The sequence below is a fragment of the Xiphophorus maculatus genome, chromosome 24 (assembly GCF_002775205.1).
Source record: "Xiphophorus maculatus strain JP 163 A chromosome 24, X_maculatus-5.0-male, whole genome shotgun sequence".
Lineage (NCBI taxonomy): Eukaryota > Metazoa > Chordata > Actinopteri > Cyprinodontiformes > Poeciliidae > Xiphophorus > Xiphophorus maculatus.
The window spans coordinates 7,111,972-7,182,945 of record NC_036466.1 but is presented as its reverse complement, the minus strand read 5'-3'; the positions used below and the strand labels follow the sequence as shown (position 1 = coordinate 7,182,945).

Sequence of the window (70,974 nt, the reverse complement as noted above, 5' to 3'; positions counted from 1 at the left end):
ATGGGCCGGTGTGACAGGCTATCTCTGAGACCAGCCAGGTAAAATTGCAGGGAGGCTCTGAAAGATTGTATCTCAACGGGAGACAATGAACTCCACAAAAGTTCCACAGTCGAGTCCAGGATTGTTCTGCTTTGTCTGCCCAGGTCATACTAATTTCTAGTAAAAGTTATAGAATGTTTTTTTCTCTTTCTCTCTCTTTAAGACACACACCTTCAGATTTTGTCTCTGATTTTAAACTTCTTTTAAAATAATTCTGCCAGAAAAGGTGGTTGAATTCAACCAACCGATTTCTTCGTATCAGGCAACTTTTCAGTCAGTGCCATTGGCTGATGTCCCACCTTTCACCCACATAGCACCTATTATCACGGTGAAACACCCTTTCACCCTTTTCATTCCTCTTAGTGGATTAAGTATTGTCAAACTGGAGAATGACAGATGCTGGCAGCAGGTTACCGTGTTGCTTACATTTTCATTCCTCTGCCTGGAGTATTTTCCAAAGAATTTGCACGTGAGGTATTCAAGCATACGCTTAGATGATCCTTTGTTTGCAGAAGGTATCAGGCAGGAGGATTAATTTGATGTAAGTCTGTTCAGGTCGGTACCTGCAGAAAGAGGAGAGGTTGAGGCCAACGTTTAATTTGAAATGTGGAAACCAGAAATCTCTGTGTAAGAGAGAGACAATTGTTGAGTGGCGTTATCAGCAGGCTAAACAGAGCAATCACACATTGCTTGAATATATATTTATTGTCCGTCTCTGACTAATATGCTTTGACGTAGCTTTCAGCAACACGCGATTGAGCCAGTAAATGTCAGCAAATCTTCTGGAAAAACAGGCGCGGGAGTCGAAAACCACATGGCGTTTGCTCCAAACGACGGCTGGATGAAGTCCAGAGCAGGAACCCGGTTAATGGGAACCGGATGTTTCCTGACAGCCGACGGAGAGAAAGAAAAGACAGAAGCCGAGGAACGATACAGGCTGAAGTCGTCCCTTCGTCTCTGACGTGGCGAGACAAACAGAGATGGGGAGACGGACAAGCTGCCAGCTGAACGTCATCTGGAAAGTATTTTGTCCCCTCCTTGACAGATGCGGAGGAGCTCCTGACTCTGATTTGCAGTAATTAAGAAGGAGCGAAATAAGAGGAGATGGGCTTTTTATATTATTTTTTTATGAAGTTCAGTCCTATTTAGGCTGGCGGCACAGCTGAAATTGAAAATTATCAACAACTACAGCAAAAATGTGAGCATTCATTAAGTAAAATCTATAGAAAGAAGTCTGTGGGAGCACAGTGGTTTACCTCTGGGTCCAAAGTAAGTCTTAATAACTAGTTTTTCTTAGATGAAAACTAGAAATGTGAAGGATCAACATATTCTTTGCAAGAGATTCCCCAGTTATGCACTTTTTTTGTTGTTGTTTTTGAGTTTTTCCTTCTTTTGCATTTGTCAAAATTGTTTTATGAGCCCAGCAGTAGTTATGGAGATTTTCAGCAAAGTGTGAAATGCAAAGACCTCATTCAAGTCAGAGAGCGTTCATGTCCTGCAGCTAATTTGACACATTTTGAGGTGTAGCGTTCAGTTTGAGATCATGTGATTTGGATGTTTGTCCCACAGCCAGGGCCGTGTGATTTCATAACAAAAGTGTTTCTTACACCATCGATTTATCATTGTAAAAGGACAATAGAAACATGGAAGTTATTATGCAGATTTTATGAGTTATTTGAGTGGCCTTTTGAGAGCCATAGACGATGTCCACTGGACACAATTTGTGGCTGTTCTCTGGATTCTTTTGGGTAATTTACATGTTTATTTCAAGTGTTTTCAGCCTCAAATTGGCAACATAAAACAAATTGAAAGTTTTTCTAAGCATAAAAGTCATTTTAAAAGCTGCTTTTTACCTCTGCTGACATAGTTCTTTTGAAAACAGGAAGTTGGATGACTGATAGTGCATCAACTGAACCCAAAGTCTCTGACTGACGAACACAGACCTTTTCACGGTAATGTGATGAACGCAGAAAACAGAATCAGAGATCATCTGTATGTGGAAATGAACGGTCTCTTCATTAGCCCCAGGGTTATGAAACAACTGGGTGAAGGCTGGTCAGATAGCCTGAGCATGGAGACAACAGCCAGACCACAGAGGGAGCATAAAGTTTGTCAAGTAACGCATTGCTTTTCTTTAGTGCAGTTTTTACTTTTGTCCTTTACCTTCTGTTTCAGCTGAGGCATTTCTCCCATAATCCTGCTCCACACAGGATAATTTGCTAATTTAAGTGGATTCTGGAACACCAGATGTAATATTGTTACAACTTTCTGCAGCTTTTGGATGTGTTCTCGATGCCCTCGAGTTTCCTTTTTCCTTTAAAATACTTTTTTTTAAGCATCTCTTATTTTTAAACTTGTAAAAAAAAAAAATGTGTAAGAAATGCTATTTCTTACACAAACATTCAAGCATAAAACTGCTGAATTGACAGTTAATCAGTGGACAGTCACTAAGAAGCAGCATATTTTTGTAAAACATGACCATTGATGTTACAGTTGCTAACTTGTGATTGTAAAAATCACATCTTTTCAGAAACGGTGATTGTTTCTGGCTGTGATGGTTCTCGACTCTGTCCTTCTGCATCACTCTCTCTGTATCCCAGAATCGCCATGAAAGTTATTTTCCTCTGCAGTAACTAGTGAAGCCATCTGCACGGCCGTCATCACTTTCATCATCTCGTACCAGAACAAACATTCTTGGCCTGCAGGAGCCGTCCTGCAGGCCAAACAAACCAAAGGCTCTGCAAAGTCTGTTTTTCAGTGACAGCAGAAAACAAAACCAGAACCACGAGTGGTTTTTCTCCTTCTTCTTCTGGGAACCTTAAAACACCTTCATTTTTGACTGTCATCTTTACTGTGGGGAAACCTCAGACATGCCTTTGGTAATTGGTTGAACTGTCAGCTTGAGATGGTCTCTGGGTTTATTTTATTATGAATACTGTAATCTACATCATGCATGCGTGTAAATTTAATACAGCTTGTATTAAATTCTGACAACTGATTTCTCAGTTTCTGCAAAAATATCGACAGTGCCTTTCAAAAATATTTTGCACCTTGAACCTTTCTACATTTTGATGTTTTGTAACCAAAAACTATTTTATTAGGCTTTAACACTGACTCATATTAGTACATAAATGTAAAAGTTAAAGAATTAAAAAAAATACATATAAAAATCCACTTAAAGTATGTGTCACTTTATGGAAGAGTGGCAAGAAGAAAGCAATTGTTGAAAGATAGAAATGAGAAATCTTGTTTATTTTTCAAATCTTCTGAATATTTTGGCCTGCATCGAAAGTGCATGTGGTCAAAAATTAACATCCCAAACTCATGGTGAAACTTGGTGGTGGCCACATCATGCTGAGGGGAATGCTTTTCTTATGCAAAGGCATTGAAGGAGGTCCGAGTTGATGGGAAGATGGATGGAGCTAAGTCTGTTAGAGGCCAGCACTACAAATGTATTCTTCTGGTTGAAGGGCCTAGTTGAAGTTCCTGCCAAGATCCAGTTCAGAATCTAATGCAAGATTGAGATGTTTCCCATTTAACTGGGTTGAACTTGAGCTATTTTGCACCAAAAAGGTAACAAATTTCAGTTTAAGTGTAGAAAGGTGGAAAAGAAGAGACCTACCCCAAAATAACTGGAGCTCTAATTGCAGAGAAAGGTGATTTTACTGATTTAATGAGTTGAATACAAACATAGATATACTTTTTATTTGGGGAGAAAAAATTAATGATTTATTTTACTGCCACTTCACAACTATCTGTTTCTTTGTGCTTCGCATCACATCTAATCCCAAATAGATATTTTAATGTTTTTGGTTGTAGTGTGACAAAACCTAAAGTACAAGGAGTTTGAATACTATACTACATAAGACACTAGACACAATGTATTCAGCTCAGGATCTGTGTTCATTTCAAGTAAAGAAGGTCATCTTAGGATTTCTGTATCTGGAACTAGAGGCAGTACTTTCACATAAAATATTACTGCACTAAGCTGTATCTTAACACAGATTAAACACAATGTGGGTGTGTTGATATTGGCATGGTGTGCGAGTGTTTGAAAGAGGAAGCTGCTTCTGTCGCCAAGGGTGATGAGTGATGCATACAGTTGGCGCGTTTCCATGTGTGCGAGACGCCAGAAGGATATTGTCGGTTGCTGCTATGAGGACCTTTCAGAGCTGAGGACCCTCCCTTCCAGGCTTTCCGCTTCCTTCCTCCACCACCCGCCGGACCTCCACCCAGGCTTCAATAGGTCTGCCACCCTGGGAGGAGCAGCTCTTCCAGGGCAGGGCTCGCTGGCTGTTCCCCTGTGGTTTTCTGTCATGGTTCTTCCTGTGAGAGCCGGCATGGTATCAGAAACGTCTGAGTGAGTTGAGTATGTGAACACGTGTTGACCTTCATGGGGCATTGTGTTTAATCAGGACACTAAAAGGAAGGAGTCATGTTTGTCATTAAATATTCACATTTGTTCCTATGTACTGTTCAGATTTACACACCAGCAGATATAGTGTTATTCCAGCAGCATAATCTAACATTGAAAACTTGGGAACAGACATCCAATCTCTAAGCAGTCTTTCCCTTTCATATTTATACCCCATATAAACAATAAATCGCATATTAAAGATTATTAGACACTTTTTGAGTTAAAAATTCACTGTTAATCCTGGTGTTCTCAAATTAAAGATTATTCCTTTAAAGTCAAAGGCTGTGAATGTATGCTTGCCCATTCAAAGTGTACTGTATAGAAAAAGAAAACAAAAATCACACATGGCTAATGGTTGCAATTGCTCTGTCAACAACTTCATCCACAAGAGACAAAGCTAATCGCAGAAGCTAAAGGCCAGGCGTGCTTTCTATGGAAAGAAAAATGGAGGCAACACAAAATTAATGGTATGAAAACTGGAAATATACATTAATGGAAAGCAGCAGGAGAAAGTGGCAGTGAGGAAAAGAGGTTGGTAAACAACAGAGAAGTCCTAGGAAATTAGAGCGACTCTAATTCTAAACTATTTTACATTTTTCTTCGGGTCAACAGGAGACCAAAGAATCAGACCGAAGCATTGAAAGAGACACATTAAAGTTGCTGTGTGCAAACTTGCAACACAAATACGTTTCCACCAAGCTAAGGCAAACCGTCTACACAGCTCATTTCCTATCTTCGTCAGTTAATTAAGTGTGTCTGTTTTTCATTAAGCCAGCCGCTCCGTCCTTTTTTTCCATCAGCTTACAGTCCAGTAATCTGCTGAGATCTACACCCAAAGACAGGCCGAGGTCAAAGTTTAAACACACAGTCCTCGTTTTACACGAAAAACTTCCATAGCCACAAAAACAACAGTAGGTGGTACAGACTTAAAACAAATCCTGCTAACCAGCTTTGTCACTTGACAAGAGGACTGATGAACACGTGAAGGCTTCCCCATTAAAATCAGGGGTGAGAACTTTGAAGTGCTCACCCCCCGTCTAGTAATTAAGAACACTGTGGATCTGCACACGTCAAAAAAACTATTAGAGCTGTAATATTAAACACATAATTAGGTTCACAATGTTCCCCTAAATCTACAAAAACGCTAAAACTCCTTCACTTCTCATAAAAAATGTCAAGCTTTTCCTCTAAGTTAGTAATATCGATGAGTTAGTCTGATAATATAGAGATGACATTCTGCTTTATTTGTTTTAGCAACCATTAAATAGACAATCTTTTGCCTCTGAGCTCTTCCAGCTGTTTTTAATCTGTTTAAAGGGAGTTCAATAGAAAATGGTTGTCTAGCTTTGATTTAATGGAACTCTGTGTTTCTGCAGTTTTGCAGTTTCTTGGAAGTTTGTTCCAGATTTTTGGTCTATGATGTATTTTATGTAGGTGATGAGAATATAATGAACTTAGGCAAAAAAAAAATCTCAAAGTATGCGCTAGATCTATACCGCACTGTATGCAAAACCCTCTAAATCAGGGGTGTTGCATGCATTCCTCCATTCCTGCTCCAACATAACTCAATGTAAATCTTGGAGCATCACTTGAATAAATCACTCCCACTTTCTCCAAGAAAAATAGTGCTTGGTTTATGTTCCAGTGCAAAATGTATAACTTTTCAAAGAAAGAATATGTACAAGGATGTAGCTGGTTCTGAAACTGTGTGATCTTTTCTTTAAAGACTCTAAAATCCAAAGAAACCTTCACTTTTGAACTTGTCTTTTGAACTAGTTCTGGCCAAAGAATTGAGTTTATTAAACCTACTAACCAAGATATTAGCAAGGTTTCCTGTTTGAAGCAAGATGCCAAGTTTAATTTGTAGCAGCAAGCCTCTGGGGATGCTTGTTCACCGCTTCACTTGAGCCTTTCTGCTTGACTTCAGTGTAAAAGAAGCCAGATCAAAAGCCAAAGAACATAGCCATAGAATATGTTATTATATGCCTTTGAATCAGGGATTCACACACCGAGCAGGAAGCACATTACAGTGCAGTGGGTCAGGAGCGTGTGTGTGGGCCTGAACTCCTGGCGGCTAAAAAATCAAGTCAACGGGTTGATGTGGTCTGGCTTGTCATGAACGTGCTGGAGGTTTGCACCGTCAGCTGTGCTTTCTCAGGGAACCTCTCGTCTTCCTCCCCGGCTCCAGCTCTCCTCCTTCATGATCCATAACCTCTTTCTTCTCTGCTTCCTAGTCGAGCTGCTTTCATCTTGGTCAACTAATGTTCCAGAGCCTCTCTTCTGTCGTCAATCAAGAAATATCAAGCAGAACAAATCATTTGGAAACAACCTTCAGTGGTGCCTAACTCAACTTTTGTACAAACTTCCAGCAAACATTTTCCTTTGAAAAATGACCCTCTTTTTCTCACCATCAGTTTAGATCCCTCCAGTTTGTTTTTCTTTTGGTGTAATGGATTCTTCTTCAGCCCATGCCAGAACAGAATTCATTTTACTCTGGATAATTAAATTTTTATCACTTTTCTTCTTTGTTCTGTGGTCGATTCACATATTTCCACCAAATCATATTCATCTCTCTGTGGAACTGGATAATAGTCGGACGTTAGCATCGTGTTCGTTTGAAAGGACCTTCATGTATCAGGAAACTGTACCTGATGCCTGAACCAGACATGCAGAAGTCCACAGTTTTTTTTCCCAATATTTTGTCTGATTTCAGAAAGGAACAAGTGTGTTTGAGTTGTTGCCTCAAATACTGCTTTAGATGTGCCTTCGTGAACAAATTTGTGAATTAACATATTAGAAGCTTCCAATATTTTCCTAAGTTGCATAAAATGATCTCTGAAAGTAATGAATATGGATACGCTCTTTATTTGTGCATGTAACTTGAGAAAAAATGGAATCAAAGGTTTGATCTGATTCAGAACGAGAAGGCGAATAAGAAGGTTGTTTTTTTTTTATACAGTGTGGGTAAATATCTGGCTTAGAAAATTGTTTGTAGATCACCGATCGTTCATTGTCGTCATTGCTCAAAGGACGGCTAAGACGGCATTTTCTCATGATGTCTGGGCTCCGCTGCATGCTGACAGGGGTTGGTACAGGAAGTGTCTGCCCAGACCTGCGAGAAATTCACACCAGTTACTGTTTCCTGTCGCACATCCTCCCAGAGGAAAACATGGCGACTCAGGTCACAACTAGACTCGCTGACCATGAAATAAAAGCTTATCAAATGTTTGCAAACCTTCTGTTTGTCAAGAACGTATTCAAACTCAAACTTCAGAAGACATGTCGCTCTGGATCTGTCTTATCTCTAGCTATTTACTTACTTATAATTAAAAACACATGAATCCTTTGTCATTTTTAAAACGGTATTTGTTCTCAATGTTTCTCATGGCCTCATATTCTTCATCATGTGACATTATTCCCAACCAGCAGCGTCCCTTAATGCTTTTTCAGCTTTGCAGCCAATTGAGGAGCATTTTTGTGGCGGCGTGCGTTAGCTGCCTCCTGCCATCGTCTGGCTTCATGTCTCCGCGTCTCACGTTCTGGGTTCAGGCAATGCGAGAGGCAGGGCAGAGTTTGCCATGAGGTTTTAGGTCAGGCGTTCGTTCGCACAACTCGCCGGATTTTCTGACATCTCTTCATTTCTGCTTCTACTCCTCTTAAATTTCCCTGTCGGAGTGGCTACTTGCTGCCACAAGTCGCCACATAGTTTTTCAGCCAATTAAACGTTGCTGTTCAAAAGCAGCAACATACACACACTTCATAAAAGGCTTTTGCCACTAAATGAAGCCCATGATTACAAAATGTTAAGCTCTAATTGAAGGATTGATTAGTTATCTCCCTGTATCATCCATTCAAGTGGAAAATTATAACTTTACGACCAGGTAATCATAAATAATGCTATTCCACTGCTAAAACCTCAGCTGTTTTTAAGGCCATCTGTAGTCCACCGACACATTTCTTTGTTTCGATGGCGTCCTCTCCAGCAAAAACAGCAGCTGCTGAATTCCATCCAGAAAAACAAAGATAATAAAAATATAAACTGCTGATTCTGGACACCTCTCAGTCCTGTTTAATAGATTTCGGGTCATAGCCTCAAAGGGAGGAGAAGAATCCGAGTAAGATTCTGCCAAATATAAACTGAACTCTGGATTCCCGACGTGTTCAGGTTTTTTTCCCCGACCTTGAGGAAGTTCCTTCACTCGTGCAGAAGAAACACTTCAGAGGACAGCTGGTCTTTGTTGTGTCTTTGAGGTAGTTCATCACAGGATGAAGGGGTTGAAAATCCAGAGGGGACATCGGGGACAATTGTTGCAACGACCTCTTGGACTCCACAGAGATATGCCTCTCAGTCGAGACAAAAGGCAAACCATGAGGCAAGTGTCATGTTTTATTTATAACATTGGGAAACCATTCTCACTTCTAAATAGCTAAGATGTTCAAATGTACATTAGAAATCACACAATCAACAATAAGACTCAAGAATCAGACCAGAAGTCCAAGTAAACTTTTAGGACACAAGTCTAAATCAAGTATGAATGTCCCCAAAGTGAAAAGAACTAAAAAATAAATAAATAGTTTGAACAAAGATTGTTGTTTTTTTCATGGAAGTTTGTGCTTGGCATCCAGCAGAAGCCGTTACAAACTGAACCTTTGTGGAAACAGTGAATTTCAACCCCTGAATCACTGTAATTGCACACGTATAAAGATATTTGTAATATTTCTAGTCCTTCCTCTTTACTTTCTCCTCAGCTTGAACCAATTATTAATACATTACCTCCACACTGAATGATTACATCTTGCGGTTTCTAGGATTTGATCTTTTAACGATTGGTGTATTTGCCCAGGTGTTTTTATTGCTCTCTTGGGGTTTCATGGTGTGATTCTTAGCATGACTTGATCCACTGAGAATATGCCTCTTTCCTTTGTGATGCATGTCACTGGTTTTGCAACAAATAGTTTTCTAATGCAGTCGACATGCAGAGGGTGACTGTTCTGTTACGTAGCTCTTTACAATCCTATTTCTGGCTCAGGTTAAGGTATAAGGGCAGGACCCACACAAAGGTCCTGTAATTACAGTCCCAGCTGAGGGGTTTGAGGTTTGGTGCCTTGTTTACGCTGAAAGCAGAGAACCCTCCCTTCTGTAAAATGTTTTCACCGGGTCCTTGTAACAACAGCAACAACAAAATTCTCAGAATTTTGCAATGCAAAGCAAGTAAAATATGCAAGAGATTAAACACACACAAAATCTGAAGAGTCAACTCTACTCATGCCAAATATCCATAAATACTTGCTGCACCCTTTGACTCCGACACCCATCCCTCTCTCCTCGGCTCCTCTTACAATCCTCGTATATTTCCAGAGGAATGTTGATGCTGTGGAGACGTGTTCTGGCAGCAAGGTTTGCTGTTTTTTTTGTTTTTCCTTGCTTTTGTTTACAGCTAAGGAATCCAAAAGTGTCATTAAAGGAGGGCATCTTGGCAGTTCACAGTGAGCCTAATTTGTCAGATTCATATCCTCCAACCACTCTAATAAATAAGTTCTTGTTGAAAGGTGGCGGCTGTGATAAAGAAGTCTGTGTGTTTCAATCGTCAATAGCTTGTAGATATTCCACCGGTCAGCGAATCGCTACTAAGCCAGTTTAAGCTTTACATTAATTAGTCAAATATCGTTTCATAGAGGATGATCCATGTGTTATCATTTTAATCTCAACCAGGCTGCAGCAGTTGCACAGAAAGCGGTCACTAGCTTCCCCAGTACAACTAGCTGCTGCAGGAAGTTAGTAAAAGTAGCTGCTTAAAATTAAGTTACTTCAAAAGTTGTGGTATTGTTGGGATCTGTTTATTACTTTTTGTTATGTAGGAACCATTTAGGCTGATCATTATTGTAAGAGTGTGCACAGGAAGTGGGAGCTTTCAGTTGTAAAATATATACAACTTAGACAAATGACAGGATTTTCTGTAATCTACTGAGAAGTTATTAGAAATGTTCTCAACAGCAACAGAGTTCTAATAGAGGAAAGGGATTGGAACAATTGCAGGGAAAACCTCTTTTTGTTGTCACTGACATAGAAGTGAGTGCGTTTTGATGTCAGCAGGATTTAAGACCAAAAACCACAAAGCTTAGTTTATTTTTAATAAGGTGGGAGTTATGTAATGTGTCAACAGTGTCACTGTTATAAGAGAGGATACGAAACAAAAAATAGCACATCTGAATCTTAAAAATCTTCATTTGTTGTTCATGTTTACATACAAGCTAGCTTTAGTAGTGCAGCTCAGCTAGCTGCTGCTAGAAGTTAGAAAAGTAGCAGTTTAAAAATCGCCTCAAAAGCCATGGGATTGCTTAGTGTGTGTGTACACCTTTTTCCCCAAGTGACAAACACCTGGGCCAATAATTATGATAGTGTGTGTTCATTTGTCTTCAGTTTTATTATTGAGAGTTTAGTAGGTTTATGGTTTCACAGTCCTAGCTAAAGTCAAATCAATTAACTGAAAATCTTAAATACCTGTCTGCTGTAGAGAGATGTGTAACTTGTTTTTTGTTGTTGTTGTTTTTGTTAATTTAATGTGGCTCTGTTTGGAGATGTCTTCCATCCTGCTTTTGGCGTAGAAAGTGTTTGAGCAAAGAATCATGGAATGCATGTTCCGCTGTCTGTTGTCGGATTGGGTGTGGGTGCAATTACGCCCTAAATGACTGCGTCATACTTTAATATCAGAAAAATTAAAGTTGACAGCCAAATGCTGGGGATTTAATTGTCCTTTTTTTTATCCGCAGTCGGTTTAAAAACTGAAAATACAACAGATTTATAGCCACCAGTGACACTGGAGAGGAACGTTGATGAGTTCATGTCCATCCATCATGCCGCCTGTCATCGTCGGCACCAGTTACATTTTCATCGCTGTACGCAATGGTTTTTAAAAAAGAACTTTGCTAATAATATATCCTAGTGTCAAAACAAATATGGATTACACCAACTCAGATTTGGAAAGCTAGATTTCTTAAAGCCTTTGCACTGAATATGATTAAAACAGGATGGCTCCCATTACGCTCTATATTAGCAGACCACATGTTTGCAGTTCCTTGACAGAAGAAGCTGCTTCATCTGCAAGCGGTTAAAGCAAAGTCAAGCCAGAGCAGATTAAAAAAAATATTTGTAAATTCAGGCCACAAAATCTATTTTGGAAATCAATCAGGGTCTTTTGAACAGGCTCCACCGCGGTTGTTGACAGTAAAAGATTTTATAGCTTTCTAATGCATCACGACTACAGTCTAGTTTTGCTCTATTTGCCTTTTTATTGGCCAACCCAAATTCTCCTCCTGACTTCCATCTCGTGTTTGGTTCTGTGGCCAAAACGTTGTTCCAAAAATATTGTCTGTTCCTCCTTGTTAAAGCTCTGTGGCCCTAAACAACACAGGAGATGGCTGGAGGCTGGAACGGAGGAAACGAGCTCCTAATAAACGAAACTCCTAATAAAAGAAAATATAGTAATTACGTAAAAAGCTGTTCATCCATAACCCTGTTAAAAATGCCATCATTCCATTGGCTTTATATATTGGAGTCTAGCGCAAGCATGAGTATCACTATACAAGCAGATTAGAGCAATTATCTGTTCCATTCTGCAGCAGGTTATTCCTACAGAAGTACTTTTTGCAATATAGTGTTGTCGTGTGAAAAACGTTGCTCAGACATTGCATAAACCCCAACGCTGACCAGGAATGTCGCAACTAACTGGATGTCGAGACACAATACCCAGACTACACAAGATAACTCGGAGAAAAGGTCACATGATGTGGTCAGACAGGAATGAGACTGAGATATCAGGAGGAGACCGCTGGAGGAAAGAAAGATACTAAAGTACGATTTGTATTTTAGTAGATTTGTTTCACAGTGGAAGTGGACTTAAGATGGACAATCCGGCATTTCACGGGAGTCTCGCTGGTCCGCTTGTAGTGTGGTTTTAGGTCACAAGTGTTTTGTGTGGACAAGTAGAAACCCCCCTGCTAGTTATGGGAGATCGGCAGCATCAGAAAAAAGATGAGAAAATATAACCGGGAAAGAATTATCATAGGATCACAACGATATGGGTGAAACTAAATCTGTCATAACTAAAGTGAGACAGAAAACAGAAAAAAATATTTCTCTCGTGAATAAAAGCAAACCCTATCAAATTATATTTCTTTAATGATTGTTTGCTGCAGTACAGCTTGTCCTCCCAGTGGGAACGATGATGGCGGTTTTCAAGTACTTTCTGTTCTTTCATTCCTTTTGTTTTTACACCTGATACTCCAAACAAGTAAAAAAGCAAGTGATGACAAGATCACTGGCAATCAGTCAGATTATAAAGCTGCAAGAGAGGTTATCAAATCAAAATGCCACAGTAGCATCAAATGAGAGCCTAGTAAATAACAGACATCCAACCATGCAGGCTAATGTGGAATATTGCACACAGATCTCACTAAATCCAAAGATTAGACGCCCCTTTAAACAATAGGTTGTAAACTTGACCCTCATGCTATAACCACACAAACTACAGCAATGTATAACTTCCAACTTAAATTGCTCAAAGTATCTTAAACAACTTGAGAATATCTTGAAGAATTATATTCCATTTGTCACAAAGAGAAAATTCTCAGCAGCTATTGACTTTGTACGTTATAAAGACATTAGCTGCTACGCTATATGCTTTATACACACATCTGTGTATAAAGCATGTAAAAAGTAATAGCCATAGAGGCCAAAGCCATAGAATTACAAAGGTGTGTTTCATTGAGCTATCAAGGTGTGTCACTTTCAACAGTTCATCAAATGCCTCTAAGAACGTCTATATGACAGATGGTATTGTTTCACATCAATAGTGAATGCTGCATATAGAATTTAAGTCAAATAATGACTCGATGTATTTGCTGCAGCTACCTCCTACTTAGATTAAACAAAAAGTGGAGATCCTTTGCTTAGTCTCTACTTGAGTGTTGTATCAGGAAAGACAGCATTCCTGATATTATTGTGTAAGTATAAGTAAAGTAAGTAAAGTAGAGTGACACACCTGAGAACTGAAGGTTCTTTATGCATGGGTCCATGCATAAAAAATTCATGCATACACCTGTCCCTCAGTAGAGACCATGCTCATGGTGACTGTTTTTTTAATGCTAAATGTAAAATGTGAATTAATGAAATGTCCCGAAGAGAAGTTTCTGGCTTGGGACTGAGTCGGAGATTCACACTCCAACAAAACACAGTTTAGAACAATGCATATTCACATGCTGAAATGGCCCAGTCAAAGTTGTGTCATCACACCGATGCTCTGTTTTGCCTCAGCAGCTCTCTGGTCCAAAGCTCCTCCCCCACGACTACACCTGTCATGTCCCTGGGCCCGTTTCAGTCATTTCTCAGGACGTGAGGACGAGGTAAGCAAGCAATTCTTTATTATCCAAAAACAGCTTAGATGTGAACTTTAACCGCGTAGTAAAAGGAGTAAAACAGAGCCCACCTGGACATTTGGAGCTGATTTACTCCTCCCACCTGATTTGTGTGGATGTTTTATTGCTGAGTACCTGTATGCTTCCAGGCAGGGGAAGAGTACAAAGAGGACAGTCTCAGGTTACCGCAGGTAGAGGAAAGACACGTGTGCGCAAATGTTTGTGTGTGAATGTGGCTTTTAATTACATACAAAATACAAAATAATGGATTAAATTACAAGACAATGACACTGTTTTGACTCTGGGTTATGCGTGAGACCGGTGTGGCCATATTCATGTAATTTTTTATATATAATATTTTTTTTAAAAACATGACAAAAAAGTAAAAAAACAGGCAAAGTTTTAATTAAGAACACAGATTAATTGTTCCTGATCAGACACTGCAACCTAAAACAAATTGTTTTGTAACCACGACTTGCATCACAACCCTGCTCATACAAAATGCTGAGTCATGCTAGGCACAAACTTACTATGCTTGACCTAAACTTGTATTTCTGCATTTCACACTTCCTTTTGTTTGACCATCAAAAGATAACATGTCTTAATCTGTGTTATCTGCTCTGGTGTTTACACATTATCTGCTATTTCTCTGGTTCTGCAGGTTCTCTTTTCTCCATGGCTACATGGCCACAGGAAGAACAGACCAGATTAGCAGCAGGAATAAATAATCAATAATACAAATCTTCAGATTACTTACTTTTTAAAATTTTTTCACATTACAGCCAGAAATGAAATGCATTTTAATGTGAAATAGATGAAGAATAAATTAAATATGTTTGCAGCACAGGGTGATTAAAAAACTAGCATTGAAAACTCGATCCTTACATGGACACGGTGGTGGCAGCATTATGTAGGATTGTTTTTCTGTTTGTTCTTTCAGCTGGGACATTTGGCAGACTGGGTAAGAAGATGGATAAAGCAATTCATTCTTAAGGCTTGAGAGTCTGAAATAGATCCAAACAAAATATTTTCGTGTTTTAAAACTGCATAGTCAAAGTCCAAACCTGAATCTAATTGAGTTTGTGGAATTTGCCTAATTATTAAGGCATGGCACACTTTTCATACCCCTTCACAATTATGAACAGTTTTGTGTTTCCATAAAACAACTGATAAAATACAGTAATCTGAGTTTGCATACAGTATGAAGTCACTCTTTTGTAAACATAAGGTTTTTTGAGCTCTACAGTATAACGTGCAATTGCCAAAATACTATAATTAAAGGTAAAGCAGCCTTTAATTGATCTGCAAGCAGTCCCACTTACATGGCAACCACCATGTTTCGCCAGCAACACGGCTACATTCACCTAAAGACCTATTTCTCCCTGTTTGTGCTGATGTAGACGTGTTGTGATGTCACGTCAGCTGCAGCGTGCGTTTTATTTTCAGGCTGTGTTTAGCCGGAGGGACTTTCTAACGTCTGCCAAAGGTGACCACGGATGTTTCCATCGCTCTCATGCGATTTAACCACATACGCTGAGGCAGCTTCTTAGATTTAGTTTCTTGCGTTCAGGAAGTGCCGCTTTCTGTCATCGCAGTGAGGGGGGACTGACTCTCTCGTTAAGCAGTCTCCCAGTTTTCCATGAGCCACTGGCAGAAACATTAGAGAGTTTCGCCGGAGTCGATGATGTGGGCCTGGTGCCGTTTTGTGTTTATGAAACTGCTCTGTTTCATAATGTGCTAATGTATAGTAGTTGTAGCAGGCTGGGTGGGATAGTTGCATGTGTCACTTCCTCATTACCTACTGGAAGGGCTAAGGTCATATTTGCCGCAGTGAGCTGTCAGCATTATTCAAGCCAAGCCATTCATGTGGCTTATCTGCATGATGAGAAGTGTTGTCAACACATTGGTTATCAACTTGGTCAGTCAACACAGACTCAAGCTGATTTATGTGGAAGGGGCTGGTAGAGTACAACCAATCACAAGGGAAGTACAAGCTAGAGTGATTTCTTCTGCTTTTGCTTCTCAAATATTTCAGATCATCAAATTTGAAATATCCGATGAAGAAGACCAAAAACAAAAACAAAAAACTCAGGCTTTTTAAAATAATCTTTCAATTTGTGAACCGGAAAGGAAGTGATGAGCCTTTTCTAGGAGGTCTGGCCTACCAAAATTACTCCAGGAGCAAACCCACAAGCTAAATGTCTTAAGCTAAAATCAATGTCGATTGGGACTGAATGAAAACAATTCTAGGAAGTCAACATGAGTAACTACCAAATCCTTAAATTCCCAGTAGATCTTATCACTGGGACTTCATTTGTTGTGGCAGCAATGTAGTCATAAGTGAGGTAAGCCACTTTTGTGCCAATAATAGAACTTATGTTAAACCGTAAAAGAATCACCTCAAGCTTTTTTGGGGATTACATCATGGTAAAAACACATTTTCTGTGATATTTCTCTGTCCTTTGTGGAGGTTTTGAATCCAACATAGATTGTTTTTGGCCTTTGGCATAATGAAATGCATCACAAACTCATCAAAGCACCGCTAGTATCTGTATGTTCTCCAGGAGTATTGTTTTTACTTTCTTTCTTGACAGTTTTTACCCTTTACTGAATAAAAAATACACTTTGTATTTATTCGGGTTGTCTTTCACTGATCTGAAAATTATACAATCTTATCCTTTTTAATCACATTTAAGTGAAGAAGTCCAGCCCATTGAGATTAATTTAAATTAATACTGAAAAACATCTTATCCTCAAGTTAGATTTTTTTTTCATACCTTTAATTCACTGATAGCAAAAACAGTTTATCAGTGAAAGCAGAAGGGCTTATTAGATGAGGTTTTCAGATAATCCCTCCCTGCATTCCTCCTTGGGCCGATTGCAGCCCAGAGTGAAGGTCTGGGAGCCTCAGGCAGATTAGATGGATTAATTACTGTACAGTTGATGTCCTGGATAAAGGCATGACTTCTACGCTCTCATCCAAACTCTGGTTGATGCTATAAAGCGTCTTGATGTATCTTCTACTCCATCAAATCAAAGATGTGTAGCTTTTACGGTATATACGGTAACAGTTTTGTTTCCTGCTATTGCAAAGAAGGGAAACTGTTAATGCTGCTTCAGGGTCGAGTATTCACGAGTCAACCATCCAGGCTCTTACCAGTCCCATGATGTGATGATTTAGCCCCTCGACTTCAGGCTCAGTGATCAACAGGAATCCAGCTTTGTTTAGATCACTCAGGTCTGCCTGAGAGTCTGGTTTATAACAGGCTGAGGCTGGATGGGCAACGGGAGAGAGACGGGGTCGGACCCACTACGCTGTAAAATGATCAGGATGAGCAGGGTCTCAATTAATCCGGCTCATTAAGGCACCATCTCGAGGGTTTAGTGAGAATCCACAAACAGAGGTAAGTTCAACAGGAGGACAAGAGATAGTCTGTCAAATTTCAGCTAGGAACTGGTATTTCATCATCTCCAAGTGGCTTTATCTCATTTTAATCAAATTATTTGCTTCCACTTATACATCTGTCTTTGCATTTTTTCCAAGAATACTTTAGACTCAAGTCTCTAGGAATTTCTAAAGTTCCTACAGATTTTCCATATCTGATCCATAGTGTGATTAGTTTCAGCAATGAGGATAAAGATGTTAGCTGAAATATGTACATACTATTCTTAGCTCACCTTGTTTAGTTGATTAGCTTCTGTATCTTTTCTGTGAACAAATTGCAACAATAAGGGAAAATATTATGTTGTATAATTCAAACTGAGCTAAGCTAATTTTCTACTTACGTTAAGCCAGATTTTAATCTCCTGTCAGAATGATCTTTGTACTTAATTTAAATTCCCTAATTTTTAATGTTTGTGCATTTGCTTTTTATGATCCCAAAGTAGAAATTAAGTTGATTATTTAATTTGTCTTTCTTGGCTGGAATTCTTTTTAATTATTGATTTATAACACTGCTTTACAGCCACTGACAGGTTGCTAAGGTTTGTTTCTCTGAAATGTTAAATAAATGATAAAATAGTGTTTGCCGTAACCACTAAGATAAGTTTGAGATGGCGGCCATTAGCTTTACCCTCAGTGACCAAATAAACTGGATTTATTCCAAATTAAGAACATAGACATTATCTACAGCAGGTAAGACACTCCATGTTTAACCTTTTTTTTTTAAACGCCACTTCAAAAGTTCATATTCCTTTGATACATCATAACAACTTCTACAAGTGGAATACTGTGGAGTATTTCTATAAATGTCTTGTGAGTGAGCTGCTAAAATGTTTACCTATTGAGGATTTGAGAAGCAGACACAGGAAAGTCCAAGGAATTAGAGCTCTTAAGCTAATTTTAAATAAGCGTTTGATGAAATAATCTTGTTAACGTTAGTGTGGTTGATTGGATTTTTTTCTTTGTGCTCAGTTCAGATTATTAAAAGATGCCATGTAAGGATTTTATTTCGAAAGCAAATGATTAAATCTTAAAGTCAGGAATAACTATCCAACAATAAATCTTCTGCATGTATACAAACAGATTTAGCACAATGTCAGCAAAGGAAGTAGGTGAGTATTTCAACTACTTCTCTCAGTAAGAGTTTAATCTTTTGTTTCAAGTTGTATAATTCCAAAACAAACAGATATTCATGCTGAACAATAGGTAGGAGCAAAGACTCCCAACAGCTTTTGTCAGCTGTGTTCTCATGGTGAATCAGCAACTTTTACTTAATATGCATAAATAATATTAACATGAGTAAAATATTCAAAGAAAAATGCTAAAAGATTTTATTTGAAATAAAACAAATTTGCAACAAAAGGCAAATCTGCTCACACTTCATCCTCCCGACTTACATCTCTGTATACTATAAAAAGAACATATTTGTCAGAAACTAAGAGATTTTTGTTGCAGAGAGTGTGTTTGCATGGGCCTTGTTAGCTTGCAGCTGGGGGCCGGATCGGATCACAGTGAGCCAGTTAGAAGGTGTTGGGTATCTTGTCTGTAGCTGCTAAACCAGAAGACACCTGCTTTTCAAACCATCTCTGACCTCATACACACATATTTATATTGCTCAATCACAACTAAAACATTATACCGTTTTTTGGGGTTTTTTTTTTACCTCTATCATTTAATTTATGCATGTGGATCCTCTTCTGATTTGAATAGTACTTTACTACTGGGATAAAGGGTGTACAGTTCAGTATCCTCATATTAGGGCTGCATATCTTGATTTTGCCGTTACAGAACCATCTTCTTTTAGTCCTTGTTAATATTTAGGAGTCAACTAATCATGCAAAAAGTGCCTCATAAATGTTATGAGATATTTAGCATTTATGAGGCAGATAAATGCCAGATAAATGTTAGCTAGATCATTCACAAACTAGGTCAAGTTGTAAATTTCACTTTCAGGATCCAGTCTGCTGAGATAAATGAATCTTTTTCTTTTAATGTAGTATGAGATTAACTGTGTTATTATTGGGACGTTGATGAAATATTTCCATCTTGTATTGATTCTGTTGCAGCAGCACACATGCTGTAGACATGAATTCGTGGCAATGGACTCTCAAACAAGCAGCAGTGCTTAACACACATACTGTAAAGTCTGGTGGAGGCTCTGTGGTACTGTGGGACCGTTTACTCTTCCAAAGGCATCAGATTTCAGTGATTATTCTTGGGTTTTTCAGCAAGATGAAAATCCAAAACCAAAGCAAAATGAACCAATCAGCACAGATTAACAGCCGCAACTTTTGCAAAACGGGAAAAAATCATTGCAGTCGCATCTTGACAATGAGAAATTAGGCTGTGGTCATGCTTCTGCTCAATGTCTCTTGCATGATCGTGACTGATTTTGCATCTCTCTCTAAACTCGGAAGTAACAACTCTTAATGTTTTTGCAAAGCAGCCAATTGCAAAGAGCAACAGAGTTTTTCAACACCTCTGTCTGTATATCAGTGACCCAGTGCCCTTGGTACAACGCACCTATAAAACTATCCATAAAGCACTTAGAAAGTGTGCATGGCTGCACTTTGTCTGAGTTACATGCAATGGCGGGGCCTTTAAGGAGGCTTGTCACGGCAGAACAACAGAGGCTGTATTAAAGGACTCCTGGTGCCGGGGGGTTATTTAACCCCTGGGAATTCAGGCATTCATATGTGGAGAGGCTGCGTGTGGAGAGCACACGTGTAGTTGAGGAATTCATGTATTGTTGAGACTTTTTACCGCTTCCTGGCTCTTGACCTTTAACATCTTGGCTTCCTTTGTGCAAAGTTTCCAAGCAATGAACAATCCTGAAATAATCTGACATTAATTTGTATTACTAGTTGATTTCAGACTTGAGGAGTACGTGGAAGTTTCTTTCCACAATGCAGAAGTCTTTTTTCTGTAGCTTGATTTAGTGCTTTAATGTTGACATTTTTAGCTGTAAAGTTAGATTTTTAATCAATATAAAAAATTCTATTTAATTTTATTTTTTGGGAGGTGGGGGGAGACAGCTTCAGATTTGGATATTTTGAGGTTCTTTCACATCTTAAAGTTTGGTGTGTAGAAGAAATTGTATTTTTCTTCTTCTGCCTCTAAAGTGTCTGTTTTTGATGTAAGTTTTTTATTTGGCTTTAAAAAGTGGATCAAGACATGAGCTTAAGATCAGACATCCTGGTTTTAATGACCACCTTTGACAGTTTTAGCAGCATTCAGCTTATCTTTAACACATATCACCAAAACCATAAAGATAACCTGCAAACAGACAGAAATAGATGTCCTGTCCTTGTGACCAATAAAAACTCTTTTGACAAGAACAATAGATTAAGTTGAGTTAAAAGTCAAGTTAAACCATCGTGACTTGAGGGTTATTCATGAAGGCTTATGTAGGTGACTTGTTTTCAACTTTTCTCTTCATGACAGCCTTTTCCCAGCTGAGTGATTCACATTTTCCAAGCATTATCTTCCCCTTTTGTATTTTAATAATCTTGTTTGGTAAGGCAAAAGAATGTGAACAGAAAGAACTGCGTTTTAAATCAATTACATGAAAAGAACAGCTAAGCTCATGGAGAACACTTGTAATTAATGCAGAATAGCATCTGCATAAAGATTAATCAAATGGTTTTCAAATGCATAAGGCTGTTTTTACCTTGGGTTTGAATTACTTCCTTAACTTTTCAAGTGGTGGTGTTCATGTCACAACTGTCGTCACTATACAGTATGTGATACATGGTGTTTATTTGCATGGTAACTTTACCCATTTTGCATGAGCAAAAACAAAGTACAAACTTTCAAATGCTGCGTTTAATGTTATAAAATTATTACAAATAAGCTGAAGGGTGTCTGTTAATCCATGTGAGTGTGGCTGAGTTCTCAGTAGTGCAAACTCTTTTGGATAAAAACAGTTTTTGTTGGGCTGGAGACAGACTTGGAAAGTGTAACGTTTTCTAATGTACTGTAAAACAAGCTATACACATAAATCATGAGTGCTGTAAGAACTAACAGCTCTTAGCAGTCAAAATTAGCAAGATTATCAGAGCAGTGTCATGCTTACCATGTTTATGGATTGATAAAGTGAGCATCTCAGCCACCTGACTTAAATCCAAACTTCTGTTTCTTTTTAACAATGAAGAGTGATTTAAAAAGCAGAACTTACTGGTCGCCAGTGCCTGAAGGGCTAATATCAAGGTTACGGTTCTCAGAAATTATGAAGACTCTAATTAATTTCAGATTGCACAAACAAATGGGTTACTCTTTTCTTGAGATCGCTGTATTATTCTCGAAACTGGAGCCCTTTACATGCATGACTGCTCGTATGCACAAGTTACAGTACAAGCTCTTTTACTCTTGCCTGTGATTTATACTGCAGATAATGTTGCCTAATATGTTCGAGCAATGGAATGTGATTTTCTGAATGAAGTCCATAGAGCAGACTGTTAGCAAGAGACTGCATTGTGTTACTGAAGCTATAAAGGCTCTGCTGATTGGGTACAGGTGATGACATAGTCCATTAAAAATGCTTATAGCTGAAGTACACCAGCTCTACAGGCTCAGTTCCAGCCAAGATGCTGGAAAAACCTTCCAATGTGGCAGAAAACAAAAAATACTTTCTCCACAGTGAGGCACTTATTGCCAATCTTTTCAAAACCGCAGTGCTTGTCGCCAAGAGAGGCACAACCAGTTAGGTTGCTTTTACACATAGGGTCATTCTAGTTTGGGTAATTTACCATTTAAGATTTACCCATTTTTGCTGTGGTGTCTGATGAGTTTTATACCCGAGTCATTCACAAGTCTGTGTTGCTCAAAAATTAAACTAAGGTTGTGCTGAAAGTAGAGGAGAACCCAAAGTATGGAGGACCAAAAAAACTTCAATGTCTCCCAGATTATGAAAAAGCATTGTTTTTTTTGTTTTTTTCCAAATACAGGAATTTACATATCTTTGTTGATTTGAGCTATATTGTGTAGTGCTAAGCAACCAATAGGCAGAAGTTGAAGCATTGGGAGCCCCCCCCACCCCCTCCTTATTTTTATAATGAGAGAGAAATTCATACAGTAAAATAAAAATGGGTGACAAAAAATGTCAAAAGAACACATAGAAATAAAACACACTTGTGTTGAAAAATATGATATGAAAGTTTTAAAATAGAGAGAAATTATGCATTTTAAAAACAGTAATGTTTACATTGTGTACTTTAAGATATAAATTGATAGGACTAAACAGAAAGAATTTGGTAAATTAAATTATAAAACATGAAGCATATTTTTCTTTTTTTTTAATAACTGGTAATTTTAAGTGTGCTGGTTAATTTATTTGACCCTTTATATATTTCTGCTTTTGTTTTTAATCAGTTTCGGTCTTCCATACAAACGAACTGCAGCGAATGGGGAAGCCGTAGCTCGCTCCTGTTGGTTTATTATGCCGCAAAAGACGCCTTTTTGTGCGTTTTGCTTCAGTTTTATCACACTCCTGCCTGATTATACACAGCACAGGAAGGAGGACTCTCATTAATAAGTAACATGGAGGACAAAATATCCCCTAGGGCAAGTTACTGCGCAGGTTGCGGAAGCAACAAAGAATAGAGACAAAGTCGTCATCAAGGGCGGCTTCTCTGAAGTTTGGTAACAATGAGACGGTATGGGGGAAAGAGTACTCAATACCCATGATGCCGCGCGGTTCATTTTGTAACCTGTTTATATTGCCGGTCTTCCGAATGGACTCTGAAACTCAGTCAACGGTGTAAATTTGGTTCCTAGTCGCTGCTGAAGCCCATGCCCGGAATAGACCATTTCAGCGCGCGCGCGGGGGGGTGTCCGAGGTGTGGAGAGCCACCGGAAACGCAGAGGTAGGCGCTGTCATGTCCAGTTGTCTACATTTTGTCTTTTCATACCGCTTCCAGAGCGAAAACTAACGTGGTGGTTCTGTAGCGTGAGGCGGGATTTGGAGGAGCATCCCCAGCTTCCAACACGCCTCTGCTGCTCAGTCCTGCACCGACACCGTTACATGACGTGTGTTACTTTTGATTTCATACAGTAGAGGTGGCATGACCCTCGAATAATTCTCACAACCTCATTATTGTGTGTTTTTGAGGGCAGTACTGTGGATAGTAAAACTGGAGTTATGAAAGGTGACTTGGACTTGTTACATCAGCGTTATTTGATCACATGGTTCGTAATGGAGCGACGAGGATGTAAAACGAACTGAGGTCACCGGAAAATATGAGGAATTTACACAAAAATCAGATTCTCAGTGCAGCATCCTTCAACAAACACTGGATTTTACAGATAAAAAGTGGCACAAGCAGTTTGAGACGCTTTACATCAAAATAAAGTGTCAAAAGCATGAAGAGCCCTTCAACTTCTTCACATTTTATGTTAGAAATGTAGCAGAAAGTAGTTCTGTAACAAAGAAAGCTATTGTTGAAAGAAAATCATAAGTAACACTTGCGTTCGTCAGCAGAGATATAAGGGAAGGAAAACGTGCAAAAAAAATGCTTAAACTCTTGAGACTTTGTTAAAAAAGTGAGTGAAAACAAACATAAAAGTAGAAATATGTGATTATATTTACCCAATATGTCAAAATAATCTTTGAGAAGCAGTCTTTTACAGTCAGTTATTACAATCTTAAACATACTGCCAGAGCTGCGATGGTGTGATTTAGATCCAGACATATCCATAACTTTGTAATAAAATGGTCTAGTCAAAGTCCTAAAGGTGTAATTCCAAATGAAAATCTGCCAGTGCTTGAACATTGTTTTGACTGAGCTCTTTTGCCCAGAAGAATTGGCAAAAATCTTAATTTTCAAACATCCAAAACTACTTCTACAAAAGTATTGACCCACAGGGGTCTGAATACAAATGCTCACCACACTTTTCAGATTCTTATGTGTAAAAAATAAAAATAAAAAAATTTTAACCATGTACATTTTTCCCTCCGCCTCTGGTCTGCTGTATAAAATCAAAATAAAATAAAGCATTATTATGAAAATGTGAAAAGGTTCTACAGATATGATTATTTTGGCAAGACTCTGTATGTTTTTAGCTAAAAATTGCAAACGGAAAACCGGCAAAGGATAACAATGGAAGCATTAATAATACTAATGTATCACAATAATAAACAGAAAGAGTCCCAAATATTATAGAAAAAATTACTTTTCTTCAAGTTTGGATTAAAATATGGGTAAAATGCATAAATAAAAGATTTCATAAACAAAAATCAGCATTCTTAGGCACATGCTTGAAACATTTCCGTTTACAAAAGCAACATTTATTCTTTGCGATGAATGAGAGATGGACAAATTTAGGCATTTGATGTCCTGCAGACGTCTGATAAAGGACACACACCCACAGGAGTTGTCCTTGGGACTCACACAGCTCAGATAAGAACAGCAGCCGAACCAACAGTCAGAATTCCTCCCAGCCTTTACTTTCTCTTGCTCAGCCGCGACAATGTGAGTTCTTCCGGCTCTTCTTGTTCCTTTATGTGTCAAAATGCTTCTTCTGACTGCGTTAGCTGCAAGATGTGCTCGTCTCCCTCATTAATTCTGCTTTTTTGTCTTGTTTTCTTCCCGCCCCAGGGGTGTGTGTGTGTCCCTGCCAGAACCGGTGATGGCCGACCAGCCTCTCTCGCAGCCGGCCGACCAGCCGCTGACAAAGTTCCCCCACTCCGGCCTCCCCAGGAGGAAAGAAGCCCTGGGAGACGTCCTGCAGGCCCGGGGCCAGTGGGCCAGCAAGGCCGAGTTCCTCTTGGCGGTGGCCGGGCAAATCATCGGACTGGGCAACGTCTGGAGGTTTCCCTACCTCTGCTATAAAAACGGAGGAGGTGAAGAGAAAAACAATTTTTTGGAATTTTCCGGTTTCTTGTTTTGCAGATTTCTGTAACCTTTTGTTTGTGTACAGGTGTGTTTTTTGTCCCCTACCTGCTGTTCCTGGTGCTGTGTGGCGTCCCCCTGTTCCTCCTGGAGACCTCTCTGGGGCAGTTCACCAGCTTGGGAGGGGTCAGCGCCTGGAGGACCATTTGCCCATTATTTGGAGGTGATCCTATTTATACATCATCAGTAATCTATTTGCACTTCCTGTTTGTGTTTGGAATGAAAAGTGCTTCTTTTTTTTTTTTTGCATGAATTGCTGCACTAATGCAGCTTGGCATGGAAGCGATCAGCCAGGTTGCTTCAATAACAGCTTTCAACTAATCTGTATTTATCTGTTTTGTTTTTGCACCTTTTCCTACCACATGTTTTCCTTCCACTAAGCTTTCAGGTGATGTGCTTAAATACAGCAATCTGTGTAACTTTTGTGCAGCAGTCTTAATAATATTCATAAAATACTAATTTTTTTATCTTTCTTTTTGGATTTGTTTGATTTCAATTATCCCGTCATTCTGAATATCGGGCCCTCGCAAGAGTGAAATCAAATAAATCCTTTTTAAGCTATTAAAGAGAAACTATCAGCTGTCTAAAATCTCCTTTCTCCCTCATTAATTCTGCTTATTTGTCTTGTTTTTTTTCCATGCGTTTTATTTTGCCACTACAGCTTCTCTTCTTTTAAGCTATTAGCCCCTCAGAAGCTCTAGACAATATAAAACAAACTTATCTTAGCAGGAAATTGGGGGATAAAAAATAAATCCTCGTCTGTATGGGAATGTCTAGCTCCACTTTGCAAACACAGGGGAGGGAAGAGAGGATGATAACCTTGACTTTAGACACATATTTGGAAGAGTTCAAACACAAAGAGGTAACCTTTTACAACATTGGACCCTGTTTTTGTGTGTTAGAGAAAAGACAAATACAAATGCATGCTGATCTTTCAGATTTTTATTTGTACAGAACATAAAAAGCAAGCTATTTTGTGTTGGGTTATTGCTTAAAAAAGTTTTTTTTTCTGTCCTTTGTGTGCTTTTTGCACCTCGGAGAGAAAATTGCAAACTTTGCTTGCCTTATGTCAACTCCCGGAACAAAGAGATTTGTTCTTGTCAGTTTCTCTCTGATCCGCACTTTTCTGTAGCAGATTAAAGGACTGAATTTCATTAGCAGACTCAACAAACAAGCTCTTTATCCAGACAGTCAGTCTTCTGTCTGTAACCCACTCAAGATCATCAGATCCTTCATTCCTAATGAAGATACACGAGGTGTGGGCTGCAAAGCTTGAGAGTTGCAGTAAAAATAAAAAAAAAAGACGCTTTCATCTGAAACCCACACAACTTGGAAGGGATGTAAGCTTCTTGTCGTGTCCCTGCAGGTCTCGGCTACGCTAGCCAGGTGATGATTCTGCACGGCTGCGTCTACTACGTCGTCATCCTGGCCTGGGCCCTCTTCTACCTGTTCTACAGCTTCCAGGCCGAGCTGCCGTGGTCGCACTGCAACAACACGTGGAACACAAGTCGGTGATGGCGTTTACAAGCTGCCGGTGAAGCGGTTTTATAGAAATTCTTAAGGTTGGACGTGTTGGTACTTTTGCAGACGCGTGCTTCTTGTTCGATGAATACAATCAGACTGTAAACGTCAGCAGCTTACCTGTGAATGCCACCTCCCCGGTCATGGAGTTCTGGGAGTAAGTGTAGAAAAGTCCTCATGCTGTTTACAGGTATAGTCAATGTCTCGGATTGATATCATCCTCGTGTGTGTTTGTGTGTGTTCCAGACGGGAAGTGCTCCGCCTGTCAGGAACTTTAGATGAGCTGGGTCCGGTCAGCTGGAAGCTGGCTCTGTGTCTGGCCGTCGTCTGGCTCGTCTGCTACTTTTGTGTCTGGAAGGGCGTGAAGTCCACTGGAAAGGTCAGCAGCAATCTGATAACATTGTTTTGTACTTACACCTCTCATAAATACAGGGAAGCGTTCATTAAATGATTGTGTTGAAGTCAAAATGTAACAGAGTTAAAACTAACAGGATTCAGTTCACTAACCCGGTACAAACTGTTTGTTCATTTATCAGTCTGTTATGAAACAAAGTATATCCAGTTGAAACCAGAGATTTGTATCTTCTTTATAAAACAACACATGTTTTTTATTCTCACTAGATGCACTTCCATTGACCATAAATTTGTGCATATTGGAGTAACGGAAAATAAATTTACCTAATTGAAACAAGTTAATTATCGAAATTAGTGTAGTCCATAGAACTGCAATGGAAAGACTTTTTCAAATAACAAAAGTGTTGCATCCATGAGGAAAATGTGAGATCATCAGAAACAAGAACACTGAAGCAAAAGACAGCCTGGAAACATAACAATGATTCAAAATAGAAGAGTAAATCTCCCAGGAAGTTCCTGAACTGTGACGAATGTTTTGTTGCATCTTTCTGCTTTTCGTAAGCTGTTGGTTTTCTCTGCCAAGCCGGAAAACTCATATTTAGTCGGACACAATTGCACCCTGTACCCCAATGCTCTCTTAATTACTGGGTCAATCACCTTCTACTCCAATTAAGCCTGTGAATCAGCCTCCACAACTGAATGCAGCCACACATCATTTTCAGCACGTATTGCTCAGGAGTCTCTCAAAATGTCCAGATTTGTTTTGTTTTTGTCCTCTTGAGTACTTTTATTTAATTTTCTATATCTATTCCAGCTGAAGAAGTGAATAAAGATGGGTTTATGTAGTGTTTGCGTGTCTTTCAGGTGGTGTACCTGACAGCCACCTTCCCATACATCATGCTGCTTGTGCTGCTGGTGCGCGGTGCCACTCTGCCTGGAGCGACCCAGGGCATCATTTACTACCTCAAACCCAACATCACCCGCCTGGCTGACCCTCAGGTGCACAAACACCCCTCATATTGTACAGATTTATAAGAAATTGTATTTAATTCTATCCATTTATTCCCTCCTCTTCTTCTTCTTCTTCTTCTTCTTCTCCTCTCTCTAGGTATGGATGGATGCTGGTACCCAGATATTTTTCTCTTATGGAATCTGCTTGGGAAGTCTCACAGCCTTGGGCAGTTACAACAAATACAACAATGACTGCTATAAGTGAGACTCACACACACACACATGCTCACACACACACTGAAATGTAAGATGTTAGCTCCCATCAGTCAGATGGCTTCCAGAAGGAATGGCAGGAATGGGCAGAGAAAACACTCCAACACAGCCACACCTCAAAGAAAATCCCTCACTGCCATGTTTCCCACAGTCTCACTTTCCCACACACACTCAGCCCTGAGCGCCTCCAGTCTCCAAATCCATCTCTTGTTTTGCAAAACTGAATTTTTCTGTGCTAAATCATGGGGCGTTGCATCATATTCCTTGTTTGTTCCCAGGGACTCCTTCATGCTGTGCCTCCTGAACAGCGGCACCAGCTTCCTGGCCGGTTTCGCCATCTTCTCGGTTCTGGGCTTCATGGCTGAAGAACAAGGCGTTGACATAGGCGCCGTGGCTCAGTCAGGTGAAAGCTGGCTCTCAGAGGCACAAAGTCTTTAAAATGTCGTCATCTGATCCTTTTGAACTCTGAAGAAGTTCTGTGGACATTTTGCATGATTTGGTTTTTAATTTAAAACCAATTTAGCATCGTCATCTTATTTAGTTGAATCCAAATAGGCAGAATTAAGCAAAACTCTTAAAAACTAATGCTTCCTCTTTACATTTAATAAAAATAACTAACACACTTCATTCAAAGCATGCAGATAAAGTTAAGCCTTTTTATTTGCTTATTTTAGCGGCGGTTTTTTTCTTTTTCTTTATACATAAAAGCAGTGTAATGTGCTGAATTTTGAAGGGTTAAAAATCCTAAAATATAAATAATATTTGAATATTTCAAGATGATGTAGTTTAAAAGGACTGACTTGGTTTATATTAGTATTAATATGTAGCAAATTTTGGGACATTTTCTGTTTTTAGTACTTAATTTGTGAGGATTTATTTTTTAATCTGACAATGCAAAAATAATAGTTCATCAAAGTCAGTGTTACTTGCAATTAATTATACATTTGAAGACTTAATAACAATAATCAAATGTTTTTACTGAAATCATTTTAGTATTTGATAGAATGTTGATAAAAAAGCGGAGCTATGTGAACGTACTCACACTTGAAGGGTTAAAATCCCAACAATATTATTCATATCGATCAGTATTTAAGAATAGGTTTAAGAAGTTGACTTGTTGAAACTGAAAACAATAGATACATTTTTTTGGAGCAGCATTTGCAAAACTGACATAATTTTCTAATGATTTCAAGTGTGAGTTATTTGGGGGCTTTCTGGTGTTTAAGAAGACTGATGTGTTTCAATTTGGAAGAAAATATACATGTGCACAGTATTATAAACCTATTAATGGTTAAAATTGCAACAGTAATAATAAAAACAGCCCTGTCAATCCCTTTTTATGGTGTGTTCTGACAGGACCCGGTCTTGCCTTCATCGCCTACCCGAGAGCCGTGGCCATGATGCCCGTTCCTCAGCTCTGGGCCGTCTGCTTCTTCCTCATGATCATCATGCTGGGTCTCGACACGCAGGTAGACGCTCTCTTTCATATTATGATGTGACGTCAGCGGAGTGTGTATCTGTCAGCTCACACACACAAACATTTTCCTCTCGTCTGGGATCCAGTTCGTGAGCCTGGAGGCTCTCATGACTTCGGTGACGGACCTGTATCCCCACGTGATCCGGCGCGGATACCGCAGAGAGCTGCTGCTGCTGCTGGTGTGCATTGTTTGCTTCCTCATTGGGCTGGTCATGGTCACGCCGGTGAGTTTTATGTTACTATGGTGTTACATGACCTCAGTGAGTTTATTGAAATTCATTAATTTTGAGAAGTCATTTTCTATAAAAAGTCTGATTTCTGCAAAATAAGAGCTACAAAAACAAGACGCCCATGCTTTCTGTTAGCTGGTTTTTTTCCATAACATGGAACAAAGGAGTCATGTTTGTTGTTGTTTTCTCTCTGTCCTCTCCATATGTTTCCACCTTGGATAGGGTGGTCTCTATGTGTTCCAGATCTATGACCACTTCTCCTGCAGTGGAGCCAGCTTGCTGCTTCTCTCCATCTTCCAGTCTCTGGCTGTTGGCTGGATCTACGGTATGAATCCAGCTCTACTGCACCACTTGTAACATTCAAGTCAGGGTACAATGTCGGCCGGCGTTACCTTTTTGGCCGACGTTGTATGATGTAAAATTACCCCTTGTCTCCCTGAACACAGCATTTTCATGGTGAAGCACTGTGGCAGCATCATGGAGTGAGAGACAGGAAAAAACGTAAAAATACAGCCAGAGATCCAATGAAGTGTTAGTGTCCTAGTCAAAGTCCAGAGCAATCCAGTCTTCTATTGGGAAGTCTTGAAAAACTCTGTAGCTGAACCTGGGTAAAAATGCTAGGGTCAGGGTTTTTGCACATCCTTAAAAAGCCGTAAATTCATGTATCTAAAATTAAGGTCTCAAAATATCTTAAATATTTTTTAAAAAGTGAGTTGGCCTTTAAAATTTTAATCTTACATTTTGCCGAGGCAGGGCTATTTCAACTCTATTCTGTGTAGTTTATTTTTCTCGTGGGACTTTTATATCTGGTAAAAGTTTGAAACATCTTCATTGCTTTCTGTTTCTGTTGAGGCTAACGCTAACTACCTGCTAGCATACACTTGCTAGCTAACTAGCATTTTTGCATCTACCATGGGTAAGCTTAGATTTATCGCCAGGTGACTGGATGACATCCGTCTCTGCCTCTGGCTCGTCCCTGTTGTCAACCCCTTAATGTTACATTCATTATGTGCAAAACATCTAAGCACAACTAATATTTAAAATATGCAATTTTGTTTTTCTAAATTTCTGTCATGATGTAGATCTAAAATTTCAAAAAGCCGTAAGTTTGAGTTGGTGAAACCTGCAGAAACTGAGTGTCTAAATGTGGAAAGCTGAAGATTTGCATCCAAAGTATTTATCCACTGTCTGCATGTGTACACCACACTTTTCAGGTTTTCATAATGTTGAAAACTGTGCATCATTTGCCTTCTTCTGCTACTTTGTGTTGTGTCCCTTAAAATCTGAGGGGTGTAAATACAGCTGCAGTGCACTATAAATAAGGAGTCATTTATTTAATAACTTTTTTCCATACTGAGCTGTTTTCCCTCCTACTCTTCATTTTTTCTTCTTATTTAGTGGATCTATTCCTCTCTTATTTAACTTTTATAAATGTTCCCCCTCCGAGTTAAATTTCTGTCAGAATTATATTAAAATGCTTTCATTGATGAATGTAGTTGGTTCTGATAGAAGATGTCCGCCTCCTCTCCTCCTACATTCCAATTCCAGTCAGGAGTCGGTATATTAATCTGGCTGCAGTCTTCCTCTGCTGTCAGGAGGCTGGCTCCTGGCCAGATCCTCCCGTCTGCCTGTCTCCTCTGGGCCCTAAATCTGCCCCCTGGGCCCCTTTCAGTCTCAGGCCAGCGGCCCCAGGGAGCCCCTATCTCGGGCAGAAATTGGTCTCCTAATGCGGCACGAGACGCTGTCGACTTAAACGAGAGATGAGAGAAAGTGGTATGTTCACAATTAGCTCAGCCCAGTTAATGTTCAGCATTTAACTTTACAGCTGTTGGAGAGAAGCGATCAATTGTTGTTGCGGGGGATCAGAAATGGGCCGAATCCGTTCACATTGTGTGTTTTTGTTTGATGAAGCCAGACAGGTTTTATCGCTCTCCCAGCAGTTGAGTCGACGGCTTTTGGGTAGCACAGCGGTCAGGACTCTCAGCTCTTTTACAGCTGTGGGAATCTACTGTTGTTAAGGACTCTACTTAACATATAGTCAAAGAGTGGATGGCTTTTGTACAGGTGACACTATAGCAAGAATAAAAAGGTTCAACTGCAGAATAAACTCATTTTTTTCTCGTGCTTATTTATTTATTTATTTTCTTGCTTTCTCTGCCGCCAAGTAAAAGACAGCAGAATCTAAACTCCTTTTGTTGTTACTGTGTTCTTGTTCATCAGGAGCCGAGCGTTTCAGCGGCAACATCAGAGATATGACTGGCTACAACCCCCTGCCTTTCTTCAAGCTGTGCTGGAAGTACCTGACTCCAGCTGTGTGCACTGTGAGTAACCTCTGCCTGCTGGCAAACTGGACCAAAAACCTCAGTCAGAACCTTGAAGGTCCACTAAAATATCTGGACTTCTATGGGGTAGAGAAACAAGAAAAAAACTCTCTTTTTGCAGAAAATTATGATGAGGAGGCTGAAAAAAGATATGCAACAGCAACAATTTGTGGTTTATTTGTGGCTTGAGCAGAATTCCTCGTCTTTCCAATTCCATTTTATAGATTTCCAGCCTGGAAAACTGTGAAAATGGAAAGCTTTTTGCATTACCAGACTCTATTTCCTATCTGACTGTGCAAAATATATTTTTTTCCATCTTTTAATCACTCCTCTTTATGTCCATCAGTCCAATCATCCATTCAAACATTTTTCCATGCATTCATTGAACCATCCAGTCAACCATTTCTTCCATCAAAACACTCCATACTCAGACTATGTGTCCAAACATTCATCTAGTCACAGGTTAGGTAGTTAAAGTGCCTCTTATCTTCAATAAATTCAGTCTTCTTTAGTAGTGCTACTTAAAATGGGGAAATTCATTGAGAGCTATTGAAATTTAAGTCTAGAAAACTTTTTAATTCTAACATTAACACCCTGCTAGAAGCCAGGTTGACCAGTTTTCGTACAGTTCTCCGTTATCTGGACGGCCTCCACTGCATCACAGATCAGTGCCAAGTTTACAACATTCCTCCAGTAGTTGCTGTCAGGAAAAAAAAAAAGCCATTATTCAAGGTAGTTGGGCGCAGCCTTGTAAAAATGGGAAAAATCCCGCCTGGCTGCTGCCGTCTGTTGTGGAAGCGACTGAGGAGTAGCGTTGCTTTGCATTCCAACGAAGGAATCCATCTGTTGTTGTTGGAGGTTTGTCTGAAGAATGAGCTTGATCTCATTGTCCAACTGCAGCGCAGCATCATGGAAGGTTTTCGGCACATTACCAAGGACAGGAACGGGTGTCCTTCAGCCTTTATCGAGCAACTCTAATAAGTCTTTATTCCACTTTGAGCATGTTCCACAATTTTTCTACGAGAGTCACACAGTTAACCTCCTTTGCCTTCCGCATAACTGAATTGTTCTCTGACAATCCACAATGAACAAAGTTTAGTTGTTGCATTTTTTTCCCGTTGGATGTCGCCGCAGGCTGCAAGCTGAGCCAGACTTTAGAAAGTGCTTGCAGGGGCAGTAGTCCAGGGCGTCAATTTGTTGGGGGCGCCACAGATTTTTAAAGATATTTTTTAAATGAATCCATATTTTTAGGACACTGTACTTTATATAAGTACTGATCAGTTTTATATCAGTTGGTAGCAGCAGTTCATACCTGATTAACTTCCCAGATGGTACTCTATCCTCCATGAATTGTTTGGGTTTTTTTGGCACAAAACCAAGATTGTACTCTTCTGTCAGCATGTACTGGCCCAAACAGGGATCAGAACCACAATAAATGAAAGTGGCACTAAATGCAGTCTTCAGAAAATCTGAACAAATTGGAAATTATTATTACTTATCTCCATTATTCTTGAAAGTACAAACTGGTCAGAAAGAAAATGAGCATGAGACAGGAACAGATCCGGAGGCAACAAATAGAGTTAAAATGTGGCCACAAATTATCAAAGAGATGAAAACTAGCATTAGCTGTTGATATAATGTTAAACCATTTTAGCTGCAGGACATATTTACAACTGTTTTTCCACCAGATTACGACAGTAATGCCTTTTTAAACCTTCATCAGCTGTTAGATGTAGGTTAGCATGCTAACTTGACATTTATTGATTCTAACCAGAAAACAAAGCACGAGGTAAAGTGGTTGAGAAACTTTTTCATTTCCTCGCATGGGTGTGGATTAGTTTGCATCAAGATGCATCTAAAAAATGAAAACATATCCACAGAATTTTTTTTGCTACTAATAAGATCCAGATATTGAGGTTATTTGGTGTCATTTTACAGTTTAGTCCTTATCTTTTCATCCCTCCTTCTACAGAATCCAATTCATAGCTTAAATATTGGAATAGAGTGGTGACATCAAAGAGTCGTATCCCTCCATCTTCTTTCAGGCTACCTTTATTTTCTCCCTGGTGCGTTGGTCTCCGCTGAGCCTGGGGAAAGGACTGGTGGCTCCGGTCTGGGCCACCACGCTCGGCTGGATCCTGACCCTCTCCTCGGTTTCCCTGCTCCCCATCTGGGCTGTGTACGCGCTGGTCACCACTCCAGGAACCCTGCCGCAGGTGATTTTTCTCGACGATGACTCGAAACTTCACAGCAACGATGGGATTTTTATCTTTCTAACCGGAACTTTTTCGACTCCTTAGCGCTTCCATCGGCTTTGCACCCCTGCTGAGAAGTCGTCTATGGCCTTCCAGCACCTCTTCACCAACGGCTCGCCGCTGACCTACAGCCCCGTGGCACCTCTCAACGGGAAGCAGCAAATGATAGAGCTCCTCCCAGAAAAGAAGACATGACAATAACGAACGCTTTGTGGCACTGTATGCTGCTCAGCCAATCAGGTGTGCCGAACAGAACAGCTGATCACAACAGAAGACTTTATTTCAAAGAATGTTTAAGGAGAAATGTTAGAATTTACCAAAAAGTCAACAGTTTGAGGCAACAGTTTGGAAGAATTATCAGAGCATCCGACCCTAAACTGGGATAAAACTTGATTGGCCGTTCAGATCAGCCACGGTTCCTGTTCCTGCCCACCCGAGTTGGTCATTTCCATACAAAAACAGCACACACTCCTGAATCTTAACCGTTTTTGCCTCCATACTTGCTATCATAGCTTTTCATCTAATTTTACAGTTTAGTTGCTGTACTTGAGGACCATGTAACAACAACAACAACCCCTAGAGACGTTCCCTTTGTTTGGCAGCAGCACGCAGTCCTCAGCTACACTATACTCTCTATGAGAGACTCAGAGAGTGTTAGCATGTCTGCTGAAATGACTCCATGAGTCAGACATGTGATGTCAGATGATTTATCTGGAGATTTCTTGAATTTCTCATCCAAACCAAGTGGGGTTAATACTTGAGTTGCGTCCACTAAATGCCACTTTTGCTGCCAAGCTCTGAAGCTTGCTGTGAACATCTTAACGACAGCAGATCTGACTGAAACGTGCACTAGTTTGAGGTAGTTTTGCGTTTCCGGTGTTTCTTTAGAAACGGCATAGATGATCATTTAGTGGTGTTTCTCCAGAGTAAAAACTTCAGTACATTTGTTTCAACTGTTATAAGCAATAATAAACAGAATATAAGCTGGGAGACGTAGTCATATTGATTAAAAATGAAACAAGGGTTGCTGAAATGCTTTCCTGCTTATTTGTAAGATTAAAGTTAACAATTAGTCAAACAGGTCAACACTTCAAATTGAAAAGCGGCTGAAAGGATATATCATAATAGAGTATACCTTCTTTGAAGGTCTCTGCAAACCTCGTTTAAATTAATTTTTTTAAACTACTGCTGCTTCAAAGAACAAAAAAAAGAACTATACAATATTTTTTAATGTCTGCACCAAATGTTTAAGTTTTTTTGTTGTCATGATTGTTTTTTTAAGATGTTTGCCTGTATTGTTCAGTGTTTCAGTGATGTCAGGTAAATAAGGAGGCAATTGTAATGATGAAGGGGGCAAAGGGAAGGAGTAAAGTTACAGCTTGAACATGCCTAGAATTATTTGCATTAAATTTACAGGAGTGAAGTTTGCACAGTTTACAATCCTCAAGATTAAATTTTAAAATGTTTTTTTTTTTTAAATGTTATATTCTCTAGAGCTCTAGAGCTAATGTCCGAAGAGATTTGGCTCTTCGTTTGTTTTCACAGTTTTATGGTTTTTACAAAATTTTCAATTAAAATAAAAACAAAAATGTTGCATAGTACATGATGCAAAAATCATGTACTATGATTAGATTAGTTTAGATTAGCTTGGGATTAGCTAATCCCAAGCAGTTTTATAGTTTTTATGCTTTGCAGAAGTAAATAATGTTTTCCTGTTAAATTATATTGCATTTCACTTTCTCCTAAAAATTCACACTTAAATCCTATAAATTCTGAAAACATACTGTTGTGGGTTTTTTTAAGAAAAGTTATTTTAAACCTTCAAAGTCAACATCAGCATAAGAATATTTTTTATCAATAGCAGTGTCTCTCAACAGTGTGACAAAAAAATGAAACCATTAGAAATCATTGTAAAACTATGCACACATAGTGTGCATAGTTAGTAAGTGTGCACACTTATGCATATATATCTGTCGGATATATATTTGGACTCTGGTTAGATTATTCCAAACCGTTAGTATGGTGTTTTACTCTGGTGATGTGCTTAAAACTTTGTTTGGTGTAATTTTGACCCTTTGCAATATTTCTGGAAACATTGACTTTAGCTAATGTCAGAAACATCTTTTCTACAACTAATAATCTTTGGTGAACTCTAGAACACAAAAGCTGCTTCAAAAAGGTGCAAATTTATCCACCGAGGCTATTTCAGCTTTTTATTTTTTATATTTTTCCCTTCATTAGATTTGCCCCCCTTTAACTGCTCAGGATATACAGTATAACAGAATATAAATTGCAAATGTTTGAAATACACAGCAATTCAGCAGGGTCGTGTACACGTATGTGACAGAATGAGAATGTAAACATGAAGAATTACTGAAACTATTTCATATTTCTGTTCTGTACTTTAATGTCTGCCCTGATAAACAGCAAGTTTTTTTTTAGTTGTTGTTGTTGATGTTATTTCTCATGTAAACGTGTGTAGGTTTACACAGTCAGACATGCTTTAATAATTCACTATGGGTCTCGATTTCAGCTTCCTGTTCTGTAAGTCCGGGACAAAATGTACTGTACACTAGGATCGCTTGTTTATACCTCTGAAATCAAGTGGAAAAGAAACATTTCATGACCGGGAGTGATGTTTTAAACATGTAAGAGGACCTGTAAGCAAACTTCGAAGGAGCTGTCTTTCTAACCGAATTTTTATGTGCTTTAAGCCTTTGCATCAACTCATCAACTTGTTAGCATCTGTGTTTACAGCTGTGCCTCTTTTGTTCTCTTCTGAATCAATATATATACTGATTGTGGAGAAAAGGGTCTGTTGTGCCTGTTTGTTTCCAGACGAGTGTCAAGCTGTGTGAAAGTGGACGTGCCGGTGTTGAGACATGATGTACTTGTGGTCCAGTCACACCGTCACCACGGCGACAGATGTAAAAGATGCTGGGAGCGCACCTTGCAAACCAAGACTCCTCATCCTGATGGGAATTGTTCATTTGGGCGTCCACGACGGGATGGAGAGGAAGCAGTGCGTGTGGGCAAAGGAAGCGGAGGGTGTCATGGAGACCAGAGAGGAAGCGAAGGGCGGCAGCTTCAAGCCGACAGAACCCGGCAGTTACATAAACGGCTCAGCCTGTCAATTAGCCGTATTGGATTCCCTCTCTGCTCAGTCGCCGCGGAAGTGGGCCGGTCCCTGCGCGCACGTGGCTCGGCACGTTCACACACACACACACAACTTGTTTTGGTTTGCAACATCATAGTGCAGCCAGCTTCCCACGTGTGACTCTGGTGATTTTTTTTTTCTTTTGTGTGTGTGTGTGTGTGTGTGTGGATAAACGGGGGTGGTTTCCGTCCATATGGATGCCTTGGCATAGACGCATCTCCCTTTCAGATGATGGGAGGATTAGCGTGTGAGATTCAAAGAGGAGAGAGGCAGAGAGAACCAAAGCCGTGTGTTGTGTTAGTGGAGCTTTGAAAAGATGCTGTGGGATAGTTAATTTCTGCTGAAGCTTGGCGCCACTTAGTTTGCATCTGCATCATTTTTCATCACAGCTTGAGAAGCAGAGCCTGCCTCCTTCCAGAGGTATGACACCTCTAGTGAGCTTAGGGGCATCTCACTGCCTCAGATAGTGCACTTGGCAGTTTGGTGTAAAGGAGAAGCAGTCTGTGGGAGGGGGAGGGTGGTGGTTGAAAGAAAAAGGAGACGGGCAGTGGGGGTGGGAGATACGTTGCATAACAGGAGGGTGATATGGGCACCAAGTTCAACTTGATATTGGATCCATCTTGGTGTCTGTCGTCAGCAGAAGAACAGCAAGGATTTTATAACATGGGGTCATGAACTTAAGTGCCTCCATCACTTGAGGCCCCTCCCATCTCCATATGAAGTTCTTAGGGGAAGGTTGTAAAGGAAAAAGGAGACAGGACTGTGTTCTACAGAATGTGGATTAATGAGGAGAGCCAAGACTTTTCCACCACCCTCCCACTCCCTTCTCCATCCACACTGCCCACGCTGCCGATCAGTCATCCAGAATGCTTCGGATTAAGAGCTTAGAGGACAGCCGACACGGCCTCCCACCCCTTGACGTAGCAAATTAGAAACGTAAGATCACATATCAAATTCCACATCAAGTGGGGGGAGGATTGGGGGCTCATAATGACTGGTTACCTCTGTTGAGGTAACAGTCTGTAAGACGACCCTAATTATAAAAATGAGTGGACTTTGCACACTTTCAATGTGTATGAAGTGTCTGTACTGCTCAAAAACCTCTGACGTTTTCTCTTGCATGTCAAAGGTGCAGTTTCAATAAACTGCACCTTTTTAAACCTTGGTATACCTTAGTAGGCGTACCTTTGTGTGTTCTTGTGCCTTGTGGATCAAGACCAAAAGAAAAGGTTCCTGAGGGAAGGTTTTTCTCTTTGGGTGGCTAAGCCTTAAGGCCTTAGCATGCCCCTCTGTCTTTCCTCTTGCTCATTAGGGTTCGTTGAGAGTCTTAGAAGACCTTAGGTACAAACAGTGATATTTGAGTCCCACAGGCTTTGTGATTAAACATACTGGAAGGTATACGTTATGCCTCACAAATGGGGGAGGAGGTTCCTTGAATGAAGGAACCAGAGACGCTGCCAATCCAGTTTTTAAAGAGAGGCTGAAGGTGCTTTGGATATCTGGATGTTCTTGGGATACGTTTCACTAGAAGAAAAAGCTGAGTCAGATCCAGAACCTGTTAGATAGACTATACATCCTTTCTGATCTGGAAACATCTTGGCATCCCAGAGAATAAGCTACAGGGTATCACTGGGGCGGCATCTGGGTTTCCTTCATGGACCTCTGACCCCTGCCACTTGATCTCAGATAAGTGAAAGACAATAAATGGATAGAAGCTCTGTGCCATCCTCGTGGCGAACACTGAAAAATAAAAACTTTTTTGTGACTCAGCAGCTGAGCATGAAACTTTAAAAACGCGCCTTCCCTGCCAGCAGCCCTCTGGGAGGATGTTTGTGCATGACTTCAATGGTGACTTCAGTTCTGACGAACTTCTGTGCAACATCCCACAGGGGCAGCTGGGGAACTCCAATAAATAATCATGGCAGCTCCGGACGCAGACACACACCTGCAGAGTCATTTTCTCCCCCAACTATAGAGTCATGCAGCACGTAGTGTATGCAAACTAAGAGTTTTAACCAAACCGCACAATGAAATGTCTGGCATGGAAATAGTGAACTCCATGACTTTCTTCTTTGGGAATGGTCATAAATTATCTATTTCCCTTGTCATTTGTTGAAACTCTCCAGCTAAACTAAGTTAGACTTCAATTATTAAAGGATTCAAAGTGGAAAAGTAGCATGCTGGTGTTTAATGGAGGGATTACAGAAGTTGATGCAGGTCCTGTTGGTGCTGATGTTTACATTCCAGCTGCAAGAGCAACAATGTGGGATTTAGGTCTTTTGCAAACACTAGCAAAAGCACTAAATCTTTTGCTAGATTTAGCAAAAGATTTAGTAGGCATTGTTCAGGTTTCTCTCCTCCACCACTTGATTTTACTCTGATTTGAAGAGGAGAGGGAGACAGAGAGAACAGGAGGTGGGGGTGGAGGAGTGGTGATTGAGCGCAAAAGGGGGCAGGACTTTTCCTCTCCGAGTCCTATTAAGAGCAAACTTTGTGTTTTTGTTCTCCCAAGTTCAGCTTAGTCCTCTTCCAAGCTGCGCAGAGTTCCTCTTCACCGCTCTGTTTTCCTCTCCTTTTCCCACTTTTTCTTCAATGGTTTTGTTTTCTTGCCTGTTGGTCACTGCTGTGCGCCTTGTGCACGGGGGATCCGGACACGGAGAGAGGAGGATGCGCTTTACGCATGGACAACAGCAGCCACCTAAAGTTGTCCCTTTCAGCCACGGCGGGGATGTTTTAGCGGAGATCTAAATGTTTTTCGGGTTGGAGTGAACAATGCCGCGGCTCCTTGGCGCTCTGACCGGGGGCATGCTCTGGTTTCGGCTGCTGCTGCAGCTGCTGTGCGTCGTGGAGTTTGGAGCCGGGGTGTCTACCTTCCAGGGGTTCTATCTTCCACCTGCGACCGGCTCGCTGCACACACCTGCCCGGAGGACGGACGGGGTGGTGCGGACCATCGATCGGATTTACAACGGTGGAGGGAAGGTGGGCTACCTGGTGTACCTGGATGGGAGGCGCTTTCAGCTGGACATGGAGCGGGATGAGTCGGTGCTGTCGCATCACTTCAGCCCTCAGTATGCGCTCGCGATGATGGGACAGAGTCCCGCGCCTCTGCAGCGGGAGTGCGCGTACCGCGGGACGGTGAACTCCAACCCGGAGTCTCTCGCCGTCCTCAGCCTCTGCGGCGGAGGTCTGGAGGGTTTCTTCGCCGTCAACCACTCGCGCTACACCATCACTCCCATCATCCGGGCGAAGGGACACGAGCACGACACGCGCGCACTGCACGACCGGGATGCGGAGAGCGCGCTCCACGTGTTCACGCGCGAGAGCTTCAGCTTCGAGGCTCTGAGCGAGGGGCGCGAGAGCTGCGGCACGCGCGACGGGAAGAGAGGGCGCAGGGCTGCGGCGGAAAGACGGCGGCACCGAGGTCGCGGGAAGGGGAGACGGGACGGTGAAGAGGGGCACGGCGCGCGAGGGAGGAGATGGTGGAGCCGCCTCGTTAAAGAGCCAGGCGCGCGGCGCAAGAGGTCGGTGTCCCGCGCCAGGCACGTGGAGCTGCTCCTGGTGGCGGACGACTCCATGACCAAGAAGTACGGCAGGGACTTGAACCACTACTTGCTCACACTGGCATCCATCGCGTCCAAGTTGTACGGACACGCCAGCATCGAGAACCCCATCCGGCTGTCCGTGGTGAAGGTCATCACGGTCTTGGAAAACGAGAAGGGGCTGGAGGTGACCAAGAACGCGGCGGCGACGCTCAAGAGCTTCTGCAAGTGGCAGAACCAGCAGAACCCGCTAGACGACGACCACCAGCATCACCACGACGCAGCCATCCTCTTCACCAGGCAGGTAAACAAACGCCGCCCGCCCCGCGCCTTTTACACACGACCACTTGTTTGTTCCACTTTGGGAGGAGAAGCTTTGGCAATTGCGTGAAACGGCATCACCGTTACATCTGAATGTCAATAATTGAATTAAGGAACCCACCAGGTCAAAATGTGGAGGTCCAACAGTTTGACAATGTCATAAAAAAATAACCCATAAATTGAATTGGAAACAAATACATAATTAAATGCGGAAACAGAAAGCCAGTAAATGTTTCGCGGTCGTGTGCAGCAACATATAAAATATGTGTCAGCTTAAATTTAGCCTTCCGCAGGTAGCAAGCTTCTTACACTCACTGTAGTTATCATTGTAAACAGTAGATGTCACTGGAGAGGAAAATGGATTCATTTTGTCATTTACTCTCCTAATTTTCAAGCTGCTGATGGTAAGTTACACAAATTGTGCTGTTTGTGACCATTTCTCCACAGAGAGAAGAAACTTTGGGTGAAACAGAATGAAATGAAGTGACATCGTTTGTTTTTATTTTGACAGTTTGCCTGATGTCAGTGGGACTGATTCATTATATGTCACCCTAGTGACTTATAATAAATAACATTGGCAAGTACATGTACATGTATGGAAACATAAACATGCCACAATTTAATTCAAATTACAACTGCCCACAAGTGGCTGAAATCCACAAACATTGGCTAACATAGCTAACACTCTTCCTTGTTTCTGCTCTTGGGGACAGCCAATCAAAATAAGTGTTGCAAATGGATTGTGTCTAAGTATTTCAGGTTCTCACGCTGCATTTTCAACAAATATCTATCAAAAAAGTCTTCATTTTCTGTGAATAAGTTTCACATAAAAAAACTGCCAATAGGTGAATTCCTGAATACTGAACTGCAAAATAGGTAGTGGTCCACTGTAATTGGTCAGAAGTTGGGTTAACCAATCAGATATTAGGGTCTATTTCATGAGTCATCATAGTAGCTAAATATATTTCAATGTGCACTGCAGCACGGAAACATTTAAAAAATAAACATGAAATGATCCTGTATGATTTTAAGATATAATGGAATAAAACTATGCCTGAAGAATTTCAAATGTAGGCATTGAATTGAGTATGTAAAGCATTACTAGCACATTTAAGCAACTATGTCCAACTTTGTTTAAATTATGATGTATATGAATCATTTTTCAATGATTTGTGATACTTCTTGCCCTTGTATACTTTTCCTCCACACATCTCCTTTTTGCTGAATTGTGCATATGCAACTCTAAAAACGTAAAAAAAAAAAAAAAAAAAAAAAAAAACACTATTTCCTACGCCTGGTGTTTTTCTAGGCGAGCTCCTCTGTCTCCATCCTCCCCCTCCCTGTCCCTTGACAGCCTCGGAGTATGCGTAATCTAAGGCGCACTCACACCACTGCCGTACATTCTTCCCTGGATAGATTCTTCCAATCAGCTGCTGGTTGCATTACAGAAATACTTCCAACACTTCAGCGGAAGTGTTGGAAGTGATTGTGTTTGCTCGTCGTTGTTTAGTCTCTTACTCACCCACCCCATTCCTCCCAATTCTGTCTCTCATCAGTCCAGCTTGGACATATTTTCCCCTCTGCTTTTTGCAGTGTCTGTCAGCTGAGTCCAGGAGTTGCAGACTGGAAGGGCTGTCAGAAAAACAAACACATACTCCCTCCTTGAGGCCGTACAGTTATGGAGACCACACTCACATAACCCTTCTTTCACCATCCTTTTCTCTACCCTCCTTCATTACCCTCCTCCATTCAGCCCTCGTTTAACTGCCAGGTCCAAAAGCCGCAGGGCAGCAGCAAACCTGCAGGCATTCTTCATCTCTCTGGGTGTGGCTTCATGGTGGTTAACTCTGGTTTACTTGTCAGAATGCTCGCCTTGGACTGTGGTGTGTCCAAGCCATGCAAAGTCTTGTCATAGAGCAAAAAAACTGGTGTTGCCTTGACTCTCCTGAACTCGTGTCTCGCTGTCACAGCTGTGCTTTGGCAAGGCAGCTAATAGTGCATTCCAGAGGTCAGCCGGCTGGCATGCATGGCACAGTTTCTGCATGCCAAGCACCTCGTGGCTCCTCAGTAAGCCTATTGCCACTACACCTGCGTGAGGGTTAACAAGAGAGCCAAAGTAGAGAGAGGTGTAATCGTCGGATGTTTGGTTTTGGCAGTCCACGAAAACGGTTATCCAGACACCAGTAATCAAAGTGGACAGGAAACTCTCATAAAATATCACAGGAAAGGCAGTGAACTGTACTTTTCTCTTTCATGCTAATGCAACCTTGATCTTATGGAAATACTCATGACTAAATTTACCTACGAATTGAAATAAACTCAAACTGTTTCCTTGAACGAGACCATGAGTTTCTTGTACGCCAATGGTTTCAACAGCCACCAGATCTCCATCCAACAGAGCGGCTTTTTGATTCGGTGTAATGGGAGTTTATAGGCAATTGAGAAACCTGCAGAGTAGCTTGATGCCATCATGTCAATTTTGGGGGGAAAAAACCCCTAAGGGATATTTCTGGTATCTTTTTGAAGGAATTCAGGCAATTCCTTCAGTAGAAAAGCAGATCTCTGCCCAGTATTAGCAATAAATAGTTAGTTTGTTTATTTCTGTTGAAGACCTGCAGGGGAAAAAAACAGCTTTTAAATCCTGTCATTTTGTAAAAGAAACCCTTAATGCTCCGCCTTTGAGGCAAACTCACTTTAATCTTTAAACTCTTTGGCTATTAAAGGCTATTATCTGGATCAGTTCTGGTTACTTTGTCAACAAATTCAACAAGTAGAAAGGCATGCCATACAGCTCCTGAGGAATAAGTGAAAGCGGTATTTTAAAGCTGCATTCCTCTGCAATTCACTTGTCTGGAGTGATTTGTTTCCACCTATATTTCTGTATTGTCATTAAACTGTGACGGAAAGTTGTAAAACATGTCCGTGTTAGCCGCATTCCTCTCAGGAGCCACACTTGCACAAGTTTCCACACCACAATTCACTTTTTTTCAGGAGAGCAGAAGAGATCAGAAAACGTTAGGAGTCGCAGAAAACCGTTTACACCCATTAGTGTTTCCACTGACAGAGTGCCAGCCGAAAAAAACAAAACATAATTTGCTTCCTGTTTTCCAGCATTTGAGTTGGAAAATAGGGCAAGTTTGGTGTATTTAAAAGTAGAAATGTGTGTTAAGGATTTTCAGAGGAAAATAACCTGAACGGAAATGGGGAAACACTTTAGATTGTCGAAGGTATGAAATAAGCTTAAGTAGTGTAAAGTGAGTTCTTTTATACGAAAATTTGGAGCAGCTCTAAAACAGGCTCTAATTTTCTGCTCTGAAGTGGATCCTATCTTGCCTGCGGAGTCAGACCAGGCCTTTGTTCCCACATTGGCAGGCCACAAGTGGAACAAGGTTGGAGGGAACACGCCTCTTTGTGGTTGCGTCTAATTACTCCAAGACCCAGTGCTCCCAGAGAGCTGACCCGTACGACAGTGTCACCCAGTTCCACACATGCCAGCACCGAAACAAGACAACGGGTACATTGAGGACACTGCAGACATGCTAGAGAGTGTTTCTGTGTAAGTGGGAACATTAAATGTTACGCATGGTTGGACTGCTTTGAGCTTGGGGTGGCAGACAAAGCTCCACATTTGTCTTGTTACTGCTACAAATCCTAAAGTGTTTGTATGGATTTTGAGGATTTACTTGTTTTCTGTGAGCCACGGATTGGTATTTTGGCCATTCCTCATTGCAAAATAGCTCAGGCTTGATCAGATTGGACAGAGAGGATCTGGGAACATGAATTTTCTGGTTTTGCCAAAAATGCTTCGTAAGACTAGGTCTGGCTGTTTTGGTGTCATCCTGCTAGAAGACGAACCTACAACTCTCTTTGTACTGTACAGTTCAAACACGATATCAAAAAAAACTGATCAATCATTTAAGCCACAGTGACTTTAGCTTTTGTGTGATTTAAAGAGATTAAACTATGTTGATAAAGATACCATCAGTACCAGTCCAATGTCTTCCCCTTCCACTCTGTTGTCATTTCCAGTCTCCTCCCTGAGTGTCTGTACATTACAGTGTACATTTCCCAGCCTTCTGCCCCCGTCGCAGTCAGTCCCTCTGTTTGTTTTAAATGCCCTTGAGATTTCACACATGCTTTGCTTCGTCTGGCACATGTCGACGTCCTGCAGACGGCTCCTGGACCCTATACCCACAGCCTGGACTCTTTGGCTGTCAACAATATGCAACTGGCCAGGGATCTTGATTTGTCCTGGAACAACAAATAGTCCTCAAACTGAAATGCATAAGTGAGATGTACCCCACTCCTGCTCACAATCAAGGTTGAAAATTTCCTTTGAGCACCAACTTTTGGCAAGTTCATGTGTTCATGCAAAGCAAGAAAAAAAAATACCTTCAGCAACATGGACTCGGACTTCTACTACTCACGTGATTCAGGTTATTGAAGAATCATGATTCCTGATTCTATACGTTGATTGAAATTACTTCACTTTACCGTGGCTAACTTAAACCCCTCCAAAAAGAGGCGCCAACAACTTATCATCTTTGTCTGATACGTGCTTTGAGAATTTAAATGTGACAAAAACCATATCAGGAAAAATTGTGTAAGTATTCTACACAAGTCAATGTTTCCATGTGTGTAACTTTACATGCTAAAGCTAGCATCACCATATCATAAATACCATATCATTGTTTTAAACCGTTACTTTAGCATGCTTGGTAGCAGTATGAACTGAGATGAAACCACCAAGTATATCAATCCTTCTGTTTTGGCTTAAAAAATCATTTAGGCCAGGTTTTATTTTCGTTAATAAGCAACTGTAGCTTTTAAAACTGCTGTCACATAAATTGAAACAGAATTTGATTAATTTGATGTAAATTTGGACCAAATAAGATGATACACCTGAATGTGAAAAATGAACTGAATCACCTTTTAGGCTGTATCTTCATAGGGTTTGCTGGAATCATTTGGCAGTGGATATTAGAGTGAGCTAAACCCTCTCTGAGACGAGGCGTGTGTGTGTGTGTGTGTCTGGCTCAGTTTGCCTAACACCAGCGCTGGCTTAGATTTCAAGTGGTCTCATACCTCACACACACAAGCACAGCTGGGATCGAGGCCCTGACCTTTGTGAGCCAGCGTCCCACCTGTTCCCATGTTGTTTCTGCCAATATTACTGTAACCCCTCGTTCTCTCTGTTCTTTGCTTTAATTTCCGGCACCACTCCGTCTTTTCCCCTCCATCCCCGGCGTCTGATACCTGAACTTATTTTTGTTTCTCTCGCGCCCTCCCTCTTTTTTCTTCTTCTTCAGAGCCCTCAGGATAAAAAAGCAAGTCTCTGCCAAGTCTTGGCAGAGGAGGGAATTAGACAAGCTGACATGTGGTTTGAGGTTAATTCAGGTATTATTCACGTGTCGCTATTTAGCAGGAGATCCCCAATTTTTTTGCCCGCACGTTTCCTTTTACACTGTTTCACCAGCATAGATCCAGGTGTGCCTGAAACCGATCCAGAGAGGGGATGGATGAATGAATAAAAAGAAATCGGGAGGAAGGCGTTTGACAAACGGGAAAAGAGAAGCGGTGAATCTTTTCTCGACATCCACCGACTTTCTGATTTTAAGTGCAGCAGCTCTTCATGCCTGTCTGCGCACAGACAAGTCTGGAGAAACTTCTGCTCCGTTCGGCTCTCGGCAGCCGTCCATGCAGTCAGAATCAGCCTTTGTTTGCTCCTCATGTATCCAGCAGTCAGCCGGCAGAAGCTTCCTGTTCACATTGAGTGTGTATGGGTTGTGAGCATCCGTGATTTTGCATTCTCTGTATTATTTGTAAGAATGCGCCCATCCACTTAAATGTAGTTATCATAAGTGGTGCATTTGAGTGTGTATGTGTTTCTGTGTCCCACCCAGTCAGTCATGTGTGAGAGTGCAAAACACAAGGGAGTTTGTTCCAAATGGATCGGACCGGAACGGGTAAACACCCTCCCCACAGAGCCTCACACACACGACCCAGCAGGCCTGTCAGCACCGCTTAACATGACGATTCATCTTCTCCCCGGGACGTGTGTGTGCGTTTATGTTCTAATGTTCATCCATACAGACTTTTGTCTTCATGCATCCATGCACGACCCTCGTCTAAATGTACACTTCGAACTGGGGTGTGCGCGTGTGTGTGAGCGCGCGCGCACCTCCTCGATTAGTAAATTGATCTCTGCTCTCAGCGAGGCCAGGCCGTCCAGTCTGAGGCCTCGTCTGCATGGACATGTGTGGGAATCAAAGCAGGAATCGATTCTCGCTTCAAGGCACATGGAGGGAAACTGGCATCGAAGTCGCCTCTACAACATCGGTACTTAGTGAAGCTGGTTATTGAGGGAGTGACAGAAAGTTGACCCGTTGGAGGGGAAGCACACTTTAAAGGACGGGATTTATGGAAACTCATAAAACAGGCTTGAAGTTTACAATAACTACGTTCTTTTTCTTTGCCAAAAGCACAAGATTTCTACAAAGAAGAAGCCAAGAACAGAAGTTTAAACCTTCCTAATAGTGACGTTACTTTTTATAAGGGATCAGTGTTTTGCACAGTGGCCACAAAGCACAAGAGTAGTGATGGAAAAGTCCCTTAAAGTGAATATTTCTATGGTAATTTAGTTAGTAAACGGGAGGTCAGGAGGCAGTAGAGACCTAACAAAGTGGCAACCTGCACTGAGATTTAAAAGCAGTGTGATGTAAGCAGAATCTACGTTATGATTTACCACAGTGTTTGATGATTACCTTTGTCGAAACTTCAGTTTGGACCAGCATTCAGATCGGCACACACTCTGATGTGCACGGGCATGCATCAGCTCAGTACCTCACAGCAACTGTGTAAATCAGCAGGTAAATAGACTCAATTTTCACATTTGAATTTCCCCAGTGTGAGATTAATAAGCACATTACAATAGTGCCACATTCAGCCAATCACACGCCAACACTCACCCCTTCATAAACCAGTACTCAGTAGTCAACTTGGCCTTGTGACATTCAGATATCAAGATGACTCATTGTACTGAGTCGTTTGTGCAGGTCTCACTTTTCCACACATAAGGAACACTTGGAGGAATTGTTGTTTTAACACAATGAGTGGATATTTTGTCCTGACAGTTGTCATAAACTGCAAAAATCCCTGCAACAGAAGCATTTTCTGACCTGATAAACCTTATGCTCACAAACAACGCCTGGAGTTTCCCGTTGTGAGCTCTTGCCTTTCACTCATGCTATCTGTTATATCCACAGCAGGAAAATGCCCACTCCATTCTTTACCTATGTCACTGCTAACTAACATATTCTCATTAAATAATGTCCGTTTTTCTTGTCATCATTATCCATCCGCTCACTTCCTGTTTTTAGTATACCAACGCCTTTCTCTCATCCAAAAGTTTCCGAAAAGTCTAATTGTGATTACATTGTTTCACAAATAGCAATTCCAGGTGTTATGCTGCTTTTTCCCATTTAAGCAGTGATTTAGATGTGCATCGCTTCCTTTGTCCAGGACCTGTGCGGCCACCACTCTTGCGACACCCTGGGCATGGCGGACGTCGGCACAATCTGCTCTCCGGAGAGAAGCTGCGCCGTTATCGAGGACGACGGCCTTCACGCCGCATTCACCGTCGCTCACGAGATAGGTAAGCACAAAACACGAAGGACGACCGGCGTCACGCCGGGGCACGCGAATGCATCTGTCAGCGCTTCCTTCTGGCGGCTTGAAATTCTTTCTGCGCGGTGCACTGGCATATTCAAGATACGACCTGACATTCCTCACATTACTGGAATGAAGTGGCACACGGTTTGATGTGGAACAAAAACATCTCACCGCGACGCTCCCAACCCGTATCGGAATGTGGGGTTTATTGATATTATTATTATTACCACAAACACTTTTAGGAGTGTTATTTTTATTTGGTCAGATCAGAGATATTTTTGGCCAACTTCCAGGATCCTGTCATCTGCAGTAGGATTTTTATTTGAAGTTGCACATCATGTAGCTCACTCTGTGTCGCCTCTATCTGGGGATCCAGGTCACCTGCTGGGATTGTCCCACGATGATTCGAAGTTCTGCGAGGAGCGCTTTGGGGTCAACAGTCACAAGCAGCTAATGTCGTCCATTCTCACCTCTATCGACGCCTCTAAGCCCTGGAGCCGCTGCACCTCGTCCACCATCACCGACTTCTTCGACGACGGGAATGGTGAGTCGGGAGGAAAACGCAGGAGGATAACAACACACCACAATCCGCGATCATTTCAGTTCTGATCAAAATCTCTCAGAGCTGCAATGTCAGTCGGCCGACATTATTTACATTTCTATAAACCTTCTCTGTGAGTGAAGCTGCAGTGCAGCCAGAGATGAAAAGTGATTCATGCTTCACATTCCAGTTTCATCCAGCAGTTTCATTCATGACAGCCATAAAGTATTGCTGCTGACACTTTGCACTGCAGTTCCAGGGCTTTTGGCATAATTCAAGCGCCGACACTATAATTTCAGGCTTGGCAGTATCTGTTGCAGCAGCTGCAGGGCTTTTATTGAGTTTAAAGTATCACAGGCCAAGTTTATTAGGATTATGCAGGCAGAGATCTGTAAATTACCATAATGCAGAGCAAAAACACAAAATCACACTAAGTATTTTTTTTTGGTCTACTTTAAATATCTCAGCACACTTCTAAATGACTAAAAGTCATTTTTCAGCAAGATATAGGAGCGTGTTTTAAGTCGATAATTCATTAATGTTGATGAAAAAGTTTAATACTATTTTCCAGTTATGACTGAAATACAGCAACTAGTTTTTCATTAATATTAAGGAATTATTTACTTAAAATAAGCTTCTATATCTGTATAGTTGTATAGTTAGTTTTGTCTTATTAAAATGTGCTAAGATATCTGAACAGAAAAGCTGACCAAAAATCCTTCAAATGTTCTGTTTTTGAAGAGTTTAAAGCTTCGGTTTGCTGATTATTTTATGCGGGATTTTAAAGCTTTCCTACACAATGCCTGCGTAGACTGAAATATATCACTAACCGTCCAGGATCTTCATTTATTCCTAATTTTTTTTTTTCTACGCTTCAACAGCCGAGTGTCTCCTGGACTCCCCTCGTCAGCCCCTCCTCGGCCCGGAGGAGCTCCCAGGCCAGAGCTACGACGCCGTCCGACAGTGCCGCCTGGCCTTCGGCCTCGAGTACACGGTCTGCCCGGGCATGGACGTGTGCTCCCGCCTGTGGTGCGCCGTGATCCGCCAGGGACAGATGGTGTGTCTGACCAAGAAGCTTCCGGCGGTGGAGGGCACGCCGTGCGGGAAGGGGCGCATCTGCCTGCAGGGAAAGTGTGTGGACAAAACTCGAAAGAAGCACTATTCGGTGAGGGGAAACGAAACAGAAACGCGGTCAAAAATAGGTTTCTTTTAATAGCTCACCTTTCCACAGTTGTTAGTAGGAGTCAAATTGCTGCTGGAATAGCAGTAAACACAGATAAACACACAGTACTCAGAGGCTCTCCTAGGGAAAGAGATTCTTTGTCTGGCTTCACTGTGTGGTCTGCCTTATTTATGCGACTTCAACTCTGGCCTTATTCATAAACATCAAAATAAAATTTAACTGTAGGGACACCAAATCTGTTCCTGGCAGGCTATCAGGAGGGAGAGAAAACGATTGTGGAAGTCAGAAGGGATTAAGATGTTTAGAAAAGGGATGAAAGGAACGATTCTTTTATGTTTTTCTGTCACGAGCGTAATTTGATCCTTGGCAGACGGCTGCATGCGTGGATGCAGCCCGAGTGGTGACTGGCTTCTTTTTGGTCGCCTTCTACCAGCATAAACCTCCCAATGCTCCCAGTGTTCTAGACCTCAGATTCTTTAATCCAGCTATATTTCCTTCTGTGTGCGCCTTTGTAATGGAAATAAGTGACTTAACTGCAGCAAAAAGTATAAAAGTGTTGACTCAGGATGAATGGATGCAAACGTATGTCACAATTTTCTGATTTTTACTTGTAAAAACAGGAAAAACCTATCGTGTTCCTTCAACTTTGTAATTATATTTGACTTTTTTTGCTGGTCTATAAGATAAAATCCCATTGAAAATACATTGAATTTCTGATTATAAGGAGACAAAATGTCTAAAAGTTAAAGGCATAGTCAATTTTTTGCCAGGCGATGCAAAAAATATGGAAAAGCTTATTTAGAAAAGAGCTGATGATGTGCTAAATATTACTCATCCGCTCCTCAGTAATGACTCATAAACAAGTGGAAATATGTGGAGAATTTGATTCTGGCAATCCTCTGACGGACCATGCGTCTGTCACCAGGCGTTGGTTATCATCACATAATGGCAGACTTCTTCTTAGACACAGTGAAGGATGCATTTCTACTTATCACAGATCTCTCGCCAGCTTTCCCTTGGCTGATAGCATCCAATATCTCTTAGAAGCACTAAATGTTTTCCTTCATCTGCTTCATTTTTTCTCCTCTTCCCCTCGTTTGGCTTCCCAGATGTCCAACCACGGCAGCTGGAGTTCTTGGGGCCCGTGGGGTGCATGCTCTAGGACCTGCGGGGGCGGAGTGCAGTTTGCCCAGCGCCTGTGCAACAACCCGGCGCCACGAAACAACGGGCGCTACTGCATCGGAAAGAGAGCCATCTATCGGACCTGTAACGTCTTCCCGCCATGCCCGCCCTCAAGTGAGCAAAACAGCACAGGAAAGACTGAGAAACTGGAAGAGGTCAGGTGGTTAACACAAGCGTTTTGTTTTTGCAGGTAAGAGTTTCCGTCAAGAACAGTGTGAAGTCCGCAACGGCCCCCAGACGGACCCCAAAGGGGTGAAGACCTTTGTCGAGTGGGTGCCGAAGTATGCAGGGATTCTCCCTAAGGATGTGTGCAAGCTGACATGCAGAGCAAAAGGGACAGGCTACTATGTGGTGTTCTCTCAACGGGTAATATAAGCTACACAGAAAATACATCGATTAATCGTGATCAATTAAAATAACCATCACCTAATTAAGTCTTTTCAACTTTATGTTGATCTAAAAAATATTTTTTTAGCTGCGGAAGCATCTTTACAACAAACGATCAACCGTTCACTTAAGGAATGCTGTTATTGGATTTTAGGCGACGAAATGTTTTATTTTCTTATTCAAGAAAGGAACTGAAGCATTTGTTTATTTTCATATCATACTTTTAATATTACATAAATAAGGCAGAAATGCCAAGTTTTTTCATTTGATTAATCAATTAATGGTCCAAATAATCAATAGAATAATCAATTAATCGTTTAGTCGCAGTTCTACGCCCAGATGTTGCATAAAGTAAGGGAAGATGGTGTTGATGTCTTGGCTTTCTGCATTCAGGTAGCAGATGGGACCGAGTGTCGTCCTCACAGCAGTTCGGTGTGCGTGAAAGGGAAATGTATTCGCACGGGCTGCGACGGCATCATCGGCTCCAAGCTCCAGTTCGACAAATGTGGTATATGTGGAGGCGACAGCCTGGGATGCATACGGGTCGTTGGGAACTTCACCAAGAAGAGGTGAGACTTGGAGAGACAATCCTGGCGATTTGGATTCGTTATTAACTTGTTTGGTCTCTTCAGTTACAGCCAGTCATGTTATCTCCTCTGACCTTTCTCCTGACAAACAGCAAAGGCTACACTGATATCGTGAAGATTCCCGCAGGGTCCACGCACATCAAGGTCCGTCAGCACATGGCCAAGGACCAAACCCGTTTCACCGCCTACCTCGCCCTCCGCCGACCCGGCAGCGAGTACCTCCTAAATGGCAAGTTCATGATCTCCACCTCAGAGACCATCATCCCGCTCAACGGTTCTTTACTCAACTACAGCGGGTGGACTCATCACGACGAGTGGCTCCACAGCATGGGCCCCGGGGCTCTCAAAGAAGCTATGGTGGTCCAGATTCTAGCCACAGATTCGAAAAAGCCCCTCGATGTCCGTTATAGTTACTACATGCCGAGGTGGACAGCCCCGCAGCAGCATCTGAACTCCAAGTTGACCCCTTTGCAGAGTACCACCACAACGTCTACCACAACGCGGTCTGCCACGGTTAGCACCACTGCCGTCTCCTCTACGCCTGCTGCTTTACTGCTAAGGCCAACTACAGCTTCTGTTTCTTCAACCCCTCTTCCAGGTCCCAAGTGGGTAACGGGACCTTGGATGACTTGCTCCAGGACTTGTGATACCGGCTGGCAGAGCCGGACGGTGCAGTGCAAGGACCAGGATGGCAAGCTGTCCAAGGGCTGCGTTCTGAGCGCCCGGCCCTCCGCCTTCAAACACTGTTTGGTGAAGAAATGCTGAAGCAGCCGGAAAGGACGGATATAGAGAGACGTTTTAGTCTATAGATCTAAAAAGATCTGAAATGTTGGATGTAGGGACATTGATTGAGCGAATTTAAGATCTGGAGTCTTACAGGGGATTGTGAATGTTGATGGAGAAAAGGCCGGGATCAGACACTAGAAGACTGGAAAAATGTACAAATGGACTATATTTGACGTAGGAATGACCTGGAATCCTTCTAGCTATGCAGAACATGAGCTAAACATGAGGTTTCAACCCGGCGTAGCCCTGGCGTAGCTAAGGACTCGAGTTGCATGTAGTTTCCACATGGACAATAATTGGTTGTCTTTACTTTACCCTCCAAACCCTGGAGGTTTAGTGAGTCTTGTCCTCTTATGGCATGAGTGTCTTTTTATGCTTCCAAGTGCTGTTGTCAGTCAGCTCGCACTGCTTTGTCTCTTGTCCTGAGTTTGTCCGAGACAATAGCCCCATCGGTGGGAAGCACTCGACATTCCTTTCCTCTCAGCTCGGATTCCGAATTACTGAACATTTCTTAATTTATAATCTACTGGAAGAATGATTGAAAACCCTCTCACTGGATTATCATCCATATTTGTGGCTAGCTGTGGCTAAGCAACAACTACGCCACTAATTATAAATTACTTGCTATTAATGGGGGTTTCCTATCTTCTGATTGATCGCCTAAATACATTTCTGGCAGTCATACTTTAAAACTCCAACATCTGCAAATGCGTCTTAGCTGGGCATAGCTGGCCAATCAGAGGCAGATCACCACCATCCTGGTGTTTGCTTACACACATTAAGGTGGCAGTTCAAAAGTGGTTAGAGTATCCCACTTCACACGTACTCACCAACTTAGCTCTAACTACCTCCATTAACAGCAGTAAGCCAATTTCAGCTTCACTCATTTACTTTTCTTGTTACATTCAGTCTGGGTGGAAAGTGTTTTTGGACGCCATCAGGTACATCTCCTAAATGTTTCCCCCTCCTCTTTGAAAGTGGGTTGAGGGTTCAGAAGTAAAGACAGACGTATCGGTCCTACCAACTTTGATATTCATCACTGAAAAACGACACGGTGCACGTCCTGAGCTAGCACGTTCGCTAATGTCGTACCTTGACTGTTTTAAACGGCCTTCGATCATTTCCTGAGCTTTCTTTCATGGAAACTGGATTTTGTTGTTATATTTTTGTGTGTTTATCAGGTTAACGGAAAACTCTGATATGACAATGTGTGCCCGGGAAACTTGCAAAGACAAGGAAGAGAGATGATAATGTAGCCTTTTAGCAGGGTCTATATTTTTTTTACAACTATACTAGCTTCATCAGCGCAGATACTCTCTGCTATTTCATACTTTTCATTTTGTCATCTTTACATGCCAACTTGTTTTTGATAAAAAAGGAGCTACTCCCTCAGGATAGTTTGTGGCCACAACTTAGGAATGTTTTGTTCCCCGCTTTGACAACCGGTCATTTTCCAAAGACTATAGGATGCTGTATCTAACTTAAGAGTATTTCTATTTTTATTTAATCTGTTATAAACACAATAAATGAAAAATTCATTGAATCTCCAGAAAACAACATACAATAACAATAAATTATATATTGGAGATTTTTAGTGATTATCTTTATATGAAAACAACTAAAAGAATTAAAGCAAAATGGGACGGTTAAGGAAAAGGTTTATTTTACATTTAAGAGAAAATATTTCAGAAAACACACTTATTAACAAATCATTTTTACAAAGTTAAAGAATATATTATGTAATGAAAAAAACATCAAATTGATTGTAAACTCAACTTTTTGTCTGACATTATACAACTGTGGAATTGGAAAACTTTTTTATTTTCCTTCATGCTTTTTTTTTTTTTGCTTTGTTTTCCAAAACTGTCATATTGTTTTCTGTTTACTTTCTCCCATTTCACTTTTTAATGCTACACTAAGCTAACAGGGTGTGACCTCGGGACACAACAGTATTTGACTATAGTATCACTCGTCTCAGCTACTTCTGAAAAAAACAATAATAATAAAATTTAAAAAGTGTATTTTTGAACTGTTGCTTTAAGAAAATAAAATATATTGATAGTAGGACAATATGCTCTATATCAAAGAAGAGGAATATCCTCTTCTGTAGTTTAGGTGAACCAACTCCTGACAATCCTCAACATATCTGTGTGACATTATTACCTTTATTCTGGTAATTCAGGACAAGATGCATCCGCTTGTTTTCAAGACAATATATAGCACCAGGAAAACGTATTTGTCTCCATGCAGATGTCTTCGGGTTCTGTTCTATTGTCTCACAAATCTGAATGTCAACCAAAACGTCATTTTTGTATAAAGTTCTGGTATAATGTACTGTTTTTCCTTTAGATTTTTTAAATCTACTTCATGTTGTCTCAGTTCTACAGATTCTGCTCTCCTCAGGTCTGGGTTATGGTTGGTTAGACTGAACTGATCTACTGAATCATTGTGTTAACAGCACCTGTCGGGCAACAAGACGAAGACATAAAGATCTTCAAAGACTCTGCATACAAAACCCCTTTTGAGTTTACTTGGATTATCTTTGTCTAACATTAAGATTTGTTTCTTTCAGCAAATATAGAAGAAACCTGCAAGGTGATGAAAACATTTTCAAAGCACTGTACTATTATGAAACCTTTCATTTGTGTAATTAAAAAAACAAAAAACAGAACAATATTCCTGACAACATTACCTCAGCTCTCATGTTGAACAAGGCAGATTAAAGTAACCTGAATATATTCTGGACTTATACACCTTCCTGTCATTGTGCTACATCCATTGAGCAGCCATGCAACCAACAGGAGTGAAATATTTCAAACGACCCAGGGTCAGCTTGCAACCGAAAGGCCTCACACTTTGCAGATTGACAAAGTACATGTTTGTACCATAAATAGATTGTTTGCATACATTTAAGTATTAAAGCATATAGATATATTTAGCAAAAATGTACACACACATGCAGTAAAAAAAAAGAAATCTAACAGTTACATATTTGTTAGTATTTTTGACTGACAACACAACACTACTCCTCCAGTCGGGGGAGGGAGGACGCCTGTTGCAGACCGCCAGAAACACAGCACTGAACTTGTAATTTATTGTTTGTACAACTGCTCTGTGTGAATAAAGAAACAATGAGATGAGTTTTATTTATTATAGTAATTTTGTATCAAATTACTATTTAACTTTAGGAATATGACTGTGCTGAAACAATCCTATGTAAGAATATAGTGTTTTCTTTTCTAGCCATCCACATGAATATATGTATATAAAATCTATATATTTAAACAGCTTTTGTGTCCGTGTCATTTAACACTGGTTTACAAGCTAATGTGGTTTTTATGAGCTGCTGCCATTTCTCATCCTCTGAAGTGTTCCCATAAAGGTGGAAATTGAAAAAAATCTGCAATTTAACTTAAATGTTCTAACTCGTACTATTCAAGGTTCCTCAAACAGTTGTGAACATTAAGGATCTCCTGTAGCAGTCTGTATTACATTAACTCTGAAAAGCCTCTGACTGAAGGCAGTGTCAAAAGCAGTGCGATGGAGGAATTCTTCCTGTCCTTTGAGCAATCTCAACCACACACTTAAAAAATATGAAGGAAATATAAAACTGACTTATTGTGTATAAAAAATCAGCAGAAACTAGTAATCACTTAAATATTTTTTTAAATATTTAAAATTTGTTTTAGACCAATTACTGCAATTTGTCTAAAACTATGCAAATTAGCATCACCAGCAAAACTGTTCAAGTGTTTGCATGAAACTAATTGAACAACATAGGTAAAGTCAGTATTGGGAGGATTTTTATTCAAATTCAAATCTTAATCCTACTTTTAATTACTAGGTGTGGCCTCCCACACCTAGTAATTAAATCAGGGACTTCCTTTGCTACACAGGTATTCTTGAGACAGAACACCTCACTTATGAGAAATAGGTTAGGTCAAGGTGATTTGCAAAAATGTCCAGGAAGGAGGTCATTGTTTTGCACATAGAATGGAAAATGGAACCTAAAGTACTTTAGCAGAGGCCCAGAATGTTGCGAAGTTTAGACATGTAAAGTTAAATGAATGCAGAAAATAGGCTAAGCTATCAGGCGCCGCTACTAAAATCCTAAATTGGCTGAGGTTAAAAAAAAAAACAATCTCAATTGGATGCAGACCTGCCGCAAGACTTTGGTGATAGCAGCTGCTGAAAAGTCAGCCACAATTTTAAATAAGAGGTTTTGGGGATTTCCGAGGGGTCTGTAACATTCAAAGTGTCATTGTGGGTTGTTCCTGGATAAACTTCTCCAGAAATGTGGCTATTTTCTATGAAATTGGCCTGAGATGACTTAGATCCTTTAACATGCATAATTTCAACAACAAAAATGGCAAAAAAATAAAATAAAAATCTAATTCTATACATCAAACATGTTTGCTTTATCTGATAAACTATAAACAAGTGCAAAGGAAATTGGTTTTTGAAAAGCCCAGTATCGGAAACTACATGGATAGACTGCCCCCATGTGGTCAGTCCGTCGTAAATAAAGAGGTTTAATAGAGATACAAAGGCGCCACCTGTTGGTCAAACCTTCGAAATGTCATGAACAGCATCTACAAGAGTCGTGAGGGCTTTCCAAAGGGGTTTCTGCCATCTAGTGGAATATTACTGAATTACACTATGTCTCTTTTTAGAGCAGAGGCCTTGAAGGTGGACTGTTGAGATCTGGCCTTAAACTTCATCAGTGATTTCTGTTTTGTGTGTCAAAGTGGGAAATTGACTGTCATATAAGTCTCCAAGTGTAATCTGTTTATTAAACCTTCTAAATATTTGCTTGTGTGATACGCAGAAAGACCTTTTTAGTGGTTTATTCAATTTAAAATATGGGGGGTTTTTTAGTTATTAAAAAAATATATATATACGTTTGTGTGAGTAAAAAAATATATTTTGGAGCATCTGTTCTTTTCTGGCTGTTTTATTAAAAATCCAAGCTTAAACTCTTCCTGTCTGTTATAAAGGTTGGAGAGGTAAGAGCGGGCGGGGGATGACACCAGGACGGCGGGGGGGTTCGCCTCATTTCCCTGGAGCGCGGATCCAGCCCGGTGGAGAAGCCGTTCCACCTTAAGACCTCAGCGGCCCCGTTGCGCTCCCTCTCCCCGCGGAGCGGAGCCGCTGGAAGCCGATCAAGACGCACCGCAGCCGGCTTGGCACGACGAAGGTGACTATGATTCGGGAAGACCCGGCCAGACCCACCTTTTTTCCTCTTCAGTTGCACATCAGCCGCACACTGTCTGTCACTTCAGCTTAGATTTACAAAAAATAAATAAAAGTAAAAGAACGCTGAGATATAAATGTCAGGATAGTTCACTCTAACCCGTCAAAGCAAATTCAGAAGTTGAATTAAATTCTAATATGTTAGAAATAGGTACTGTGTGTAACTCTAAAAGAAGAAGAAACAAAAAAGATTCCCCGTCCTCCGCAGTGATTGATTTGTCATGGCAGCGATCCAGGTCGCTGGTGCGTTTTCCTTGCGCACGGGTTTGGCCCTTTCTCCCAAATCAAAGAGCGCTTAGGAAAGGGGGAGGTCTCGGCCAGCTGGGATGCAATAAATAGGAGGGACCGGCTCCTCATCTGACTGCAAGACAGGAGAACAGACCAGACCCTTTTCCCCGAACTCAAAACCAGAACAAGAAACATCTGGAAGGGGGAAAGGAGCGATAGAGAAAGCGATCTGTTGGAATTTACTGCTGTTCTCCAGGACTTTTCTTCTAAGAGTCAAGCCTGCTCGTAACTTTAATTGCACTGGAATTCGTGGGGGGTGTTTTGTTTTGTTTTGTGGAAACTCATTGTGGAAATATAGCCTATTTAAAGGATTTTACTGATTTTCACTGTAGAGACTTTTTTATTATTATTATTATTTTAATTTTTTTATAAATCTTAAACTATCCACTTGTTGGATTTCACGGCTGCATGATGTGGTTTCCACGCGTTTCTATTGGTTTAATCGTCATTTTGTGCGTCGGCGCAGTCCGCTGCGCCTGGGAGGAGAGCACCGTGGTGCCGGTCAGATTGCACCAGTCGGAGAGCGGGAGCGAGCCATGGCGGACTCTGTCCGCAGAGGAGGAGGAGAAGGAGGCGCAGACCAGGCAGTACCGCTTGGACGTTTTTGGGAAGCAGCTGGTCTTGCAGCTGGAGCCCGATCAGACGTTCCTGGCGCCGGGGTTCGTCTTCCACGTCGTGGGCAGCCCCGAGTCCGCACCGGTCCGGGAAGCCGAGGGCGCCGCCGAGCCTGGCTGCTTCTTCTCAGGCACTGTGAACGGAGAGAAGCGCTCCGCCGCCGCGCTCAACCTGTGCCACGGACTCACTGGAGGATTCTACTTCCAGGGGGAGGAGTACTTCATCCAGCCGCTGAACTCCAGCGAGCTCCTCCCGGGGAGAGAGGAGGAGGGTGCGCACATGGTCCGCAGGAGAAGCCGCGCAACTTTGGCTGAGGAAGGCAGCTCCAAGTGCGGGGTCAGCGAGGACGAGGAGAGGGTGCCAAGAAATCTGGAACAGGAGGCCGGTCACGGAGCCCCTAACGCGGACCAGACAGGTAATAATTGGAACCTAATATGGAGTGCATTTTACGCACTATTACTCACTTTTGTTAGAGTGAAATTAGAGTGAAGTTAGAGTTAGAGTGAAGAAAAGACCACAAACGTTTTCTTCAGATTGTGCAATATAATAAAGCAAAAACGAATTTTTATGTTTAAAAAGAAGTTGAGGATGTGCTGTGCCGATTTTGCGCAGCATGTGACATAAACTCATCCATCTGTCGGTTGACAGGCGAGTAGATGGTCTACAATGCCAAAAGTGCCAAAATGTCATTAAAAAGAAATGTTAAAATATAATAAAATTAGAAAGAAATACGTTTAATTAAAGTATATTTTCTTTCTACATAGTGAATCTATATATTATTTTTTTTTTCAAAAACAAACACCAAGTCCATCATTTTAAAGTCACAATTATTTCATTATTCATTAAAATATTTTGTGTAAGATAGTGAGAGGAAAACGTAGCGCCTCCTCTGTTGTTCAGACTGACTGGTTAACTTGGAGCTCCATAGAGAGGCAGTGAAGGCGGGAGGAGGAGTAGCACAGAAAAGGGGAGGGGAGGTGGAGGTTGGGTGAAGCCGGGCCAACATAGCTGAGACCCCCTGGTACAACTCGCACAATCTGAGTTTATTTTTCCTGAAAGGATTTTCTCCCCTTTCTCACTAGCATAATTTTTCCACACTAAAAGGTCAGTTTATTTAGACTGCCAAGAAGGAGGAGCCATCAATGGTGTGAGGTGTGAGTCACAGAAGCCAGGCTGATTATTAAAGAAAAAAATGTCTAACGCATAACATACTTTTTCAACTTGTACAACAGTTTCTAAAAGTCTGTCGGACTCAATAAATCATTGAAAATGTTTGGTTTTTTTCATCATATGACCATTTAGTCTGATCTCTCTCCCCTCAGCCAACCAGAGGACGAGGCGCTTTGTTTCCACCCCACGATACTTGGAGATCATGCTGGTGGCTGACCAGTCCATGGCCGAGTTCCATGGTGCGGGACTCAAGCCGTACCTTCTTACCATCATGGCAGTGGCGTCCCGCCTGTACCACCATCCCAGCATCCACAACTCCATCAGCCTGGCTGTGGTGAAGCTGCTGGTGGTGTACGAAGAGGAGCGAGGCCCTCAAGTGTCAACCAATGCTGCTATGACCCTTCGAAACTTCTGTCAGTGGCAGAGGCAGCACAACCCTCCAAGTGACCGCCACCCAGAGCACTACGACACGGCCATACTCTTCACCAGAATGGTAAATTTGATTAGAGATGATTAAAGGGGAGAAGAAATAACCTGTAGTCTTCACATCAACATTGATGTTCCCTTGCCTCCCTCTTTAGGATCTCTGTGGTGCCCATTCTTGTGATACTTTGGGCATGGCAGATGTTGGCACAGTGTGTGACCCTGAGAGAAGCTGCTCCATCATTGAGGATGATGGCCTGCAGGCAGCATTTACAGTGGCTCATGAACTGGGTGAGTGAATAATGAAAAAAATCTTTCAGACATTATATAGTTATGTCCACATTCATAATACAGGTGCTAACAGTCTAAATTGATATATTTCTCTTAGGCCATGTCTTCAATATGCCTCATGATGATGCCCAGCTTTGTTCAGGGGTCAATGGTGCCCACTGGAGCTCCCACATGATGGCTTCCACCCTGTCCAATCTGGATCAGCGGCAGCCATGGTCTCCCTGCTCTGCCCTCATGATCACCAGCTTTCTGGACAATGGCCACGGACAGTGCTTACTGGATAAGCCGGTCAAGGCTCAGCCGCTCCCTCAGCCTCTGCCAGGAACAGTGTACAGCGCTGATCAACAGTGTCGCCTCACTTTTGGAGAGGACTCCCAGCACTGCCCAGATTTAAGCACCACGTGTGCAGCTCTCTGGTGTACTGTGACCACATCCAATGGTTGGGTGGTGTGCCAGACCAAGAACTTCCCCTGGGCTGATGGGACATCTTGTGGGCATGAGAGTTACTGCCTGGCTGGACGATGTCTCAATAAGACTCAGGCTGCTGAACATCAGGTAAGACAAAATGCCCACACGCACTGCTCCTCATAACTTTTCACTTTGTTGAATATGTCAACTGAGTCTGGCCTTCTCTAAATGTCCTGCTGTATATTCCTTCTAGACTCCGGTTAATGGTGGCTGGGGCGTGTGGGGACCCTGGGGGGATTGTTCTCGAACCTGTGGAGGCGGGGTGCAGTATTCTTTCCGTTCTTGTGACAATCCCTTACCGAAGAATGGAGGGAAGTACTGTGAAGGCAAGAGGATCCAGTATCGCTCTTGCAACACTGATGTCTGCCCAGACACCAACGGTAAGAGATTTGGACTGCCACAGAACCATAAGTGACTGAAATGGCTTAGTTGTCAGGGAAGAAGTAAATCTGATCTTTGTGCTTCTGCTACTCAGGCTTGTCGTTTCGTGAAGAACAGTGTCTGGCCCACAACGATATGTCGGCTCAATTGTCGCTGGGTTCAAGCGACGGTGTTGAGTGGGTGCCCAAGTATGCTGGAGTTTCACCAAAAGACCGCTGCAAACTGGTGTGTCGGGCTAAGGGGACTGGATACTTTTTTGTCCTCAAACCTAAGGTAAACTAATAATATAAGGTTATGTTACCATCTGTCCCAAGTATCATATTCAGTAAGATTTTTGTTATAAACTTCTTATCCCTTTGCTGACCCCAGGTGGCTGATGGAACCCCCTGCAGCCCAGATTCCACCTCAGTTTGCGTCCAAGGCCAGTGTGTCAAGGCTGGATGTGATCGTATCATTGGCTCTAACCGGCGCTTTGATAAGTGTGGTGTTTGTGGTGGGGACGGATCTTCCTGCAAGAAAGTGTCAGGCTCTCTGGAGCGTTCCAGGTAAGCATATACCAGATCTTCAAGGCATTAGATCTTAACTTTAACCAAGTATTACAAATTTATCAAAGTGTTTTTTATCTCTAAGTTTTGCCTCTATCTATCTCTGTTCCAGGCCTGGCTATCAGGATGTTGTAACTATTCCCGCTGGTGCCACTCACCTGGACGTTAAACAGCGTTCTCCAGGCAATGGCCGTCAAGATAACAGCTATCTGGCAGTGCGCCGACAGGATGGGACATACCTGTTAAACGGCGATTATAAACTAATGACTATGGAGACTGATCTCACCCTCCAAGGGGCATTGTTGAGATACAGTGGTTCTTCTGCCAACCTAGAACGTCTCCGAAGCTTTGCCCCACTTCCAGAGCCCATCACCATTCAGGTGTTGTCTGTAGGTGAAGCCCCAAGGCCACGAGTTAAGTACAGCTACTTTGCACCTAGACCCAATAATTCTGCTTCCACCTCTAACAACAACGGAGGCCGTCGCCCGTCAATTAATGCCATCCGGGAGTTTGGTGGAGCCGAGTGGACCCTAAGGGAATGGGGTCCATGTTCTCAGACATGTGGAGGAGGTCTGCAGCAAAGAGAAGTTGTATGCTTGGACCCGCAGGGACATACATCAAGAGACTGCCCCGAGGAGCTTCGACCTTTGGTCTCACGGACCTGCGCCTCCCACCCGTGTCCCTCCTGGCTTCCAGGTCAATGGTCAGAATGCTCCAAGGCCTGCGGTCGGGGCTTCCGCAAACGTCCGCTGCACTGCATTGGGCATGATGGACACACGTTAACCCTTGACAACTGTGACCCCAAAGACCGTCCGCGGCCCCTGCTGGAAATGTGCAATCAGAGGGCCTGCTAATGACTGCATCTACGATCTTAACTCCTTCCTTTCTGCTACAAAAAGACAGATATTCCCTGCATCACTTTTCCCTTGGACAATCTAAAGAAATTGATGAATGTTATCAACCAAAGCTACACATAAGTCTGCTATTGTTGTGATTGTGACTACCAATGTTTACCCATTCTCTCTCTCCATCCAAGGGCCGAATATTGAACAAACATGGCAGCGGCAAAGGCTGAGCACATCTTTACTCCTGTCCTGTCAGCAGTGGCACATCTTCCCTTAATTTAGCAGGAAAGAGCATGCTGCTACCGCACTCGGAATGTTAGCATGAGAGTGTTTGTGTGTCAAGATATTTTTATGCATTTATATAATGTTTGTCCAAGCTGGGCTGGACAAACCAATAAGATGTAGTGTAGGGGATGCAGAGGGGGTGCTATATTATGTATATAAAGAAGAATTGCTCATCTACTTGCTCACCCCATCAGGTATGGAAAACAAGATTGCTCATAGTGTTTATGTTCAAACCTATGTCCACATTTATTTATCAGAAACCTGAAGCACTTCAATTTTGTCTTTTTTTTTTTGTTGTTTTCTTGGCACATCATGTTACCCAGTTTCTCAAAATGCCTCAGAACTGTCTTTTAGCCATATCTTGCCTTCATGTACACAACCTCTAATGAGGGGGGGCTCAAAAGACCAAAGAGGAGAGCGTGAATGTATGGGAGTGTGTGTGTGTGTATGTCTGTTTGGAGACTTAAAGAGGGACTTGTCTCCTGTTACTACTTCATAAGGAAGTCTCTCTTGCCTTCTGCGAAGGCTTTGTGTTTCATTTGTTCCTTTTTTTTGTGTAGAATATACGAACATTATTTATTTTTGTACAGCCTGTTAAATATAATCATTTGCCTTTTTTAAAAAAAATACTATTTTTTATTGCAACTAAGATTACAGAAGGATGTAGACTATATAGAGTATTTATGCGGTTTTATAAATATATATATTTGGTCCTAGATTCATGAATAAAGCATCACTTTGAATTGTTCAAGAGTGGTTTGTCTTTCAATTTCAATTCAATTTCCTTTATTAGGTTCCCAAAGGGCAATTAATTTCTATAATGTTTTGGCTGTGGACACTGACTTGACTTGAGTAGGTCCATAATGTTATTTAAATGAATTCCAATGATTTTTGTGCATTGTTTTTTTTGATAACACTGTGAGCAGTTATTGTCTTTTGAAGATGATTTGCTCACCTCTGATTTTTTAGAAGCATTACGTATCCATTTACCCCAATCAGCACAACTACTTTTAGTAATATCGTCCATCAGACATTGATTTTTGTTACTTTTCAAAAACCCTTGTCCAAGACAAAGAAACATAAGCAACTAGAGCAACTACTCTCTAAACTGGAATCAGCCAGCTCCTTTAAAGTTTCAGACAGTACTCATTAAATGAAGAAAAATACAAGTGAATCTCTGCTTAAATAAATCTAATCTAATATTATTTCTTAGATAATACTGGAATTATCTAGTATTTTAGATAATTATAATATCTATAATAATATAGATAGTATAGATATCTATGTTATAGATATATTAGAGGGCGGGGCTTAGCAGATTGCAGCTGGCACACACCTGCTTCTCATCAAGCTCATCAGGAGGGCCTGGACACAAGAAACTGCCAGAGGCCATTCAGTTAACTACTGTGTCGCAGTAGTTAAAAGCTTCTTGGAAGCACATTTGACAGTCCATGGCTTGTTTATTTACTCAATGTCACTTCCGTACGCCAGCAGATCCTCTAATTAGGTCAAGCTTCCCACCACCTGCATGTCCTCCCTATAATGGTTGGTTTCAAAGCAGGGCCCCGCCTCTCCCAGTGGCACAATCTACCTTTCCCACATGGATCTCCAACCACTCCAAAAAAGCCAGAGCCTCTCCCAAGAGTTTATAAGAATCTGCAAACCAGTGAGAAAGTTTGCTTTATAATCTTTTAATATTCTCAATCTCCAAAACCCTTCTTTCCTGTTTTTTTTCTTCTTCTTCTTTGAACTTTGAACCTTTTAAGAGATTCTCTGAATGTTGGTCAGGAAACTGTGAACATAGCAAACAAGGATGCTGAGAAGCAAGATCTCCAGAGCTTAATGACAGAGGAATATGTGCACATTTTTCAGTGGGATATCTTTATTTAATATTATTTTTTATTTTAATTTTTGCACGTCAATTTTCTGTAAGCCACTAGAGGGCAACAGAAAACTATTGATTCTTATGACCTACACCTTAGTAGGCTTGAAGTGCATCTCAGTAAAAAACTATAGTGAAACTTACACTTTACACAATTAGGCTTTTTCTTTTTTTTACTTATTTTAATAACTGAAAGTTATGTGAAACTGTACCGTCTTGAGATGACTGAAAAAGAGTTAATTCAAGAGCCAGAGAACACAAATCTGGGTTCTATGAAGTACAGAGTAAAGTTTCCAGTTTTTCAGGGTTTTTGTTGCCTTGTCATCTGCTGGTGTTGGTCCACTGTGATTCCTGAAGTCCACGGTCAATGCAGCTATTTTACCAGGAAATTTTAGAGCACTTCATGTTGCTTTCTGATGACAAGCTCCATAGAGATGTTAACTTCATTTTCCTTCAGGACTTGGCACCCATCCAGTTCTTGTATATTAGGCAGTAGCCTAATATACAAGAACTTGATTGAAAGTATTCTAACTTATTGAGATGATTGTGTTTTAATGTTTTATAATACGTATTGACTGGACAGTTTAAAGTAATCACTTACCTCACAGCTTTAATCTGATATTAGGGCTCTGAGGATTTTTTCATTTCCCTTACGGCGTTGGATCACAATGAGGCTTTGGTTGATTGTGAGATTGCTCTGAATTACGTCACCCCTCCTGACGTAAAGCAACTTTTTGAGAAAGTGACTTACCTTCCCTCCGCATCCAAATTGCTTTAATCAAAGTAGAAGTTATTTTCGATTCAGCAATCAAGCGGTCCCTGAGTCTAGATGCTCTACACCAGCAATTTCCTGAAGCAAAACCGCAGTATAAAAATAAGGGCCAAGGTTAGGAGGAGAAACTACCCTGTTAAGTTGATGACGGAAAACTACTGGCAACACTGAGCATCACGACGAATAAACCAGTTCGCATCTAAGTCAAGTTTGATCTCATGTCCTCCTTCCTGTATCCTGACCGATACACCATCCTGTTTGCTGCAAATAACCTAAGAACCTAACCTAATTAACACTGGTCCTTCGAGCCGGATAGAAGCTATCAGGATGGAGCCAGACAGAGCGTCATTCCCTGATGTGAGACCTAAACGGCAGTCACGCCGACCAAGCCGATTTGATGACTTTGAAGTTGAGTACACACATCATTCCATTAGAGAAATGCCACATTGGGAAATCCCACCGCCTATCCCAAGACATGTGGAACACCAACCTCAGTATAGCACTGCACCACCTCGCTACGGTGATAGTGATGTAACCTGCGCACCAACTTCTCCTCAGCTGGAGAGAAGTGAACAAGGGAGGAACTTTAGGGATCTCACACCTGAAGTTTTCCCCTACAACCTGCTGGAGACGCCCATCCAACCCTCTCATACAGGATTCAGAGCTTTGCAGGTGGAAAGAGAGAAGCTACTTCAATCACAGGAAGTTCTACAGGAGGGCCTGAGAGAACTTAATGAAGCAAGGAGTGATATCAAAGCACTGATTGAAGTTGCTCACTCACTGAGAAAGGATATGGCTCAGCTGACTGCCTCAAAATATCCCATTTATCAGCCCCCTATGAGCAGCTCAGAAAGGGTGTACACCACTAACACAAGGCCGATTAAAGATGAAGATGAGGAGGAGTGGCCTGATCCACCTCCGTGGCCTGAACCGGGAGAGGAACTGTACACAGGATTCTCCAAACTAAAGGTTGAAGAACAGTATTCAGATTATGGCTTACAGTACTACCCCCCGCCTAATACAGCATCTTTGCCCCGTAAATCCTTTCTGCCAACACGCATCCCTCAGGAGCACAGAGGAGACGTGTTCCACGCTTCTTCGCAACATGTTGAGCCATCCTCAAAGTGGGCATCAATAAATGTAGGCCTGCTGCAACCAAACCCTGTTCAGGTTGAACCCCATACTTCAGTGACGGGGGCAGCGTGTGAGATGTCGAATTGGCATAATTCAGCCCCACCTCTTTCATCTGAGACAGTATATAGGGGGCCCAAACCAACAATCCCGAAGTTCCTTCATTCAGATCCTACTGAGTTTGCCAGGCTCCGAATGGCCCTGGAGAACCTACTCCCTCGTAACGCAACCGAGCTCTTTAAGTATCAAATACTTGTGGACCATCTTAAGTTTGATGAAGCTCGACTAATAGCTGATGCTTACCTGAATTCACCAAAGCCTTATACTGATACCATGGCTGCCCTCCATGATAAATTTGGACAACCTCATCAGCTTGCTTTAAGGAAAATTGCAAGTGTCCTAGATGGCCCAGAAATAAGGAGAGGTGATATAGTAGCTTTCCAAAGGTTTTCTCTCCAGGTGCAGTCACTAGTTGGTCTGTTGCAAACACTAGGACTTGAGGGAGAAGTGGAACTGAATTGTGGCTCTCACGTTGCCCGTCTGATAAGCAAGCTCCCTCCAGAGCAAAGAGCTGACTTTCGTCGACATCAGTTCAAACAGCCTGGCACCACCTACACCCTTCATGACTTATCTGAATGGCTACGCCAGGAGTCATGGTGTCAAGGGTTCGATAGCCAAGCTGGTGGGATGGGTAGCAGAGAACGGACCTGCAGAAAGGCGGATGCCCATCCCTTCAAACAGACTGTAACAGTCCTACATAATGTGAAAGGACCCTCAGAACACACTTCCCTGTTACCAAAGGAGAGTCGAGTTGGAGGGAAGTATAAGAGCAAAGCCTATTGTGCTTACTGCGAGAGCACAGAACATTATTTCAGTCAATGTGATGGTGTGGCTAAGCTCTCCAAAGAAGAAATAAAGAATTGGATTCAAGTCAACAAACGATGCTGGCGTTGTGCCCGAAATCATCTAGCGGCTCAATGCACACTGAAGAAACCCTGCAGTCTTTGCCAAGGAAAACACCTGCTGGCTCTTCATGAGGTAAATGTCAGAACTGAAAGATACGACACGGGTGTCTCTGCAAAGGAAGAAAGTTGCCTTACCAATTCAGCGTCAGGTTCCCTCTACTTAGATCGACATGGGGTCGGCCATCGTGTTTTGCTCAAGATTGTACCTGTGGTTCTAAGTTATGGGCAACACACTCTAGATACCTTTGCAATCCTGGATGACGGTTCCGAGCGAACCATGTTGCTCCCGGCTGCTGCAAAAATCCTTGGTCTGGTGGGCATCCCCGAGGACCTTCCTTTACGCACCGTCCGTTACGATATTCAGATGTTACATGGACGTAACGTATCTTTCAGTGTCTCTGCAGCTACCAATCCTGGGCTGCAACACAAGATTGAGGGAGCGTTTACAGCTGACAGCCTCAACTTAGCTCATCATACATATCCTGTTGATCAGCTGCGGAGGAAGTATAAACACCTGCAAGGGATCCCAGTGCCGGCGTTGAAGCGAGTCGAACCACTGCTCCTTATTGGTTCAGACCAGCCGCACCTGATAACCCCCATAGAACCGGTTCGGCTTGGCCCACCTGGCAGTCCAGCAGCTGTCCATACTCGGCTGGGGTGGACCCTTCAGGGACCAAGTCTTTTGATGGGGCGGCCAACCCAGCCTGCCTTAAGCTTATACACGTCCTCCCAATCGGATGAGTTATTTAAGCATGTAGAGCGGCTCTGGCAGATGGATGCAGTGCCTTACACATCTGAAAAGGAAGTGACCCGGTCAAAGCAGGATCTTCAAGCTGTGGCTCTACTCGAAGCTAAAACGATTCGCATAATGGTGGATGGCGTGCTGAGGTATGCCACACCTCTCCTCCGTCATGCACAGATGCCACAACTGAATGCACCAAAGGAATCTGTCATGGCCATGCTTCGAAGCACAGAGAAACGCCTACTAAAGGATTCCCACCAGGCTGATGCTTACAGAGCAGAAATACAGAAGCTGATTCATTCTGGGGCCGTAAAAGAAGTAACACAAAACACCTCATCAAAGGGGAGCTGGTACATTCCCCATCATCTCGTCAGTCATAATGGGAAGAATCGCCTGGTTTTCAACTGCTCTCATAAATACCTTGGACAGTCCCTGAATCAGTTTCTGCTGCCTGGTCCCACACTTGGAGCCCCTTTACTGGGAGTCCTAATTAGGTTCCGTGAATATCCCATAGCTGTGAGTGGCGATATCAAGGGGATGTTCCATCAAGTACTTCTTCTCCAGGAGGATCGCCCCCTGTTGAAGTTCCTTTGGCGGGATTTGAAGGTGGATGAACCTCCTAAAATCTTTGAGTGGCAGGTCCTGCCCTTTGGGACAACCTCAAGCCCCTGCTGTGCAACATTCGCTCTACAGCGTCATGTGACAGAACACACCCAGCCCGATGACTACCTAAGATTCTCCATTGAGAAGTGTTTCTACGTAGACAACTGTCTACAACGTGTTAGTTCACCTGAAGAAGCCAAAATCCTTGTAGACCGACTGAGAGAACTGCTGAAATCAGCCGGCTTTGAGTTACGTCAGTGGGCTTGCAACGACCCCAGTGTTGTGAGTCATTTGCCCCCTGAAGCGAGATCTCAAAGCCTGGATCTGTGGTTAGCAGAAGACAAATCCAACTCTTCAGAGACGACACTTGGGCTCAGT

The 70,974-nt window shown here is 41.7% G+C and overlaps 3 protein-coding genes across 6 annotated transcripts; all 3 read left to right on the top strand.

The window, feature by feature from the left end:
* The first annotated feature begins 13,784 nt into the window (after positions 1-13,784).
* Positions 13,785-35,820, top strand: LOC102234700 (sodium- and chloride-dependent GABA transporter 2-like). Of its 3 annotated transcripts, none has more exons than XM_023329903.1 (15): positions 13,785-13,858; positions 24,908-25,152; positions 25,230-25,364; positions 26,568-26,708; positions 26,789-26,879; positions 26,969-27,101; positions 27,941-28,075; positions 28,185-28,288; positions 28,579-28,703; positions 29,657-29,769; positions 29,864-30,001; positions 30,230-30,332; positions 32,228-32,328; positions 34,374-34,544; positions 34,629-35,820. In XM_023329903.1, exons 2-15 carry the CDS (start codon positions 24,939-24,941, stop codon positions 34,776-34,778), a joined length of 1,854 nt encoding a protein of 617 aa, XP_023185671.1. In that variant the 5' UTR covers positions 13,785-13,858; positions 24,908-24,938; the 3' UTR covers positions 34,779-35,820. The 3 variants fall into 3 exon arrangements, with proteins under 3 accessions (XP_023185671.1, XP_005805062.2, XP_023185670.1); XM_005805005.3 differs by lacking the exon at positions 13,785-13,858 and adding an exon at positions 23,103-23,176; XM_023329902.1 differs by lacking the exon at positions 13,785-13,858 and adding an exon at positions 24,617-24,781.
* Positions 35,821-40,006: 4,186 nt separating this feature from the next.
* Positions 40,007-57,000, top strand: adamts5 (ADAM metallopeptidase with thrombospondin type 1 motif 5). 2 transcript variants are annotated; one of them, XM_023329617.1, is made up of 9 exons: positions 40,007-41,583; positions 49,122-49,254; positions 49,648-49,815; positions 50,694-50,977; positions 52,105-52,291; positions 52,368-52,543; positions 52,958-53,133; positions 53,244-53,664; positions 53,750-53,864. In XM_023329617.1, exons 1-9 carry the CDS (start codon positions 40,513-40,515, stop codon positions 53,762-53,764), a joined length of 2,631 nt encoding a protein of 876 aa, XP_023185385.1. In that variant the 5' UTR covers positions 40,007-40,512; the 3' UTR covers positions 53,765-53,864. The 2 variants fall into 2 exon arrangements, with proteins under 2 accessions (XP_023185385.1, XP_014326474.1); XM_014470988.2 differs by having other exon boundaries at positions 53,244-57,000.
* Positions 57,001-59,555: 2,555 nt separating this feature from the next.
* adamts1 (ADAM metallopeptidase with thrombospondin type 1 motif 1) lies at positions 59,556-65,252 on the top strand. Its single transcript, XM_005805007.3, has 8 exons — positions 59,556-60,508; positions 61,416-61,756; positions 61,845-61,977; positions 62,075-62,532; positions 62,639-62,825; positions 62,921-63,099; positions 63,196-63,371; positions 63,484-65,252. Exons 1-8 carry the CDS (start codon positions 59,887-59,889, stop codon positions 64,223-64,225), a joined length of 2,838 nt encoding a protein of 945 aa, XP_005805064.2. The 5' UTR covers positions 59,556-59,886; the 3' UTR covers positions 64,226-65,252.
* Positions 65,253-70,974: the final 5,722 nt, after the last annotated feature.

Bases quoted from the DNA above. Each gene is read 5' to 3' on its own strand.
- adamts1 (XM_005805007.3), top strand. From the start codon at position 59,887: ATGATGTGGTTTCCACGCGTTTCTATTGGTTTAATCGTCATTTTGTGC. The intron at 61,978-62,074 runs GTGAGTGAATAA...TATTTCTCTTAG, and splicing joins TACAGTGGCTCATGAACTGG to GCCATGTCTTCAATATGCCT. The intron at 62,533-62,638 runs GTAAGACAAAAT...TATTCCTTCTAG, and splicing joins CTCAGGCTGCTGAACATCAG to ACTCCGGTTAATGGTGGCTG.
- adamts5 (XM_014470988.2), top strand. From the start codon at position 40,513: ATGCCGCGGCTCCTTGGCGCTCTGACCGGGGGCATGCTCTGGTTTCGG. The intron at 41,584-49,121 runs GTAAACAAACGC...TCCTTTGTCCAG, and splicing joins CCATCCTCTTCACCAGGCAG to GACCTGTGCGGCCACCACTC. The intron at 49,255-49,647 runs GTAAGCACAAAA...CTGGGGATCCAG, and splicing joins CACCGTCGCTCACGAGATAG to GTCACCTGCTGGGATTGTCC.
- LOC102234700 (XM_005805005.3), top strand. From the start codon at position 23,103: ATGCCCGGAATAGACCATTTCAGCGCGCGCGCGGGGGGGTGTCCGAGG. The intron at 30,002-30,229 runs GTGAGTTTTATG...CACCTTGGATAG, and splicing joins GGCTGGTCATGGTCACGCCG to GGTGGTCTCTATGTGTTCCA. The intron at 30,333-32,227 runs GTATGAATCCAG...CTTGTTCATCAG, and splicing joins GGCTGTTGGCTGGATCTACG to GAGCCGAGCGTTTCAGCGGC.